Consider the following 72,089-nt stretch of genomic DNA (forward strand, 5'->3'; position numbering starts at 1 on the left):
ATGTCCGCGCATGGGCTGGCCCGAGACAAGTGTTTCTGCCTACTCCGGGAGTCCTGTCAAACAGAAAATCATATTATGCCTCCTATACTGTATGAATATATGTATACTGGCCTAAACCAAGCCGCTTTGGAAGAGAATCTGAGTTACAAGGTCTTGACCTTAGATCTGAGTAAGCCGTCATTTTAGGTCTATCCACCATTTTAGATTCTCTCTCTAAAGTCACCCTGTGTTCCAAGATGGTGGACAGTGTTATTCCGAATTTAACATGGCCGTCTTGACCTCTGTGTACAAGCTAATATGTAACTTGCCTGCAGGCCACATGTTGGGGTTGTAAAGACCGGTAGGGGGTGTCTGTACTTCCGCTCTCTATATGGTAGAGGAGAGGCACAGAGGACCCCAGCCAAGATTCTCTATTATTGGTACGTGCTCGAGCAATCAAGGCCAACCTTCTCAGGAGGTGATGCAGGCTGGTTCTTAAGTACAGTGTAGTCCCCGACCCCCCCCCCAAAGGAATGTCCACACACTGTATTACTGAAAACACAGTCTTTATATAATTAATATTCAAAGGTATGTACACGATCACAATAACGCACTTTGTACTTGGAAGTCAATAATGATAAATATATACATGTCTAGAGTGGTACCACTAATGTTATCAAATCTCATTAAAGTGCATCAACTGTACGGATAAAATGTCACACAGATCAATAACGAGTAAACCAGCAATAGAGATAGGAAGGAACGCAAGATGGTTGAAACAATAGGCAGAACACTGGCCCCTACTTCTAGGCGCAGTTCTGTGTGGAGATCCCCCCCACCTGGGCAACCTGTAAACAAAGATATATAGCACAAGCCCAGTCCATATATTGTTCGATAGTCTTACTTCTTCCTATTAAGGTTTTACCCCCCCAATGTACCTGGTGGAGTAGAGTTCTCCGACGATGCACCGACCGATCCTTCTTGAGTGCCTCCCTTTCAGGCGGGAGCCAGAGATCGTCGAGCGGTGTCAGGGAACTTGGCGTTCGGTGTCGGGGAATCGACGGCCCTTCTTGAGTGCCCTCCCTTTAAGGCGGGAGTCACGGGTCGTCGAACGTCCGGCGGTGAACAGGGTGAACTACGGCAAGGAAGTGACAGCTTCGTTCCTAGCGGTGCTCGTCGACGACAGAGCGTTGACGTCCTGCAAGGAAGAGGTGTGCGGGGCACCTCGGTGACAATAGTTCTGGACCGCAAAGAGATGATGAAGAACTGTGGCCCAGCAAGGGCGTCGAGCCGTCGGCGTCTCTGCGGTCTTTAGGTGGCGGGAAACACACCGGTGGATGCTGCTTGGCGCATCGACGGTCAGGCCTTCTCCAGCAGAAGACAAGCAGGTGACGATGCAGACGAGAGCATTCGATGATCAATTGAAGTTCTTAGGCAAACAGGAGCACGGCGGCTCTGGTCGGCGACGGCGGTCGTCGACTGTGGCGGACAACAGTCCGAGTGCTTCTCCTTGGAGTTCTGCAGCAGTCCCCGTATCGGGTCGGCAGCCTGTCAAAGGTCTGTCTACCAGGGAGCGTTGGCAAAGATCAGCTGTGCACGATGGTCCCTCGTAGCTCGGGAAGAGGGCGCCTTACCAGGTCCTCTCTGGGTCAGTCCTTGGAGGCACAGCAGCTTTCAGATTGTGAAGGAGAGCAACAGCAATTCTTCTCGTCCAGCAGGGCTTCAAGGTCAAGCGTCAGTTAATCCAGTTACTCGTGGTAGTGGACTTCAGGTTCGGAACACGGTTCCTAGCAGTGAGTGGTCCCCAGATATACTGTTGATCTCCCATTAATTCCGCTGGGTCACACTCAAGCATCCAATCACGACTACGGGCATTCATGCAGGCAGGCAGCCAATCAGGCACACAAGGTATTCAGGCCATTCACTTCTCTCCAGACACTCACAACAAGTTATGTGTATTGGGACAAGTACCGAGCCATTCAACACTCCAAGCTGCATTCATACCGGTTTCGGGCAGGGATGTCTCAGTCATTGTGTCAGCCACCAGATACTAGACACCCACAACACAGAATGCATATTCGTCACACACTGTATTCACCCATGTCCCACCCACAGGAGGTACCCACAACATGCATCACCGGTAAGGCTCCAGCTAGTCTGACTGGGCCTTCACAACAACACCATATGGCACTTCCATCCAACAGCCAGTCAGGGGGAAGGGACAGAGTCAGGGCTTCCCAGGACTTTGGGAAAACAAGGTAATGGGTAATAGAAAGCAAGAGGCCACCGGGGCCATCTTGTTTTCCATCAGGGATCAACTGATCCCAATGGTAGGGCCGGGGTATCCCAAAATGGAGGATACTCTGCGCACCTGTCAAATTCACCATGGAGCTGCCACCAGCCCATACCCTGCTCTGCGGGCCACCCACAGGCGCCCAAAAACATACACTAGGGGCACAAGGTAGTACCCCACCCATGGGTGCCATAAGGGTATCCCACGGGTTCGTTCACCAAACCAAAAAGAAAGAGAGCTGCACCGCCAGGAGTCCCACATGAACTCCTGCGCGGAAAACACGACAGAACACACGATAAAGAGCAGTAAAGGACAAGGATACGGAGGCCCTGTCCCTCCGATGCATTTCAAGCATCACAGTCGCCCCCCCACAGACTGAGGTGGAGGGTGCCTAATCTCCCCCGGGATAGACACCCTCATCCAGATGGTCAACATACCTTCTGGAAAGGCCATCTGCATTATCGTGACTCTTCCCTGGTCTGTGCTCTATGGTGAAGTCTAGCCCTTGCAGGCTAATGGACCACCTGAGCAGTTTCGGGTTCTCACCCTTCATCTGCATAAGCCACTTCAGGGGCTTATGATCCGTTTGGACCTTGAAGGTAGACCCCGTAAGGTAGGGCCTAAAACGCCTAAGGCTCTAAACTATACTAAAACATTCCTTTTCAACAGTAGCCCACCTAAGTTCTCTAGCCTTGAGTTGTGTACTGATGACTATGATAGGATGTTCTCTCCCTTTGTCATCTAACTGGGACAAGACAGCTCCAATTCCGGTGTCGCAGGCATCCATCTGGACGATAAAGGGTCGGCTGTAGTCAGGCGCACACAACACGGGTGCCCGGCACAGACTTTCTTTCAAGCCATTAAAGGCCCTCTGACAGTCTTCAGTCCAATTGACCTTCCTAGGATGCTTGGGTGAAGTCAGAGCTGTCAGTGGTGCAGCTATGGTTCCATAGTCCGCCATGAAATTGCGATAGTACCCAGTGAGGCCCAAAAAGGCTCTCACCTGGGTTTGAGTAGTGGGAGTCTCCCAGTCCTGTACATCCTGTACCTTACTGGGGAGAGGTTGGATTTGACCCCCTCCTACCTCATGACCAAGATACGTGACTTTCCCCTGAGCTATCTGGCACTTGGTGGCCTTGATAGTGAGGTTAGCCCTTTTTAAGGCCTGCAACACTCTACCCAGATGTGTCAAGTGCTCTTCCCAAGGGGAACTGTAGACATCAATGTCATCTAAATAAGCCACACAAAAGGCTTCCAGCCCACTGAGAGCATGATTGACCAATCTCTGGAAGGTGGCTGGGGCATTCTTCGACCCAAAAGGCATGACCCTAAACTGGTAGAGTCCCTCTGGTGTTGAGAACGCCGTCTTTTCCTTGGCATGGTCTGTCAGAGCTATTTGCCAATAGCCTGAGGTGAGGTCAAAGGTGCTCACAAATTTGGCAGCACCTATGGTGTCCATGAGCTCCTCAGCCCGGGGCAGTGGGTGCGCGTCAGTTTTGGTGACGGCATTGACTCCTCGGTAGTCCACACAGAACCTCCAATCCTTGGTACCGGCCTGGGAACTTGCCTTGGCGACAAGGACCACTGGACTGGACCAGGGACTGGTTGAGGATTCAATAACACCCAGATCCAACATCTTGGCGACCTCAGCCTGGATATGGTTCTTAACCGTATCTGACATTCGGTAGCTCCTGCTCTTGACAGGCACGCTGTCACCAGTGTCAATTTCGTGCTTACACCACGGTGTAAGGCCTGGCGTCAGCGAAAACAGAGAGGCATACTGCTGGAGCAAAGTCCTGCAGGCCCTCTGCTGCTCGGGTGTCAAATCTGGAGAGAGCTGCACCCCCTCCACTGAGCCACCCTGAGGGTTGCTATGCAGCAAATCAGGAAGGGGCTCACTCTCATCCTCTTCTTGCTCTGAAGCCAGCAAGAGACATGAGACTTCTGCTCGCCTGTGGAACAGCTTGAGCCTATTAACATGGAATACCTGAGGGGCTACCCCTGGGATTCCCATGTCAACCAGATAATTGACCTCGCCTATCTTGGAGACTATCCGGAAGGGTCCAGTCCATTTATCTGCCAATGCCCGAGGCTTGGTAGGCTCCATCACGAGGACCTCCTGTCCCGGAGTCCACTCCACTTGCGATGCTTTAAGGTCATGCCAGTATTTGTTCAATTCCTGGCTGGCCTTGAGATTCGCCGTTGCTTGTCCCATCATCTGTGTCATCCTCCCTCTGAGGCCTAACACATAGTCCCCCACTTGCTTGGCGGGACCGGGAGGGGTGGCTTCCAAGCCTTCTCTGATCAAGGCGAGGGGCCCCCTCACGGGATGTCCAAAGAGCAACTCAAAGGGGCTGAAACCAACACCCTCTTGAGGTACCTCTCAGTAAGCAAACAGCAGGCATGGCAGGAGGAGATCCCATTTCCTCCTTAGGGGCTCATCCAAAGCACCTAGCATGCCCTTGAGAGTTTTATTAAATCTCTCAACCAGACCACTGGTCTGGGGGTGGTAAGAAGTGGAGAACTTGTAGGTTACCCCACATTCTTTCCACATGGTTTTCATGTAACTAGACATGAAGTTGGATCCTCGGTCAGAGACAACCTCCTTGGGGAATCCAACGCGGGTGAAAATGCCCAGGAGGGCCCTGGCAACCACCTTGGCAGTAACAGTCTGAAGGGGTATAGCCTCAGGGTACCTGGTGGCATGATCTACCAAAACCAGGATGAACTGATGTCCACCTGACGTGGGAGGGTCAAGGGGACCGACAATGTCGATGCCCACCCTCTCAAATGGTGTGCCAACCACTGGCAATGGCTGCAGTGGGGCAATGACACTGCCTCCAGTCTTGCCAGACAACTGACATGTTGGGAATGTCCTGCAGTGGGACTCCACTTCTACTCCCATCCGAGGCCAGTAGAAATGGGCAGAAAGCCTCTGCTTAGTCTTCTTTGTACCAAGATGACCAGCCAAGGCCACCTCATGCTCCAACTGCAGTAAGAAGGGCCTGTAAACCTGGGGTACCACCAACCTCTTGAGGGCACCAGGTTCAGGCTTAGTGGGCTCACTAACAAGGAGCTCACCCTCCCAGTAAATCCGGAAAGTCCTAGGCACCTCTGTGTGTGCCTGGGACAGGGCCTGTTTCCTCAGACCCTCGAGAGAGGGACACTCTCTCTGTCCTTTGCAGAAGTCTGCCCGGGAGGGTCCCCCTTCAGCTAACAAGCATTGAAGATCGGGATGATCCTCCGGGTTGAGAACCTCTCCCACAGGAGATTCGTCTGGCTCTTCTCTCACAGGAGTTGAGACGGGGTTTGCCACTGGACCCAGCCCGTCCGGAGCATGGATCCCAATGGGTGCTGTAGGAACAGCAGGAAGAGAAGGGGCTCCCTCCACAGAGGTGGCCTTCTTGCTCTTCCTTTGTCGTGCCTTTGGCTCGGGTACCTGACTCGCAGCCAGACCCGTTGTCACCTGTGACCTAGTGACCGCAGCAGCAGTCATGGGAAGACCATCTGTGATCAATCCCAACTCGACTAGATCGTTACCTAACAGAATGTTAGCAGGGACGTTGTCCTGAACCAGGACAGGAAGCTTTGCTGTCTTGTCTCCAATTACGAGTGTGACTCGGGCTACTGGCGATAATTTGGGAGGCCCACCAGCTAACCTGGTGGTTCTCAGAGGAGCATCTACATAGTCCTCTGGCTTGAGCAGGGTCCTGTCCACCACTGTCATGCTTGCCCCAGTGTCTCTCAAACCAGTGGAAGGCTGGTCATTCAGGAGGACACTTCTCAAAAATCTACGGGTGTTCTGTGGGATAGTCGCCAGTACCCCCGCGTACTGGTCCCAGGCCCCAAGCGACACTAAGGAAATCTCTACGGGAGCACCAAAGGTGATCCCTGTAGAGGAGGGGAGGACAGTGGCCTCCACCTCAGACATGGGGTAAGGGTAGGTCAGGCTGACAGCCTGTACTCCGAGTGCCTTACCTTTACACTTGGAGTCATCCCTTTTGTGATCCAGAGCCCCACAGTCCCAACAAGTGCCGGGAGTGCGGGGTACGGTACTGGAACCACTGGGAGCCTGCTTTGCAGCAGGTGGACCACTACTCTTATTCCCACCCACAGATGACTTATCCCCACTAGATTTTTGGGTCTTAGGAGAGGAGGGTTTAGGTTTATTCGACTGTGACTGCTTTTGGGACTCCTGAGAGGCCCCCTTTTCTTTGTCCTTGTCCTTCCCACCGGAGTCCTTAGGCGACACCCAGTGGGAGACCCACTTGTCAGCCAACCTAGCCAGCTTAAGGGGATCCAAAATGTTCTGGTCAGCAACATACTGACGCAGATCCAGTGAACAGGCTTCAGAAAAATGCTAAAAAAAACAACAGGTGGGTCAATTCAACAAAAGTTTTCACCTTGTAACCATCAATCCACCCCATCATATTCATGTGCGCAGCACTCACCCAGTCAACCCAAGACACATTCTCTCTTTTCTTAAAATCCCTGAACATTTTAAGGTATCGGGTAGGTGTCTTGCCAAACTTGGCAATCAAAGCAGATTTCATACACTCACACTGACCCCCTTCTTCCACACTCAGCTTCAGAATACAGTCATATCCAGTTTGAGGCACTCTGCTTAGTAAACACTTAGCCCAATCTCTTTTGTCAACATCATGAATTGCACAAACAATTTCAAACGCTTCAATCCATTGGAGGATATCAGAACCCTCCGAAAACACACCGACCAAATCCTTCATAAATTTAGTGGCTGGGGACCTGACACTCTCACTGGGTTTCGCTGAAGTCTCCACTCGAGCTTTCTCTAGCTAGATTCTCTGACATTCGGTGTCCTTGTCTTTGAGTTCAAGATCCCTATTCTTGAGATCAAGATCCCTATTCTTGAGCTCCACTTGTTGAGCCAACTCCTCCTTCTTAAACTCAGCATCCATTTCCAACTTGCGATATTCAAAGGCCAATTTCATCCTTAATAACTCAAGTTCCAATGTATTGCTGGGGTTCGGAACAGAGGCAGCAGGAATGGCGGCATTCCCAGAAACAGATTCAGTAGAAACCCCAGGGGCAGCGTCCTCATTGGTTGCATTCCCCCGCTCATCAAGAGTTTCAACATCGGTCTGGTAGTCCACCAGGGCATCTGTACACCAGGGCAGCTATCAGCTCAGCCCTAGACTTACCCACAAAGTCTAACTCCCTGGCTTCACAAGCACTCTGGAGAGCCTCTAAGCTCATCCGATTCAATTTACCATTCGCAATAGACTCCATTGCTTGTAATACAGTTATTTTGTACACATCCAAACCTTAATCGAATAAAGTGTGGATATTTTGTAAGTGGCACGGTTATACACTGAGTCTTAAAACCATAAGCATCCCACTGCTGCCACCAGTGTAAAGACTGGTAGGGGGTGTCTGTACTTCCGCTCTCTATATGGTAGAGGAGAGGGACAGAGGACGCCAGCCAAGATTCCCTATTATTAGTACGTGGTCGAGCCATCAAGGCCTAGGTTCTCAGGAGGTGATGCGGGCTGGTTCTTAAGTACAGTGTCATCCCCGAAGCCCCACAAAGGAATGTCACTGTATTACTGAAAACACAGTCTTTATATAATTAATATTCAAAGGTATATACACGATCACAATAACGCACTTTGTACTTGGAAGTCAATAATGATGAATATATAAACGTCTAGAGTGGTACCACTAATGTTATCAAATCTCATTAAAGTGCATCAACTGTACGGTTAAAATGTCACACAGATGAATAACGAGTAAACCAGCAATAGAGATAGGAAGGAACGCAAGATGGTTGAAACAATAGGCAGAACACTGGCCCCTACCTCTAGGTGAGGTTCTGTGTGGAGATCCCCCCACCTGGGCAACCTTTAAATAAAGATATAGCACAAGCCCAGTCCATATATTGTTCGATAGTCTTACTTCTTCCTGTTAAGGTTTTACCCCCACCAATGTACCTGGTGGAGTAGAGTTCTCCGACGATGCACCGACCGATCCTTCTTGAGTGCCTCCCTTTCAGGCGGGAGCCACGGATCATTGAGAGGTGTCGGGGAACTTGGCGTTCAGTGTCGGGGAATTGACGGCCCTTCTTGAGTGGTCTCCCTTTACGGCGGGAGTCACGGGTCATCGAATGTCCGGCGGTGAACAGGGTGAACTACGGCAAGGAAGTGACAGCTTCGTTCCTAGCGGTGCTCGTCGATGACAGAGCGTTGGCGTCCTGCAAGGAAGAGGAGTGCGGGGCACCTCGGTGACAATAGTTCTGGACCGCAAAGAGATGATGAAGAACTGTGGCCCAGCAAGGGCGTCGAGTCGTCGGCGTGTCTGCGGTCTTTGGGTGGCGGGAAACCCACCGGTGGATGCTCCTCGGCGCATCGACGGTCGGGCCTTCTCCAGCGGGAGACAAGCGGGTGACGATGCAGACGAGAACGTCCGATGATCAATTGAAGTTCTTAGGCAAACGGGTCCACGGCGGCTCCGGTCAGCGACGGTGGTCGTCGACAGTGGCGGACAACAGTCCGAGTGCTTCTCCTTGGAGTTCCGCAGCAGTCCCTGTATCGGGTCGGCAGCCTGTCGAATGTCTGTTTACCAGGGAGCGTTGGCAAAGATCAGCAGTGCACGATGGTCCCTCGTAGCTCGGGAAGAGGGCGCCTTACCAGGTCCTCTCTGGGTCAGTCCTTGGAGGCACAGCAGCTTTCAGATTGTGAAGGAGAGCAACAGCAATTCTTCTCGTCCAGCAGAGCTTCAAGGTCAAGCGTCAGTTAATCCAGTTACTCGTCGTAGTGGACTTCAGCTTCTGAACACGATTCCTAGCAGTGAGAGGTCCCCAGATATACTGTTGATCTCCCATTCATTCCGCTTGGTCACACTCAAGCATCCAATCACGACTATGGGCATTCATGCAGGCAGGCAGCCAATCAGGCACACGAGGTATTCAGGCCAGTCACTTCTCTCCAGACACTCACAACAAGTTATGTGTATTGGGACAAGTACCGAGCCATTCAACACTCCAAGCTGCATTCATACCGGTTTCGGGCAGGCTTGTCTCATTCATTGTGTCAGCCACCAGATACTAGACACCCACAACACAGAATGCATATTCGTCACACACTCTATTCACCCACAGGAGGTACCCACAACATACATCACCAGGAAGGCTCCAGCTAGTCTGACTGGGCCTTCACAACAACACCATATGGCACTTCCATCCAACAGCCAGTCAGGGGGAAGGGACAGAGTCAGGGCTTCCCAGGACTTTGGAAAACAAGAGGCCACCGGGGCCATCTTGTTTTCCATCAGGGATCAACTGATCCCAATGGCAGGGCCGGGGTATCCCAAAATGGAGGATACTCCGCGCACCTGTCAAAATCAGCATGGAGCTGCCACAAGCCCATACCCTGATCTGTGGGCCACCCACAGGTGCCCAAAAATGTACACTAGGGGCACAGTGTTGTACCCCCACCCATGGGTGCCATAAGGGTATCCCACGGGTCCGTTCACCAAACCACAAGAAAGAGAGCTGCACCGCCAGGAGTCCCACATGAACTCTGGCGCGGAAAACATGACAGAACACACGATAAAGAGCAGTAAAGGACAAGGATACAGAGGCCCTGTCCCTCCGATGCATTTCCAGCATCACAGGGGTCATGAACTGAGACCTTGTCCTTTGTTGACCTGTGTATAGAGGATTACCTATGCCAACGAAGCTAATCCGTGAGCACATGTTAAACATAATATATTCAAATACTGAAATGTGAACACTTGTTTAACTGCATTGTATAAAGATGTATGAGAAGGCTCAATGAGAAATCCGGAGACACACTGTTGCCATTGTAACTTGTTGGTGAATGTATTAATGGTAAACCATAAAATGTATAGATGTATGAACTCATCATGAACTCTAGATCCGTGATGTATTAACTTGCAGGTGGGCTGGACATCATGTTTCAAACTGTATGAAAGGTGTGACTATTCTAATGTACAGCCCCACTCACTGAGCACACTGAACAGGGCTGGAGTTTGCTGTGTTGTACTGAGGGCCTGATAGCTATCTGTTGCTTTGTCCTTTGAAGCTGTTCAGTATAGAATAAAGATCTTTGTATCTTTCTTTGTAACCCGCGTTTGGTGTATTTCCTTTTGGGGTACTCGGCCTCGATATCTTCTTATTGATTTTACAGTGGAAAGTGAGAACTGAACTGTCCTTTATGGAGTCCGGGCTGTTGTTGAGAGGTGAGAGGATGGTCGTGCCATCAGCGCTGGTTACTAAAGTCATAACACTGGTGCATCAAGGGCATCTGGGGTGAGCCAAGACCATGTCCTGATTGAGAATGAAGGTGTGATTCCCAAACTTGAAACTGCTGGTGGATGAGTTTGTGAGGAATTGGGAAGTGGTTTACATGGAGTTTGCTTTGATATGGAGAGATATGCATTTCCTAGTGGCCATTGATGAATGGAGAAGATATCTGGAGGAGGAGTTCGTGGATCAACATTATTTGAAAACATCATACCGGAGGTGGAGAATATTTCTGCCTCTCACGGGTTCCCGGAGGAAGTGTGCACCGATAATGGTCTGCCATTTCAAGGGGAGAGTTTTTAAAGTTTCCTGAAGGAGTGCTGAGTCAATTGCAAGAAGATATCTCTGTTTTGGCCCAGAGTGAATGAGGAGGCTGAGCGCTTCATGCGGACGCTGAACAAAGTGTTCCGGATTGATCATGGACAGGGGCAATCCCTGCGTCAATCGCTCTATCAATTCCTGAGGGAGTACAGGGCCACCCCGCACTGCTCCACAGGAGTTTCCCCAGCAGAAGTTATGTTCAGAAGGTGCCTGCATGGGTTCTTGCCAGGCAGTGAAGACCGAGAGCTGGGGTGATTATAAAAGGGTCTATGGTGACTGCATCCAATGGGAGGAAGACAGTGACCAGGAACTCTAGCTTTATCAAGAGGCTCAGTGGCAGCAATCCTGTCAACCTAAGCCCTCTGCGGAGTGAGACTGCCCAAGAATATGATCAAGCCTGTAGCCCGTGAGAACCAACAGATCCAGGCCCACGGCTAGAAGTAGAATCCCGAAGGTGCACTAGTAGGAGATATTCCCAACGCGAGTCCAGGTGCCACCCATCACGGCTGAAGGACTATGTGGTGGCCGATTAACATGCAGTCAATGTTGCACCTAAAGAAGCCAGAGACTGGTGTGGTGTGATGTTTTTTGAAGTTAACTGCATTGCTGTTATGTGTTTAGAGTGATAACAAGTTTAGTGTGCATGTTATATTTATTGTTATGAACAATGAGGGATGTAGTGACGTGGTCGTGTTACGCCGTGATGGAATGACGCAACTCTGTTGCAGTGAATACATGGGGCAGTCCCACCCATGCGCTGCAGAGTGCAGGCTTAGCCCGGAAGGAATACCCATGTGTGTGTGTCCATCTAGTGGATCCTGATCTGCCATCAATTTCTCCAGCGTGTGCTATTTGTCACACTTAGCAGAAGTGTCTACCGCATTGCACTTTTGAATTGTCCTTTAGTATGTTTGATAAAAAAGTACACATGGGATGAATGAGTGGCAATGTGTGGAGGATAGCCGTGGCAGATTAAATAAATCATAACTTGCACGAAGTGGTATTGCACTGCAGTGACATATTATCGTGATGAACACTGTAGGCCTCATCACGGGTTGGATGGAGCAGTAAAAATGCAGCAGTAATGCTATTACCGCCGCATTACCGCTCCACCCAATCCCGAGTTTGGGTGGAATGTTGGGAGATTCACCTCCAGCTTTGAGCTGCAGGTAAATCTGATGACTTTCGAACCATTTTCAGCGAATTTGCTATGGTGCAATTTGTGCCACGGTAAACCTGCCGAAAATGCCCCATAGAGTGCTATGTACTCTGAATAAAATGGGGATTTAAGCCTTGCCGCAACTCAGAATCCACCGCTTATAGTGCCGGACTGAGTTGTGGTAACGCTATTTGCATTGGGCGGCATGACTGCGGATTTACCGCTGGAATACTGCCCAACTTGTGGTGACACCATGTTCTGAGATCCTGTGTTTACTGTGAATTACTCTCTTGACATATTGAGACCTTATGCATGTGCATTAGTGTATTTAAAGAGAAAAAACATGTCTGAAATTACAATTAACTAAAGCGGAAATAAATGTCTTTACTGTCCCCTAATGCAAGTATATTTTTATTATTTTCAAAATGTTGCTTTACATTGAATCTGGCTGAAGCACCCTGTCAGACCCACACTTCTACAAAAAAACTGTAATACGAATCATAAAGTCAAAACAGGCACAGGCAGGCTATACTCTTCTGGATGGGTGTGAGGTGTCATAGAAGTAACACAAACAACTATACTATAGTGGTACCAAAATTAATATAATGTCCAAGCAAGGTTCTATAAAAGTAGAATCTTTAATTAAAGTAACACAAATACACCCAACTAATACAACACTATTGCCAACTCTTACAAGGAAAAACACAGAGAAAGCAGAATTTAAAATAAATGGGAACACTGAGTTGTAGACGGGGAGTTCAGGAAAATATTTTAGCAGAACATGTCAACGTATATGGATATGTCTTTCAAAAGGTAAAGCATGGGGTTTACAAGTCACTTGGCTCATTTGAGCCTGACCAGGAGAACAGTGCCTTTTCAAATACTTTACGGTCTTATTTTTGGGACGTGATGGTGCCCATTTGAGTGTCAAGGTAGCTTGGAGATCCGGGAAGAGCTGGGAGACAAAGGCCAGAGTCTCGGGGCGGAGGTGATTCACTTCTTCTGCTCTTCTCAACCAGGAAGGTTTGTAAAGGGGATATGCTCTGTCAACTCCAGTGGCATGATCGTGGGCTAGTGCCTGAGTTGCAATAGCCTTGTCGACACCGACGTTTCATCACAAATGTTTCCTTTGGATCGGTAGGCAAGCCTTCATTCTTCAACTTTAGGACTATGGAATAAACTGTATCCCAAAGAGAATTCCAGGTGAATCCTTCTTTGAAGTCCAAAGATAAATCAACACCAGGGAGGGTCTCCTACCCCCCTATTATAGGAAACATGCTACAGTGGATTAGTCCAGAGCAATCCTGTTGTCAATTCAGGCTGCTGTAGCAGGTGTCCTTTGCCTGCTGATGTCATACCTAGAGTGCCTCATCAGCAGGAAGTGGGGAGGGCCCGTGTGCTTTGGCAACCCCATTAAGATGGAAAATGGTGAAACCATTCCGAGGACTGTACTTCTCTCCCAGTCTACTCTAACTCCACCGCCTTCCTCTGTCTGCGTACATCAAAACCTCTCTGTGTGGTGAAATGACTACTTCGTAGGCTGCAGTAGTACAGGGATGAGTAGTGTGTAAACAGACTACTATGTGCTCACACTAGTACAAAGTAACAGTCATCACATTCATTAAAGTGAAACAGGCGTGGGTGATCGCAATCCTCCTGAGCTCCACGAGTGGATGTCCTCAGGAGGAGCTGCTTACCACTGATGCTCTGCACAAGGCTGCTTTGAGCAGTGGATCTGTTGTAGGAGGCCCTGGGGCACTCTCTGCTCCACTGCAAAGTCGATTGGTAATATAAGCCCCTGATCAGAAGACTTGATTGCCGAAACGGGTGTGGAGTGTGCCTGCTGACGCGACTTCTGGGTGGCCCCACTCAGCCTTGCATCGTTGTGAAAAGGCAGGAGTTGGTTGCCGAGAGGGCTTGCTGGCACTCCTGCCAGGTCCTGCTTTGCCCCAGGAATGCAGGGACAGCTGGTTTGGGGGACACCGCTTCTCCGGTAGCCACATCTGCTAGTGTGCCCCAGCCCATTTCAAGGGAGAGGGCCTCTGAAGGGCAGATCTCATCCATCTTTCTGTTTACGGAGACCTGCCACTGTGGGGAAGCTCTGGCGGCAGCAGGAAGTGTGGTGGCTTGAGCGGTTGCGGGCGCCGACCGGCCTTAGAACCCCGCCCTACTGTGTAGTGCACTGGCTTGTAAGGGCATGCTCTGCCCTTACCTTGAGCTGCTGCACTGGTGTTATATATATCATTTTTTTGTTGTGGATCGTTAATGTGGTGTGCCTGCATTGCTGGTGTGCCTGTCTTTTGGCTCCTGATGGGACTGTTCTTGGGTTCAAGATACAACGCTGGAAGGTGCAACTTAAGTCCATGGTGTGCTATGCCTGTGTCTGTGATCTGCACCCAACCCGTGCTGGGGAGCTGCTTTAGTGCTACACCTTAGGTTATTGCATGGGTGGAGTGGTGGTACTGGACCGGAAGCTGGCTCAAGGATAGTGCCATAATACAGGGATATCTGGATACTGTTGTCTAGACCCCAGCATCCAACCGTGGTGTACCCTTCGTCATTGTCTCCCCTGATGTGCTCTGTGGTCTGGCCTGGTGGGGGCTGCAATCATATACATGGCTAAGGCCAGCAATAAACAGGACAAGCTTCAATTTGGGAATAATGAAGGGGACTGCGTGCACAACATTTCTGCTCCCAGAGCAATGATAGAAAAGAACAGGACGGTGTGCCTGTGGGTCTGAGCCCTGGCAGCAGTGGGGGTGATCCACCCCAGCCTTGGAAATGGTGCTTGCAAAAATGTAAAATGGCGTTGCGGCTATCAACACGAATATGGCTTACAAAGTAGATAGGATGCAGGAACGTATTGAGAAGGAAAGTGGCTGTATATCAGAGGCGGAACAGAGAATGGGGTCACTCGAAAATTAGTGTGGAGAAATGCACCAGACATTGGGCATGCTGCAGCTGGAGGTGAAGGACATTAAAGACAAGAATGAGGACTTAGAAGCGCGATCCCACCAGAACAACATTCAAGTGGTCAGGATCCCTGAGATCACCTGAGATAATCCCACTGCAAAACATATGTAGGTCTTCTTGGAGGAGTTCATCAAAGAAGTTTTGGAGAACCCCCCACTTACATCACAATTTTTGGTGGAACTAGTCCATAGAGTTTCATCACAGGTGCCAAGACTATGGCAAAATCCACACCCTGTTATTGCTTGCTTGTTGAACTACAGAGAATGGGATGTGGTTCTACGTTGGGCTAGGGAACTCGGCATTCTTCAGTATAATGAGGCCAAGATCTCATTTCATATGGAGTGTACTCCCCCTATCCAGTGGACCTGCCTCTTCTTTTTGTCAGCAAAGCGCTACCTTAGGGAACACGGTCTATGGTTTGCAATGCTCTATTCTTTCAAATTGAAGGTGGTCCACAAGAACAAAACCCACTTCTTTACTGATCCAGCAGAGGTGCATGACTTCTTGGAGTCGCTGCCCAAGGACTGATGCCTTGTGTGTATGGAGTGTTCTCAGCTCTCCTGTGGATCCTGACATAGTCTGCTTAAGCACTTCTCACATGCTGTTACGCAAAGTATTGCGGTTCCTGTGGGGAGTGATGGTGCTCTGGGTCTGCCGCACTGGGTGCTGCTGGTACTTTTCATCTAATCCTTGTAACGGTATAGTCCCCTTGCTATGATTTTTAAAGTGATTGACCTCCTCCTTGGTGGGGGCGCTGTCCTCGTGGCGGGCCACTTGGATAGCTGAGTCCAACATCCCAGGGCGTTTGCCTGTGTTGTACTAGGGTGAAGTTGATGGGGGTTTAGGTGGGCCTTTTGATGCAGGTTGGGACTGTGCAGTGTGGGTGGGGGTGGGCATGGCATGTTTTGGGAGGTTGCGGGTTAAAGTTGAAAATGCTGTACATCTTTGCAGAGAATGGTATGATTATGTGTGGCTGAATGCGCAAGGGAGCCACAGACGAGGGCAGTCGGCACTGATTGCTAGGTTCTGCAGGCTGGAATCGATCTAATGGCGTTCTACACTCTCCTTAGTTGGAATGTTTGTGGGCTTAACAACCCACATAAGGCGCAACAGGTGGTGAGTTATTGCGAGAGACATGGGGCCAAATTCATTCTGTTACAGGAAACCAATCTGGTTTGGGTGACAAATGAGGGTGTGGCCAGGTCCTGGTGGAATAGCAGATATTATACATCATTCTCCACATAGTCCAAAGGGGTGATGACCCTAGTCCATGCATCGCTTTGATTTCGTCTTCTGGAGCAAGCGATCGACCTGGATGGGCGGTTCCTAATTGTGTCCGGGACCTGGCTCATACTCCTGTCACTTTAGTTAATCTATATGGGCTGAATGCTGATGACCCTGCATTCTTTTCAGTGCTCCTACTAAAGTGCTATAAATACATAGATACCAATATAATTTGGCTGGGGACTTCAACACAATCCTGGATGGGGCCAAGGACAGTTCTACGGGGGGAACTAAACCTCTTTCCCAGGCAGCTCGTAAAATGGAGCTTTGTATGAATGCTATGGAATTGCTAAATGTGTGGAGTACGCCCCGAGAGCAGGGAATATCCGCATTATTCTTTGGTTCACAACATGATGTCCCCAATTGGCAATGTCCTTGCGGGTCAGGCCTTGGTATGCATGACAGTGAGGTGTGAGCAGATTCTCCCTGAATACTTTCTGACGATTCCCCAGTTAAGTGGACGCTTGATCTGGGTAAATAGGTGGGTAGCTAGAACTTTCTGGAGATTTAAGGCTTTAGCACTTATCGATATGTCTTTCTGAGCGTAATGCTTGATGTGATAGTGTCGTATTTTGAGCATAACCTGATCTCGGTGGATACTATGAGCACCTTGCGGGAGACCTTTAAAGTATTTTCTTAGGGGTATTTGTATGACATTGGAATGTAAAGTATTGAGGAGCATACAGAGGAACCTAGCCATCATTGAGCTCGAGTTAAAAGGTCTGGAGAATAAGCTGGATAACGGGGATGATATTGGTACGCTGGGGCTCATAAAAGGGACCTAGACAGCTTCTGAACTGAAGCAAAGTGAGAATTCAAGTACTTTGCCCACCCAGTGAGAGCCAGGAAATATGGGGAAGAAGGCAGGCCGGGATGCATCTTGGAACCATGTAAAGACAGGAAGGGGGTATGGCTATTATTGCATCTGTGCGTTCTGAATGTTGTCAGGTATTGGTGGATCTACTGATTCTTAAAACATTTTGGTCTTTTTATGAGAACCTATTTAGCTCAAGGGGTGCCGTGGTTGATGCAGTGATTACAGAATATTTGCTTGGAGTGTCCCTGCTGAAATTGGGAAGGGAGGAGGCAGAGGTGCTCTACACCCCGTTTACTGTTGAGGATATTATGTCAGATATAAGGGCGCGACCTTCATTCAGATCCCCGGGTACTAACAATATCACTGCTGAATTTCATAGAGAGTTTGGTCCCCGCATTGAGGGACACATACTGAGTAGGTAACAGGAAGCAATGCGAGCAGGGTTTCTCTCTCAGTCCCTTTGTGAGGCAGTAGTTACATTGATTTGGAAACCTGCAAAGGAACCCCAGGAGTGTGCATTGTACAGGCCCATTTCACTGCTTAATCTATAGACCAAGGTTTTTGCGAAGATCCTGGCTAATAAACTGCTTCCCTACATGTCGTCCATTATTCATCATGACCAGTCAGGCTTTATTCTGAGGCGATCCACTAAGCTGAACCTGCAGCAATTTTCCATTCTCTCACAAATCTATCCCAAAGCCCAAGCAGTGACTGCCATCTTAGGCGTCGAGAAAAAAAGGCCTTTCACTTGTTGGGATGGACATACTTGTTTTCGGTACTGAGGGCGGTCAGTGTTCCTGAATATTTTTTTTAATGCAGTGGAGCTCCTCTATGAGGGTGCCTGAGCTCACAAAGACTTTTTGGCAAGTGCTCAGCTGCATTTCTCTTGGGGCGTGCTACAAGGCAGATTTTCCCATTGTCACCCTACTTTTTGCAATTGCAGTGCAGCCATTGGCGGCATGCATCCGGAAGTTCCAGTGTGAGCGCGGATTCGCTTTGCGTAATGGTCGCAAGCTGTTGTTCCTCTATGTGGATGATATTCTTTACCTCAGAAACCATTTAGTCCATTGATGGAGTAGGTGGAACATTTTAGCACAGTCAATGCATTCGTATAGCCAGGTCCGTCTGGTATTTGGGCATAGAAATGAGTAGGTATTGGAATACTTTGTTGGGAGAGAACCATCTGGTACCAAAGGCTCGGACTACCCATGTTGAATGCATTGAGGGTGGAATCATACTCAATTAGTACCACCTCCATGCGCCACCATACCCTCTCATACCATCTAGGTACACAGAGAAAGGCTGTTCCTTTCTCAGGAAGTAATAGGCTGTCTTCCTCTACCTCATCTTCTTCAACTGCTACTGCCACCACACAGAATACTCCTGCGAGGCAGAAGATCCCACCAGATACCTTGCAAGCCATAAAAGAGGCTGTTTGTCCATCTCTTTCCAAGACAACATTACTCTGTATATACTGCAATACACCAGTCTGCAGGGGGAGCAGTTTCGAAGTGCTTTCAAGGCTGTAAGTAAGGAGCATGAGTAAACACTGCCCCCACCTTAGATTCAACGCATGCCCAACATTTTCCCCTGTCCACCTTTCCCTCCATATCTGTAGATGGTGCCCCTTCCCTCATTTCCCTTCCCCACCTAACTTCCTGACCTCTGCTTCAAAAAAAAGAAAAAATACAAAATCAAAAACCACACCAAAAAAGGTTCCTTTAAGAACCACCTTTCAGAGTTAAAAAATAGAACTAATAAAAATAATCTTAGACTCCATTTACTTATTATTTTTATTAGTAAAGTAGTTAGACACAATAAGATTCTCCAACATTTCCATTAGCATAGTGTGCTATGCTAATGGGAATAATGGAAAATTGTATACTAATCCATAGACCTTAATGACTATCCGTGGCCCCTACAGTTCCCTTTCCAGTCCATGCATCATTAAAAGACCTGGATGGCACATGCACAGGACAGCCCTTCTACTCTTTTTTTTTCTTTTATGTTCCACAACACTCTCATTGCATGCTTTTAAAGAGTCACACATCCATCCACCAACCATAAAAGTCTACATATATGTCTATGAACATATTAAACTTCCACACACCTACTGCCACTTAACAATGTTATAGAAATCTTTTGCATTTGCATTTCCCTTACTTATACAAACAAATCGTACACAGTGCTTCTATAAATGCACATATGCATTGTGCAATGAGAGAAGTGCATGAATGGAAGGCAGAGTAGGGATGGGCAAGTGCTCATGTGAGCCCAGGAGGGAAGTGCTACAGGATACCACGATGGGAGGCCACTGCCTAACTACTGGGGTGGAGGAGTCCCAAAGGTGGGATGCACAGCCGCCAGGTGGTAGACCCACATGGGCAGTGCTGAAGGGGGCCTGGGGTACTGGTGTCAAATAGAAATAGGGCCAGGAACATGTTCGGTTTATGAGGGACCAGGCCACCAGTCTCAGTGGGAGTGGTTAGAGTTAGCAGTGAAGGCATTGAGGCAACAGGAAGAGAAAAGCAAAGTTTTAAGAAGTTTCTGGAACTTAGAGAAGTCCTGTTCAAGACTGAGAGGGCAGGGAGGCTGTTCCAAAGAGGGGCACCAGCTGAAGAGAGAGACAGGCCTCACGCTCTCTTTTTGGAGAAGCGTTTGACAAGTAGAGGATTGGACTGAGAGGAGCAGAGGGCTCTAGTAGGGAATATTTAGCGAGAAAAAGTTGGAGATAGCATAGTCCCAAGCCACAGAAGGCCTTGTCGATCATACAGAGGATCTTGATTTTCATACTTGCGGCCACCAGGAGTCAATGTAGAGATTTTAGGGCTACAGGAATACAATCCCCGGACTTGAAGCCGAGGATAAGTCTTGCAGCCCTATTCTGGATTATCTGAAAGGGGCGTAGAGAACAAAGGGGGAGGTTGAAGATGAGGCTGTTGCAATAGTCCAGCCTAGAGAGGACCAGCGCTCTAAAGATGATGAGCTTCTGCGGGAAGGTCAGGAAAGCTAGAATGCCTGTAAGGAGGTGAAGCTGAAAGTGGGCCTTAAGGTCCAACATTTAAGGAGTGAAGGAAAGAGGGGAGTCAAAGATGGCCCCTAGGTTTTTGCCCTCCACTGATGGCGAGGGTAGAGGGCCCAAGGAGGGTGGCCAGAGCGTAGGAGAGAAAAAGAACACAGGTGTTTCATTAAGAAGGATCTCTTTCTTACTAGCATTGAGACAGAGATTGTTAGCCACACACAATGCCTGGATAGCGGTCAGACAATTGGGGTGAAAGATGGGGAGGAGAAAGATGTAGAGGGAAGTTTCAAGGAATCATCATAAAACTGGAAATTGGGAGAGAAGAAGGAGATCAGGTGAGCCAGTGGACGAGATAGATATTGAAGAGCCACACCAATAGTATAGAACCCTGGGGGACTCTGCATTTAGAGAGTGAGGTGTTGGAAGAGAAACAGCCCAGTTGCATCTGGGAAGGGCAGTTAGGGAGTAAAAAAGGTCAGCTAGTCCATTGCCAAGTCTGTGATGCCGAAGGTATCATGTATCCGCTTAATGAGTATGGAATGGTTGACTGTGTCAAAGTCAGAGGAGAGATCGAGGAGCACTATCCTCAATTGCACTACACTCATAAAGACCATATACACTTCCATGATATCTTTCCACCATATTACAAATACGGTATACTCCCCCTATAGTACCTATGATAACTATACAAATATTAGTATAGTGTATGTGGCCAGTGGCCAGATGCCCCCAAGAATCTGGCCACTGGCCACAACCACCAAAATAGAATTAAACCATGTAACATGTATGTATAATACACCTTCAAATAACAAGACTCACCCAGACCCCCCACCCATCCCAATAAAGTGTGTGGACCGAAATTTCACGACAGACACAGCAGCACGTGCACAGCTTCTTTTCACCTATAAAAAGAGCTCTATATTAACTTTTTTTCCACTCCCCCACCCTTTCCCAGACTTCTTTTCCACACCTGCTGTCTGCAGACATGCAGAGCGCGTATCAGGTGGCAGGCAGTTTGGCAAGCAAGGCTGGACAGATAACTGCAGGCTAGCCTACACAGTGACTCAGGGTCAGGAATCATTGCCTCAGTGCTGGTTGGCGGGTCTGGAGCAGTGGTCGAGCCGTCTCGGATGGCATAAGCGGCTGCAGTGTGACAACAGTCAGCGGTGCAGTTGGTTGCAGCTCGTGAGGCTCAACTGGCTCGAAAATGTCCTTAAAGAGGACGCTGGTTGGTGCTTGTCGATGCACTCCTCCTAGCTTCTTTGCTGGGATTGTGTCATCCTTTCAGGCGGATGGTCCAAAGCTGAGGCGAGTGTTGCAGGCAACGGCCTTGTCCTTGGTTTGGTTCAGAGACTCTCTGGCACTTCCCACCTAGGAAGCTTTCTTGCAGAGCCTAGCAGGGCATGCTGTGTGCTGGCTGGGTATCGGTTCTGGAGCTGAGAGAGGGTCCTCTGGATTCAGTATCTCCCTCTGTTCCCTGGGAGATGTTTAGGGGAGGGATCATGCTTCACTCTTGGATTTCCTGGTCTTCTTTCACTGGTGGAAAGTGTAAGGCAGACTGTACCTTCTGCCAGGGTCCCAATGAGTTCTTCTTGCTAATCCTTGCTAATTCTTCAGTCCACTCCACTTGCGATGCTTTAAGGTCATGCCAGTATTTGTTCAATTCCTGGCTGGCCTTGAGATTCGCCGTTGCTTGTCCCATCATCTGTGTCATCCTCCCTCTGAGGCCTAACACATAGTCCCCCACTTGCTTGGCGGGACCGGGAGGGGTGGCTTCCAAGCCTTCTCTGATCAAGGCGAGGGGCCCCCTCACGGGATGTCCAAAGAGCAACTCAAAGGGGCTGAAACCAACACCCTCTTGAGGTACCTCTCAGTAAGCAAACAGCAGGCATGGCAGGAGGAGATCCCATTTCCTCCTTAGGGGCTCATCCAAAGCACCTAGCATGCCCTTGAGAGTTTTACTAAATCTCTCAACCAGACCACTGGTCTGGGGGTGGTAAGAAGTGGAGAACTTGTAGGTTACCCCACATTCTTTCCACATGGTTTTCATGTAACTAGACATGAAGTTGGATCCTCGGTCAGAGACAACCTCCTTGGGGAATCCAACGCGGGTGAAAATGCCCAGGAGGGCCCTGGCAACCACCTTGGCAGTAACAGTCTGAAGGGGTATAGCCTCAGGGTACCTGGTGGCATGATCTACCAAAACCAGGATGAACTGATGTCCACCTGACGTGGGAGGGTCAAGGGGACCGACAATGTCGATGCCCACCCTCTCAAATGGTGTGCCAACCACTGGCAATGGCTGCAGTGGGGCAATGACACTGCCTCCAGTCTTGCCAGACAACTGACATGTTGGGAAGGTCCTGCAGTGGGACTCCACTTCTACTCCCATCCGAGGCCAGTAGAAATGGGCAGAAAGCCTCTGCTTAGTCTTCTTTGTACCAAGATGACCAGCCAAGGCCACCTCATGCTCCAACTGCAGTAAGAAGGGCCTGTAAACCTGGGGTACCACCAACCTCTTGAGGGCACCAGGTTCAGGCTTAGTGGGCTCACTAACAAGGAGCTCACCCTCCCAGTAAATCCGGAAAGTCCTAGGCACCTCTCTGTGTGCCTGGGACAGGGCCTGTTTCCTCAGACCCTCGAGAGAGGGACACTCTCTCTGTCCTTTGCAGAAGTCTGCCCGGGAGGGTCCCCCTTCAGCTAACAAGCATTGAAGATCGGGATGATCCTCCGGGTTGAGAACCTCTCCCACAGGAGATTCGTCTGGCTCTTCTCTCACAGGAGTTGAGACGGGGTTTGCCACTGGACCCAGCCCGTCCGGAGCATGGATCCCAATGGGTGCTGTAGGAACAGCAGGAAGAGAAGGGGCTCCCTCCACAGAGGTGGCCTTCTTGCTCTTCCTTTGTCGTGCCTTAGCCCGGGTACCTGACTCGCAGCCAGACCCGTTGTCACCTGTGACCTAGTGACCGCAGCAGCAGTCATGGGAAGACCATCTGTGATCAATCCCAACTCGACTAGATCGTTACCTAACAGAATGTTAGCAGGGACATTGTCCTGAACCAGGACAGGAAGCTTTGCTGTCTTGTCTCCAATTACGAGTGTGACTCGGGCTACTGGCGATAATTTGGGAGGCCCACCAGCTAACCTGGTGGTTCTCAGAGGAGCATCTACATAGTCCTCTGGCTTGAGCAGGGTCCTGTCCACCACTGTCATGCTTGCCCCAGTGTCTCTCAAACCAGTGGAAGGCTGGTCATTCAGGAGGACACTTCTCAAAAATCTACGGGTGTTCTGTGGGATAGTCGCCAGTACCCCCGCGTACTGGTCCCCTGTCCCAAGCGACACTAAGGAAATCTCTACGGGAGCACCAAAGGTGATCCCTGTAGAGGAGGGGAGGACAGTGGCCTCCACCTCAGACATGGGGTAAGGGTAGGTCAGGCTGACAGCCTGTACTCCGAGTGCCTTACCTATACACTTGGAGTCATCCCTTTTGTGATCCAGAGCCCCACAGTCCCAACAAGTGCCGGGAGTGCGGGGTACGGTACTGGAACCACTGGGAGCCTGCTTTGCAGCAGGTGGACCACTACTCTTATTCCCACCCACAGATGACTTATCCCCACTAGATTTTTGGGTCTTAGGAGAGGAGGGTTTAGGTTTATTCGACTGTGACTGCTTTTGGGACTCCTGAGAGGCCCCCTTTTCTTTGTCCTTCCCACCGGAGTCCTTAGGCGACACCCAGTGGGAGACCCACTTGTCAGCCAACCTAGCCAGCTTAAAGGGATCCAAAATGTTCTGGTCAGCAACATACTGACGCAGATCCAGTGAACAGGCTTCAGAAAAATGCTAAAAAAAACAACAGGTGGGTCAATTCAACAAAAGTTTTCACCTTGTAACCATCAATCCACCCCATCATATTCATGTGCGCAGCACTCACCCAGTCAACCCAAGACACATTCTCTCTTTTCTTAAAATCCCTGAACATTTTAAGGTATCGGGTAGGTGTCTTGCCAAACTTGGCAATCAAAGCAGATTTCATACACTCACACTGACCCCCTTCTTCCACACTCAGCTTCAGAATACAGTCATATCCAGTTTGAGGCACTCTGCTTAGTAAACACTTAGCCCAATCTCTTTTGTCAACATCATGAATTGCACAAACAATTTCAAACGCTTCAATCCATTGGAGGATATCAGAACCCTCCGAAAACACACCGACCAAATCCTTCATAAATTTAGTGGCTGGGGACCTGACACTCTCACTGGGTTTCGCTGAAGTCTCCACTCGAGCTTTCTCTAGCTAGATTCTCTGACATTCGGTGTCCTTGTCTTTGAGTTCAAGATCCCTATTCTTGAGTTCAAGATCCCTATTCTTGAGCTCCACTTGTTGAGCCAACTCCTCCTTCTTAAACTCAGCATCCATTTCCAACTTGCGATATTCAAAGGCCAATTTCATCCTTAATAACTCAAGTTCCAATGTATTGCTGGGGTTCGGAACAGAGGCAGCAGGAATGGCGGCATTCCCAGAAACAGATTCAGTAGAAACCCCAGGGGCAGCATCCTCATTGGTTGCATTCCCCCGCTCATCAAGAGTTTCAACATCGGTCTGGTAGTCCACCAGGGCATCTGTACACCAGGGCAGCTATCAGCTCAGCCCTAGACTTACCCACAAAGTCTAACTCCCTGGCTTCACAAGCACTCTGGAGAGCCTCTAAGCTCATCCGATTCAATTTACCATTCGCAATAGACTCCATTGCTTGTAATACAGTTATTTTGTACACATCCAAACCTTAATCGAATAAAGTGTGGATATTTTGTAAGTGGCACGGTTATACACTGAGTCTTAAAACCATAAGCATCCCACTGCTGCCACCAGTGTAAAGACTGGTAGGGGGTGTCTGTACCGCTCTCTATATGGTAGAGGAGAGGGACAGAGGACGCCAGCCAAGATTCCCTATTATTAGTACGTGGTCGAGCCATCAAGGCCTAGGTTCTCAGGAGGTGATGCGGGCTGGTTCTTAAGTACAGTGTCATCCCCGAAGCCCCACAAAGGAATGTCACTGTATTACTGAAAACACAGTCTTTATATAATTAATATTCAAAGGTATATACACGATCACAATAACGCACTTTGTACTTGGAAGTCAATAATGATGAATATATAAACGTCTAGAGTGGTACCACTAATGTTATCAAATCTCATTAAAGTGCATCAACTGTACGGTTAAAATGTCACACAGATGAATAACGAGTAAACCAGCAATAGAGATAGGAAGGAACGCAAGATGGTTGAAACAATAGGCAGAACACTGGCCCCTACCTCTAGGTGAGGTTATAAAGATATAGCACAAGCCCAGTCCATATATTGTTCGATAGTCTTACTTCTTCCTGTTAAGATTTTACCCCCACCAATGTACCTGGTGGAGTAGAGTTCTCCGACGATGCACCGACCGATCCTTCTTGAGTGCCTCCCTTTCAGGCGGGAGCCACGGATCATTGAGAGGTGTCGGGGAACTTGGCGTTCAGTGTCGGGGAATTGACGGCCCTTCTTGAGTGGTCTCCCTTTACGGCGGGAGTCACGGGTCATCGAATGTCCGGCGGTGAACAGGGTGAACTACGGCAAGGAAGTGACAGCTTCGTTCCTAGCGGTGCTCGTCGATGACAGAGCGTTGGCGTCCTGCAAGGAAGAGGAGTGCGGGGCACCTCGGTGACAATAGTTCTGGACCGCAAAGAGATGATGAAGAACTGTGGCCCAGCAAGGGCGTCGAGTCGTCGGCGTGTCTGCGGTCTTTGGGTGGCGGGAAACCCACCGGTGGATGCTCCTCGGCGCATCGACGGTCGGGCCTTCTCCAGCGGGAGACAAGCGGGTGACGATGCAGACGAGAACGTCCGATGATCAATTGAAGTTCTTAGGCAAACGGGTCCACGGCGGCTCCGGTCAGCGACGGTGGTCGTCGACAGTGGCGGACAACAGTCCGAGTGCTTCTCCTTGGAGTTCCGCAGCAGTCCCTGTATCGGGTCGGCAGCCTGTCGAATGTCTGTTTACCAGGGAGCGTTGGCAAAGATCAGCAGTGCACGATGGTCCCTCGTAGCTCGGGAAGAGGGTGCCTTACCAGGTCCTCTCTGGGTCAGTCCTTGGAGGCACAGCAGCTTTCAGATTGTGAAGGAGAGCAACAGCAATTCTTCTCGTCCAGCAGAGCTTCAAGGTCAAGCGTCAGTTAATCCAGTTACTCGTCGTAGTGGACTTCAGCTTCTGAACACGATTCCTAGCAGTGAGAGGTCCCCAGATATACTGTTGATCTCCCATTCATTCCGCTTGGTCACACTCAAGCATCCAATCACGACTATGGGCATTCATGCAGGCAGGCAGCCAATCAGGCACACGAGGTATTCAGGCCAGTCACTTCTCTCCAGACACTCACAACAAGTTATGTGTATTGGGACAAGTACCGAGCCATTCAACACTCCAAGCTGCATTCATACCGGTTTCGGGCAGGCTTGTCTCATTCATTGTGTCAGCCACCAGATACTAGACACCCACAACACAGAATGCATATTCGTCACACACTCTATTCACCCACAGGAGGTACCCACAACATACATCACCAGGAAGGCTCCAGCTAGTCTGACTGGGCCTTCACAACAACACCATATGGCACTTCCATCCAACAGCCAGTCAGGGGGAAGGGACAGAGTCAGGGCTTCCCAGGACTTTGGAAAACAAGAGGCCACCGGGGCCATCTTGTTTTCCATCAGGGATCAACTGATCCCAATGGCAGGGCCGGGGTATCCCAAAATGGAGGATACTCCGCGCACCTGTCAAAATCAGCATGGAGCTGCCACAAGCCCATACCCTGATCTGTGGGCCACCCACAGGTGCCCAAAAATGTACACTAGGGGCACAGTGTTGTACCCCCACCCATGGGTGCCATAAGGGTATCCCACGGGTCCGTTCACCAAACCACAAGAAAGAGAGCTGCACCGCCAGGAGTCCCACATGAACTCTGGCGCGGAAAACATGACAGAACACACGATAAAGAGCAGTAAAGGACAAGGATACAGAGGCCCTGTCCCTCCGATGCATTTCCAGCATCACAGGGGTCATGAACTGAGACCTTGTCCTTTGTTGACCTGTGTATAGAGGATTACCTATGCCAACGAAGCTAATCCGTGAGCACATGTTAAACATAATATATTCAAATACTGAAATGTGAACACTTGTTTAACTGCATTGTATAAAGATGTATGAGAAGGCTCAATGAGAAATCCGGAGACACACTGTTGCCATTGTAACTTGTTGGTGAATGTATTAATGGTAAACCATAAAATGTATAGATGTATGAACTCATCATGAACTCTAGATCCGTGATGTATTAACTTGCAGGTGGGCTGGACATCATGTTTCAAACTGTATGAAAGGTGTGACTATTCTAATGTACAGCCCCACTCACTGAGCACACTGAACAGGGCTGGAGTTTGCTGTGTTGTACTGAGGGCCTGATAGCTATCTGTTGCTTTGTCCTTTGAAGCTGTTCAGTATAGAATAAAGATCTTTGTATCTTTCTTTGTAACCCGCGTTTGGTGTATTTCCTTTTGGGGTACTCGGCCTCGATATCTTCTTATTGATTTTACAGTGGAAAGTGAGAACTGAACTGTCCTTTATGGAGTCCGGGCTGTTGTTGAGAGGTGAGAGGATGGTCGTGCCATCAGCGCTGGTTACTAAAGTCATAACACTGGTGCATCAAGGGCATCTGGGGTGAGCCAAGACCATGTCCTGATTGAGAATGAAGGTGTGATTCCCAAACTTGAAACTGCTGGTGGATGAGTTTGTGAGGAATTGGGAAGTGGTTTACATGGAGTTTGCTTTGATATGGAGAGATATGCATTTCCTAGTGGCCATTGATGAATGGAGAAGATATCTGGAGGAGGAGTTCGTGGATCAACATTATTTGAAAACATCATACTGGAGGTGGAGAATATTTCTGCCTCTCACGGGTTCCCGGAGGAAGTGTGCACCGATAATGGTCTGCCATTTCAAGGGGAGAGTTTTTAAAGTTTCCTGAAGGAGTGCTGAGTCAATTGCAAGAAGATATCTCTGTTTTGGCCCAGAGTGAATGAGGAGGCTGAGCGCTTCATGCGGACGCTGAACAAAGTGTTCCGGATTGATCATGGACAGGGGCAATCCCTGCGTCAATCGCTCTATCAATTCCTGAGGGAGTACAGGGCCACCCCGCACTGCTCCACAGGAGTTTCCCCAGCAGAAGTTATGTTCAGAAGGTGCCTGCATGGGTTCTTGCCAGGCAGTGAAGACCGAGAGCTGGGGTGATTATAAAAGGGTCTATGGTGACTGCATCCAATGGGAGGAAGACAGTGACCAGGAACTCTAGCTTTATCAAGAGGCTCAGTGGCAGCAATCCTGTCAACCTAAGCCCTCTGCGGAGTGAGACTGCCCAAGACTATGATCAAGCCTGTAGCCCGTGAGAACCAACAGATCCAGGCCCACGGCTAGAAGTAGAATCCCAAAGGTGCACTAGTAGGAGATATTCCCAACGCGAGTCCAGGTGCCACCCATCACGGCTGAAGGACTATGTGGTGGCCGATTAACATGCAGTCAATGTTGCACCTAAAGAAGCCAGAGACTGGTGTGGTGTGATGTTTTTTTGAAGTTAACTGCATTGCTGTTATGTGTTTAGAGTGATAACAAGTTTAGTGTGCATTTATATTTATTGTTATGAACAATGAGGGATGTAGTGACGTGGTCGTGTTACGCCGTGATGGAATGACGCAACTCTGTTGCAGTGAATACATGGGGCAGTCCCACCCATGCGCTGCAGAGTGCAGGCTTAGCCCGGAAGGAATACCCATGTGTGTGTGTCCATCTAGTGGATCCTGATCTGCCATCAATTTCTCCAGCGTGTGCTATTTGTCACACTTAGCAGAAGTGTCTACCGCATTGCACTTTTGAATTGTCCTTTAGTATGTTTGATAAAAAAGTACACATGGGATGAATGAGTGGCAATGTGTGGAGGATAGCCGTGGCAGATTAAATAAATCATAACTTGCACGAAGTGGTATTGCACTGCAGTGACATATTATCGTGATGAACACTGTAGGCCTCATCACGGGTTGGATGGAGCAGTAAAAATGCAGCAGTAATGCTATTACCGCCGCATTACCGCTCCACCCAATCCCGAGTTTGGGTGGAATGTTGGGAGATTCACCTCCAGCTTTGAGCTGCAGGTAAATCTGATGACTTTCGAACCATTTTCAGCGAATTTGCTATGGTGCAATTTGTGCCACGGTAAACCTGCCGAAAATGCCCCATAGAGTGCTATGTACTCTGAATAAAATGGGGATTTAAGCCTTGCCGCAACTCAGAATCCACCGCTTATAGTGCCGGACTGAGTTGTGGTAACGCTATTTGCATTGGGCGGCATGACTGCGGATTTACCGCTGGAATACTGCCCAACTTGTGGTGACACCATGTTCTGAGATCCTGTGTTTACTGTGAATTACTCTCTTGACATATTGAGACCTTATGCATGTGCATTAGTGTATTTAAAGAGAAAAAACATGTCTGAAATTACAATTAACTAAAGCGGAAATAAATGTCTTTACTGTCCCCTAATGCAAGTATATTTTTATTATTTTCAAAATGTTGCTTTACATTGAATCTGGCTGAAGCACCCTGTCAGACCCACACTTCTACAAAAAAACTGTAATACGAATCATAAAGTCAAAACAGGCACAGGCAGGCTATACTCTTCTGGATGGGTGTGAGGTGTCATAGAAGTAACACAAACAACTATACTATAGTGGTACCAAAATTAATATAATGTCCAAGCAAGGTTCTATAAAAGTAGAATCTTTAATTAAAGTAACACAAATACACCCAACTAATACAACACTATTGCCAACTCTTACAAGGAAAAACACAGAGAAAGCAGAATTTAAAATAAATGGGAACACTGAGTTGTAGACGGGGAGTTCAGGAAAATATTTTAGCAGAACATGTCAACGTATATGGATATGTCTTTCAAAAGGTAAAGCATGGGGTTTACAAGTCACTTGGCTCATTTGAGCCTGACCAGGAGAACAGCGCCTTTTCAAATACTTTACGGTCTTATTTTTGGGACGTGATGGTGCCCATTTGAGTGTCAAGGTAGTTTGGAGATCCGGGAAGAGCTGGGAGACAAAGGCCAGAGTCTCAGGGCGGAGGTGATTCACTTCTTCTGCTCTTCTCAACCAGGAAGGTTTGTAAAGGGGATATGCTCTGTCAACTCCAGTGGCATGATCGTGGGCTAGTGCCTGAGTTGCAATAGCCTTGTCGACACCGACGTTTCATCACAAATGTTTCCTTTGGATCGGTAGGCAAGCCTTCATTCTTCAACTTTAGGACTATGGAATAAACTGTATCCCAAAGAGAATTCCAGGTGAATCCTTCTTTGAAGTCCAAAGATAAATCAACACCAGGGAGGGTCTCCTACCCCCCTATTATAGGAAACATGCTACAGTGGATTAGTCCAGAGCAATCCTGTTGTCAATTCAGGCTGCTGTAGCAGGTGTCCTTTGCCTGCTGATGTCATACCTAGAGTGCCTCATCAGCAGGAAGTGGGGAGGGCCCGTGTGCTTTGGCAACCCCATTAAGATGGAAAATGGTGAAACCATTCCGAGGACTGTACTTCTCTCCCAGTCTACTCTAACTCCACCACCTTCCTCTGTCTGCGTACATCAAAACCTCTCTGTGTGGTGAAATGACTACTTCGTAGGCTGCAGTAGTACAGGGATGAGTAGTGTGTAAACAGACTACTATGTGCTCACACTAGTACAAAGTAACAGTCATCACATTCATTAAAGTGAAACAGGCGTGGGTGATCGCAACCGCAGTCCTCCTGAGCTCCACGAGTGGATGTCCTCAGGAGGAGCTGCTTACCACTGATGCTCTGCACAAGGCTGCTTTGAGCAGTGGATCTGTTGTAGGAGGCCCTGGGGCACTCTCTGCTCCACTGCAAAGTCGATTGGTAATATAAGCCCCTGATCAGAAGACTTGATTGCCGAAACGGGTGTGGAGTGTGCCTGCTGACGCGACTTCTGGGTGGCCCCACTCAGCCTTGCATCGTTGTGAAAAGGCAGGAGTTGGTTGCCGAGAGGGCTTGCTGGCACTCCTGCCAGGTCCTGCTTTGCCCCAGGAATGCAGGGACAGCTGGTTTGGGGGACACCGCTTCTCCGGTAGCCACATCTGCTAGTGTGCCCCAGCCCATTTCAAGGGAGAGGGCCTCTGAAGGGCAGATCTCATCCATCTTTCTGTTTACGGAGACCTGCCACTGTGGGGAAGCTCTGGCGGCAGCAGGAAGTGTGGCGGCTTGAGCGGTTGCGGGCGCCGACCGGCCTTAGAACCCCGCCCTACTGTGTAGTGCACTGGCTTGTAAGGGCATGCTCTGCCCTTACCTTGAGCTGCTGCACTGGTGTTATATATATCATTTTTTTGTTGTGGATCGTTAATGTGGTGTGCCTGCATTGCTGGTGTGCCTGTCTTTTGGCTCCTGATGGGACTGTTCTTGGGTTCAAGATACAACGCTGGAAGGTGCAACTTAAGTCCATGGTGTGCTATGCCTGTGTCTGTGATCTGCACCCAACCCGTACTGGGGAGCTGCTTTAGTGCTACACCTTAGGTTATTGCATGGGTGGAGTGGTGGTACTGGACCGGAAGCTGGCTCAAGGATAGTGCCATAATACAGGGATATCTGGATACTGTTGTCTAGACCCCAGCATCCAACCGTGGTGTACCCTTCGTCATTGTCTCCCCTGATGTGCTCTGTGGTCTGGCCTGGTGGGGGCTGCAATCATATACATGGCTAAGGCCAGCAATAAACAGGACAAGCTTCAATTTGGGAATAATGAAGGGGACTGCGTGCACAACATTTCTGCTCCCAGAGCAATGATAGAAAAGAACAGGACGGTGTGCCTGTGGGTCTGAGCCCTGGCAGCAGTGGGGGTGATCCACCCCAGCCTTGGAAATGGTGCTTGCAAAAATGTAAAATGGCGTTGCGGCTATCAACACGAATATGGCTTACAAAGTAGATAGGATGCAGGAACGTATTGAGAAGGAAAGTGGCTGTATATCAGAGGCGGAACAGAGAATGGGGTCACTCGAAAATTAGTGTGGAGAAATGCACCAGACATTGGGCATGCTGCAGCTGGAGGTGAAGGACATTAAAGACAAGAATGAGGACTTAGAAGCGCGATCCCACCAGAACAACATTCAAGTGGTCAGGATCCCTGAGATCACCTGAGATAATCCCACTGCAAAACATATGTAGGTCTTCTTGGAGGAGTTCATCAAAGAAGTTTTGGAGAACCCCCCACTTACATCACAATTTTTGGTGGAACTAGTCCATAGAGTTTCATCACAGGTGCCAAGACTATGGCAAAATCCACACCCTGTTATTGCTTGCTTGTTGAACTACAGAGAATGGGATGTGGTTCTACGTTGGGCTAGGGAACTCGGCATTCTTCAGTATAATGAGGCCAAGATCTCATTTCATATGGAGTGTACTCCCCCTATCCAGTGGACCTGCCTCTTCTTTTTGTCAGCAAAGCGCTACCTTAGGGAACACGGTCTATGGTTTGCAATGCTCTATTCTTTCAAATTGAAGGTGGTCCACAAGAACAAAACCCACTTCTTTACTGATCCAGCAGAGGTGCATGACTTCTTGGAGTCGCTGCCCAAGGACTGATGCCTTGTGTGTATGGAGTGTTCTCAGCTCTCCTGTGGATCCTGACATAGTCTGCTTAAGCACTTCTCACATGCTGTTACGCAAAGTATTGCGGTTCCTGTGGGGAGTGATGGTGCTCTGGGTCTGCCGCACTGGGTGCTGCTGGTACTTTTCATCTAATCCTTGTAACGGTATAGTCCCCTTGCTATGATTTTTAAAGTGATTGTCCTCCTCCTTGGTGGGGGCGCTGTCCTCGTGGCGGGCCACTTGGATAGCTGAGTCCAACATCCCAGGGCGTTTGCCTGTGTTGTATTAGGGTGAAGTTGATGGGGGTTTAGGTGGGCCTTTTGATGCAGGTTGGGACTGTGCAGTGTGGGTGGGTGGGGGTGGGCATGGCATGTTTTGGGAGGTTGCGGGTTAAAGTTGAAAATGCTGTACATCTTTGCAGAGAATGGTATGATTATGTGTGGCTGAATGCGCAAGGGAGCCACAGACGAGGGCAGTCGGCACTGATTGCTAGGTTCTGCAGGCTGGAATCGATCTAATGGCGTTCTACACTCTCCTTAGTTGGAATGTTTGTGGGCTCAACAACCCACATAAGGCGCAACAGGTGGTGAGTTATTGCGAGAGACATGGGGCCAAATTCATTCTGTTACAGGAAACCAATCTGGTTTGGGTGACAAATGAGGGTGTGGCCAGGTCCTGGTGGAATAGCAGATATTATACATCATTCTCCACATAGTCCAAAGGGGTGATGACCCTAGTCCATGCATCGCTTTGATTTCGTCTTCTGGAGCAAGCGATCGACCTGGATGGGCGGTTCCTAATTGTGTCCGGGACCTGGCTCATACTCCTGTCACTTTAGTTAATCTATATGGGCTGAATGCTGATGACCCTGCATTCTTTTCAGTGCTCCTACTAAAGTGCTATAAATACATAGATACCAATATAATTTGGCTGGGGACTTCAACACAATCCTGGATGGGGCCAAGGACAGTTCTACGGGGGGAACTAAATCTCTTTCCCAGGCAGCTCGTAAAATGGAGCTTTGTATGAATGCTATGGAATTGCTAAATGTGTGGAGTACGCCCCGAGAGCAGGGAATATCCGCATTATTCTTTGGTTCACAACATGATGTCCCCAATTGGCAATGTCCTTGCGGGTCAGGCCTTGGTATGCATGACAGTGGGGTGTGAGCAGATTCTCCCTGAATACTTTCTGACGATTCCCCAGTTAAGTGGACGCTTGATCTGGGTAAATAGGTGGGTAGCTAGAACTTTCTGGAGATTTAAGGCTTTAGCACTTATCGATATGTCTTTCTGAGCGTAATGCTTGATGTGATAGTGTCGTATTTTGAGCATAACCTGATCTCGGTGGATACTATGAGCACCTTGCGGGAGACCTTTAAAGTACTTTCTTAGGGGTATTTGTATGACATTGGAATGTAAAGTATTGAGGAGCATACAGAGGAACCTAGCCATCATTGAGCTCGAGTTAAAAGGTCTGGAGAATAAGCTGGATAACGGGGATGATATTGGTACGCTGGGGCTCATAAAAGGGACCTAGACAGCTTCTGAACTGAAGCAAAGTGAGAATTCAAGTACTTTGCCCACCCAGTGAGAGCCAGGAAATATGGGGAAGAAGGCAGGCCGGGATGCATCTTGGAACCATGTAAAGACAGGAAGGGGGTATGGCTATTATTGCATCTGTGCGTTCTGAATGTTGTCAGGTATTGGTGGATCTACTGATTCTTAAAACATTTTGGTCTTTTTATGAGAACCTATTTAGCTCAAGGGGTGCCGTGGTTGATGCAGTGATTACAGAATATTTGCTTGGAGTGTCCCTGCTGAAATTGGGAAGGGAGGAGGCAGAGGTGCTCTACACCCCGTTTACTGTTGAGGATATTATGTCAGATATAAGGGCGCGACCTTCATTCAGATCCCCGGGTACTAACAATATCACTGCTGAATTTCATAGAGAGTTTGGTCCCCGCATTGAGGGACACATACTGAGTAGGTAACAGGAAGCAATGCGAGCCGGGTTTCTCTCTCAGTCCCTTTGTGAGGCAGTAGTTACATTGATTTGGAAACCTGCAAAGGAACCCCAGGAGTGTGCATTGTACAGGCCCATTTCACTGCTTAATCTATAGACAAAGGTTTTTGCGAAGATCCTGGCTAATAAACTGCTTCCCTACATGTCGTCCATTATTCATCATGACCAGTCAGGCTTTATTCTGAGGCGATCCACTAAGCTGAACCTGCAGCAATTTTCCATTCTCTCACAAATCTATCCCAAAGCCCAAGCAGTGACTGCCATCTTAGGCATCGAGAAAAAAAGGCCTTTCACTTGTTGGGATGGACATACTTGTTTTTGGTACTGAGGGCGGTCAGTGTTCCTGAATATTTTTTTTAATGCAGTGGAGCTCCTCTATGAGGGTGCCTGAGCTCACAAAGGACTTTTTGGCAAGTGCTCAGCTGCATTTCTCTTGGGGCGTGCTACAAGGCAGATTTTCCCATTGTCACCCTACTTTTTGCAATTGCAGTGCAGCCATTGGCGGCATGCATCCGGAAGTTCCAGTGTGAGCGCGGATTCGCTTTGCGTAATGGTCGCAAGCTGTTGTTCCTCTATGTGGATGATATTCTTTACCTCAGAAACCATTTAGTCCATTGATGGAGTAGGTGGAACATTTTAGCACAGTCAATGCATTCGTATAGCCAGGTCCGTCTGGTATTTGGGCATAGAAATGAGTAGGTATTGGGATACTTTGTTGGGAGAGAACCATCTGGTACCAAAGGCTCGGACTACCCATGTTGAATGCATTGAGGGTGGAATCATACTCAATTAGTACCACCTCCATGCGCCACCATACCCTCTCATACCATCTAGGTACACAGAGAAAGGCTGTTCCTTTCTCAGGAAGTAATAGGCTGTCTTCCTCTACCTCATCTTCTTCAACTGCTACTGCCACCACACAGAATACTCCTGCGAGGCAGAAGATCCCACCAGATACCTTGCAAGCCATAAAAGAGGCTGTTTGTCCATCTCTTTCCAAGACAACATTACTCTGTATATACTGCAATACACCAGTCTGCAGGGGGAGCAGTTTCGAAGTGCTTTCAAGGCTGTAAGTAAGGAGCATGAGTAAACACTTCCCCCACCTTAGATTCAACGCATGCCCAACATTTTCCCCTGTCCACCTTTCCCTCCATATCTGTAGATGGTGCCCCTTCCCTCATTTCCCTTCCCCACCTAACTTCCTGACCTCTGCTTCAAAAAAAAGAAAAAATACAAAATCAAAAACCACACCAAAAAAGGTTCCTTTAAGAACCACCTTTCAGAGTTAAAAAATAGAACTAATAAAAATAATCTTAGACTCCATTTACTTATTATTTTTATTAGTAAAGTAGTTAGACACAATAAGATTCTCCAACATTTCCATTAGCATAGTGTGCTATGCTAATGGGAATAATGGAAAATTGTATACTAATCCATAGACCTTAATGACTATCCGTGGCCCCTACAGTTCCCTTTCCAGTCCATGCATCATTAAAAGACCTGGATGGCACATGCACAGGACAGCCCTTCTACTCTTTTTTTTTCTTTTATGTTCCACAACACTCTCATTGCATGCTTTTAAAGAGTCACACATCCATCCACCAACCATAAAACTCTACATATATGTCTATGAACATATTAAACTTCCACACACCTACTGCCACTTAACAATGTTATAGAAATCTTTTGCATTTGCATTTCCCTTACTTATACAAACAAATCGTACACAGTGCTTCTATAAATGCACATATGCATTGTGCAATGAGAGAAGTGCATGAATGGAAGGCAGAGTAGGGATGGGCAAGTGCTCATGTGAGCCCAGGAGGGAAGTGCTACAGGATACCACGATGGGAGGCCACTGCCTAACTACTGGGGTGGAGGAGTCCCAAAGGTGGGATGCACAGCCGCCAGGTGGTAGACCCACATGGGCAGTGCTGAAGGGGGCCTGGGGTACTGGTGTCAAATAGAAATAGGGCCAGGAACATGTTCGGTTTATGAGGGACCAGGCCACCAGTCTCAGTGGGAGTGGTTAGAGTTAGCAGTGAAGGCATTGAGGCAACAGGAAGAGAAAAGCAAAGTTTTAAGAAGTTTCTGGAACTTAGAGAAGTCCTGTTCAAGACTGAGAGGGCAGGGAGGCTGTTCCAAAGAGGGGCACCAGCTGAAGAGAGAGACAGGCCTCACGCTCTCTTTTTGGAGAAGCGTTTGACAAGTAGAGGATTGGACTGAGAGGAGCAGAGGGCTCTAGTAGGGAATATTTAGCGAGAAAAAGTTGGAGATAGCATAGTCCCAAGCCACAGAAGGCCTTGTCGATCATACAGAGGATCTTGATTTTCATACTTGCGGCCACCAGGAGTCAATGTAGAGATTTTAGGGCTACAGGAATACAATCTCCGGACTTGAAGCCGAGGATAAGTCTTGCAGCCCTATTCTGGATTATCTGAAAGGGGCGTAGAGAACAAAGGGGGAGGTTGAAGATGAGGCTGTTGCAATAGTCCAGCCTAGAGAGGACCAGGGCTCTAAAGATGATGAGCTTCTGCGGGAAGGTCAGGAAAGCTAGAATGCCTGTAAGGAGGTGAAGCTGAAAGTGGGCCTTAAGGTCCAACATTTAAGGAGTGAAGGAAAGAGGGGAGTCAAAGATGGCCCCTAGGTTTTTGCCCTCCACTGATGGCGAGGGTAGAGGGCCCAAGGAGGGTGGCCAGAGCGTAGGAGAGAAAAAGAACACAGGTGTTTCATTAAGAAGGATCTCTTTCTTACTAGCATTGAGACAGAGATTGTTAGCCACACAGAATGCCTGGATAGCGGTCAGACAATTGGGGTGAAAGATGGGGAGGAGAAAGATGTAGAGGGAAGTTTCAAGGAATCATCATAAAACTGGAAATTGGGAGAGAAGAAGGAGATCAGGTGAGCCAGAGGGACGAGATAGATATTGAAGAGCCACACCAATAGTATAGAACCCTGGGGGACTCAGATAATATTAGTATTATATGCAAAAATAGCTCATTTTAAAAGATGATCATCTAATAAACTGCACAAAAAGCCAAAGGCAAAAAATATTTCAAACATGCTTTAAATAGATGCAAAGAGGTGGATAAGCGTATATCCAAGAGTAAGGCATTCCATAAATTAGAATTTATAATTTGAAAAGACTAGAAACAAAACATTGTGCACAGTGGATGTATGACATGATGCAGACCTTAAGAAGTAGAATGTGGTTGCTGAGAAGGTTGGTAATAGCTGCAGCCAGAGAAAATCACCCGGCCTTACTCCAGCACAATTCTCCTTCTCATCCGAACTCTTAAAGTAAGCCATGATGGTCCTTGGGGGAATTGGGGCACCTTGCTAGAGTGTAATCCTCACATCAAGCGCTCTGACAACTTTATTTTTCCCCAAAAATAAAAAATAAAATGAAAATATTTGAAACACTGTCAGCACATTAAACCATGCAGTGACAGTGATCACTGCTGCCTAGCCACCCTTCTGTGCCCAAAGAACCATTGTGCTTCCTAGAATTGTAGAGCAGGCCATCTCCTCTATCATGGCCACCTCTGCATCAACAGGCACCGAAGTGCATTTCCCACACAACCTTCCTCTACTGCAATTGGGCCCAGCATACATCTGAGGCCCAATCCGGGGAGCTGACATACCACATATGCCCCTCAGCAAGTGCACAGTCTAACTCCATTTCAGTGCTGCAGCCAGAGGAACACCCAGCCTTACTTCACCACGTGGCTCAGGAGGAGCCCTCGCTAGAGAAGGAGCCAAGTACCCCCACCTCAATCACCTCGCCCATATTGCCTATATGTTGGGAGCCAGAGTCTGAGTCATGTACAGAGCCATTGAAACTACAGTCACCAAGGAGAATCATGAAAGAAATAGGACAAATAACTGAATGAAAAGAGTGATGACATCACACAAAGCAAGACTGCAAGACTGATGTGCATAAGAAGAGATGCAGAAAAGAGAGAATACAGGCAATTCTATAAGACATCAAGAAAGTATTGAAGATAAGTGACATTTTGGGATCAAGATGAAGAAGCTTATGCTACCGAGATAGATGAAAATGTCAAGCTGTATTACACGTGTGCATACGCTAAGAAACGCAAGCAAACAAAGTATTCCTGAGGCTAGCTTTAAATTGAATAGATTGCGGCATGCACCAAAATATACATTTCAGTATAGCGCGAAACGCGTTGTTTGCAGGCTGCCCTGCCTAGACGTCCTGCTGTTTTGTCCTGTATTTATGTGCTGCTCTGTACGTTTTTGTGCCTTGCATTTTGCACTTGGCCTTTTAACAATTTCTTTTGGATTAATATTAAAAGACACCAGTAACTTTCAATGCTGTGTCTCTGGTGTTTTCTTTCGACCCCCCACAGAACCTGGCACTTGCTTTGCTGTGCCTGCGGCGAATGCGTTTTCATCTCTTCCTCCTTCTTTCCAATATATATATATATATATATATATATATATATATGAGTCAGTAAAGAATGGATGTTTTCACTACGTACAATAGCAGAGCTGAGCAAAAGAAGTAAGATTGCTTTTCCAGTATGCTTTTCCAGTATGTCGCAGTTAGAAAAAAAAGTGAATTACAGGCAAATCTCAAAGGCGAGGCTGGATGAGCCAAGAAGCCAAGGCCGTATCAGGCTGAAGTGAGCTGACATTGGATACAAATTGTGTGAAAGAATGAAGCTCCTGTTCAGGAGGCATGGACAAAAACAAGAAGACATCAGAGGTCTATTAGAAATAGTATTTTAATACGCTAGACACTCAATTTCATGGTCTTCTGTTATGTGGGGAGAATAAGTTGGGCGAACATGATGGTCAGACCTATGCACGAGGGCACTACCCTGAATTTATCAGGAGCAAAGAACACTCCCAAGGACAAGTTCAAAGTCCTAAATGACAGCAGACCTCTGACGTGATGATGGATCGATATGGTAATTGGTGGGAAGCTATGGTTAAGAAGAGCTCACCAGCACCTGCGCGCTTAGCCTGTGTGCTGCTATACGTAGGTGGTAAGGTACTGACAGAGGTTAGAAGCCAACCAATAATAGGGGACCACACGGTCAAGGGTCCTGTAGTTATTTAGCCAATAGAGCGTTGTATATTTAGTGACATTCGTAGTGACCTTTTTGAAGCGAGGGTTAAGTTGCCTCACCTGATGTTAAGTAGCCTATCACTTTATTCCACTGCCTAAATGAGTATGGATCGTATACTTGTTTTCTTAGACCCTATCACACTTGCCACTAGGTTTTTGTATTTTGCCACGTAGGATGATGTTAGTAATACACAGGTTAACGTCACCTATGATGATCTTCTGTTATATAAACAAGCCTTTTTCTAAGATTCATTGAGAGATTTTGCACTGAGATGTCTGTTGTACTCCCGTTTTAAATGATTGATATTAAAACCGTTATCCTTTTGCCAACGACCTGAGTTGTTTTGATTATTGATGTTTGAATAATTTCTACATCCCGATCCATCTCAAGGGTATTGCTACCTCATCTTAAAGGGCTGGGAACTCCGGTTCACGTGGTAGCAGAGGATGGTTAGATATCCATTGAGATAAGTAAGCTTTTGAGTCCTGGAAATATCACACAACCTCTGCCATTCGGCTGAAAGGACGTGAAGCTCCCTGTAGATAGCGGTTTAGTGTAATGCAAAGTCTTGCAAGCCAGGTTAGACAGGTCCCCTTGTTTTCATGCAGAAACCCCTCCCAGCATCTACAGGAAGTTTAAAAAATTCAAATGGTGAGTAAAACTGAGTGAGGTGGCAAAAGTGTGAAAGGGCAGTGGGTGAGGAAAGTGATCTAGGGAGAATGAGTAACGGAGGGAGGTGGTGATAAAGCAACTTGAGAATGAGTGTGAAATATTGAGTAAATTGACTTTAGGGGAGGCCTTTCAATTAAGAAGCATTGTGAGGGGAGTCCATGATAAAGAGTACGCTAGATACCTGCATTTTAAAGAACATAACAGAAAGAACAGCACCTAAATTCCCATAGTGTAAGATGCAGGAGACAAACCCGGTTAAAAATAGGTTTTAAAGGAGCTGTTCAAACTCTGTAGGAGTATTTTTAGAGGCAGGAGAAATCTTGAAGAGAAAGGCTAAGAAATAAGTGGCCGGCCGAGTATGTTTGTTTGTCTGTTTGTTTTATGTGATTGTGTAATAATGATGAAATAATAGACGAAATTGATAAAAGAAAAGAGGAGTAACACGAGAGTTAAAGAACTAAGCGTGTATGTAATGAACTTGAATTGATGGTATTTTTAACAGATTAAAGTAAAAAACATGATATAGAGGGTTTGGAGCTGCGACGATGGTGCACACTCATTTTGTTTTTTTGGAAAAAGTATTATTGAAATTCGCAAAGAGTAAATGGTGACTATTGATGGTCAAAGAGTGGCATGTCAAAATGGAGGATATTACTCCGCTTATACACCTTTGCAAACAGCTGCCGAAACACTCACCTAAGCTTAGACAGTGCAGTGAAGAATGGGTTAAAGGAACTGCAGACAAAATGTTCATGCCATGGCCACAATGGGGATCATTATCAAAGGCAATTTTGCAGCATATGATGACATATTTGCATGCTGCATATACGGGGAAAAGTTAGACAAGCGATTAGTGAGCTTAGAACTCTGGAAAATGTACCAGGAGGAGAGGGCCGACCCGCCTCTGGTGGATTGCATACTTAATGTATGCACAGAGAGGGGTGGGGAGACTTCTGCTCCACCTGGCATGCCTGAAGCAGACAGCGATAGTAAGAAGGATGACGGGCTGTACCCATCAAGGGAGCTCAAGGCAGCAACAGGGTATAGTAACCCGGCATATGAGTCACCTGCGCAATGCAGCGACGAGGCCCCAGAGAAAAATACTGAGAGAGATGTAATCTCTAAGGTCCCGAGGGACAAGGGAAGACAAGATACAGAGAAAACCAATCGACCAAGTGCAACCTTAGATATAGGACAAGAAATAAAGAGATGGAAAGGAGAAGAGCATAAGGCTGATGAGTTAGCGCTTATACAGAACAAATGGATGGGTGGTCAGATTTTGCTCAAACTCGAAGGTAAAAGCATCGAGGACGTAAGGCAAAGGGAAGATCGAGACAAGCAGGTTAAAAAGGATAAAGACAGGGAAGAAAGATTCGAAGACGATGGGGCAAAAAGAAAAGATAGACAAAGATAGGAACATTTGTATCAAGAGGAGCAACTGAGGAAACAGGAAAGAGCAGAGTAACAGAGAAAGTGTGATAACAGACAGAGGGCGATCAAAGAGCAAGAAAGACTAGAAAGAAAAAGGAAGAAGAGGAACAGAAATTGAGGTATAAAAGAATGCAAAGACGTAGAGATGAAGAAATATGAAGGGCAAATGAGAGAAGGGACATGAAAAGAAAAGAGGAAGACATGGTACGAGAGGAAGTGAGGAAACAAAGAGTTTGATGATGAAATAGAATGAAAGAGAAAACAGAGAGCACGCAATCTTGATCACATGAGAAGGAAGTAACTGATCATGATCCTGTAGTATCATGGGAAGATTTAGAAGAGTTCTTCCCGGAGCATGAGCAAATAGCAGGTACTTCATGCGCAACTCTAGAGGATGAGTATGACTCTAGAAGCAGTGGGGGCACAATCGATAAAGTCCATCATGATATGAAGACTAAAAATGTACTGCACAGAAAGGTAAACATGATCAACCTGAGAGTACACAGTTGAATGACAAAGAGGGATTCTCATGTAGTTTTGAGCCAAAGGAGCTGTCTCTAAATAGATTGACTCTGGATAGAGACAAAGAGGAGAGAGGTCACACGAGTTGGGCACAGGAGATGTCAGACGAAGACAGAGAAGCCTTCCGTGGGGAGGACGGAGGTAACACATATGGACCTGAGGGATGTTTTACAATAGATAAGGAAGTCTGATGGTCGGATTTAGACCTACCTATATCTCGGGCATCAGAATCATTGACTACTCCATTGAAGGGGCAATGTTGAGTAGTGTAGATGGATCAGGTCCACAGCAATCAGCAAATATGCCACAGACGAATAACCAGAGGCAGTTTGACCAAGGTAATAATGGGTTTATACCACGGGGAGGGGATGTTTTCGAAGAAGAGGTTTTCAGAATAATGAGGGGTACTTTCAGAACAATCAAGGTGGGTTTCAGAATAGGCAATGATAATCAAGGCATGCAGGGAGGATATATGGGGAGACTTCCGCCTATATGTTGGACATGTGGTATGACGGGTCATTTGGCTCGCATGTGTAGAAGTCAAGGATTTGTGAAGAATAGTCAATTTTTGAGAGGCGGACTTCAAACCCACCTGCATATTCACAGCAAAATGGAGATGGGTTTGCTCAGAATCAGACAGTACAGCAGACACAAGCACTGAGAGTGCAGCAAGACTTTTAAACACAACAGGCAATAATGAATCCACCATAGGGGCAGGCACAGCAGTCACCTATGCAGATACAGCTAATCACGAGCACAGGAAAGTTAATGACTCCTAGAATAGGGTGTGTCAGTGTGTCAAACCGGATATTAAATTATGCCTCTTATTAAAAACGATTTGTATGTATATTGGCCTACGCCAAGTTGCTTGAAAATTGTATGCGAATAACTCTCGGCGGCAAGGTCTTGACCTTAGAAATTGATGTAAGCCGTCATCTTTAATCAAGCCTCCATTTTTGGTTAGAAACCGCCATTTTGGGGTTTTATACAAAGTCACCCTGTAATCTAAAATGGCCGTCTCATGTGTCCTTGTTCTTGCCTTAACCTCTCCAACCTCTGTAGGGAAGTTAATGTCCAACCTGCCCTCAGGCTACATGTTAGCGTCATGTAGACCTTGTCCTTTGTTGACATCGGAGCAGGGGATTACTTGAATTAGCAATGTTAAACTACAAGTATACAAGAACAGTAATGCTATCCGAATATAATATGCAAAACATTGTTTGGTCTGTATTAAAGCAATATATATAAAGACTGTAAATGTTAAATTGAAGAATGATAGAGTGTGTTAGTAAATGAATTGAAAAGTAAACCGCATGCACGAGATATGTAAATTAGGAAAGTGAACCTGGCGCGACCCTTGCCCAGTGCATGATTATCCTGTAAGGGGGCTGGACATCATTTTACAAATTGTATAAAAGCACCGATGTCCAGCTAGGAAATTCCCTCACTTCTCATATTGGACCTGCTGGTGGTCTCTGTGATGTATTGGCGGCCAAATAGCTATTTGTGTACTTTGTTGAATACTGTTCAGTTTTGTAATAAAGATTCTGGGAATCTTTATAAGCCCATGTCGGTGTATTTTCCTTTGCTCGGTGTAACAGCCGTAATATTGTATTTTTTCTGATTCCACAGATGGCGCCCGAATAGGGACTCTCAAGATTGACTTTGTCTCGTTGAAGGTTGGCTCGGCTAGCGGACCGGGATCGGACGGTGTCAACAGAACCGGCCACTCTAAGACTAGAAGTGTATTCCTCGGCGAAATTGCACGATCCGATCCCTGGACGGTGAGCTATAGCCCGAGACGACGTCTTGCCAAGGGTCCATATATTTGAGGTGGGTAAATTTGCCGAAAATCACCAGACACGTGGGTCCTTTGCATTGTCCTTAGTAACCCGATCGGGTCTCCCAGTCCTTTGGTCAGGTGAATCGTGTCCCGATTCTCAATTTAATCCTGACAAATTTGAATTTGGAGCATTGTACTCGCGAGCACAATTATTTAACCAGGTAACACCAGAACTTTGATATGCCTGGGAAATTGTCTGCCTGCTTTAGGGCATTTTTCCGCAGTGACAGACAATCTTTGGAAGATAGCCGTCCCGCACCACAGGAGGGGTCGCCGGCATGTACTATGTACTGTAAGAAAGGCTTTGGTAGTATAGCATTTAATGACATTTGGCACAGACAAACCAGACATAATTCTAATCTTTGGTGGCCAACCAATGGTAGTTTTGAAATCCCTCGTATAGAATATTTAGAGTCTGTATTAATAAAGAAAAAGGCTAGACCTGCAGCATTTGACGCGTTGCACAGTGGAAAATAGAAGCTTTGCAGCAACAAAAGAGTAGAGAGAAACATATGCGTCGACATATGACGAGTGTGGAAAAAGCACGGTTATATGATCAAAATAAGCAATTGGAGTCAGTTAGGAACACAGACAGGGCATTTCAATTAGGCATTCAGAAAATCTACCCTTGAAAAGATTTTCATACGTCAGACGAATTGATTAATAAACTTTTGCATGAACGAAGGCCCGATGCCTCCGTGCCACCTCCATATGTTCCTCCTCCTGGCGCTTTGCCCCTTCCTGTTGTAGTTTCCCCTCCCATAGTTCCTCCGGTCCTCCCTGTTGTTATTCCTGTTGTTCTTCCAGCCGTCGCCCCTTTGCCTGCCCCCTTGCCTTCACCTATTGCTATTCAGAATGTGCCTACTCTTCCTCTTTCAAGTGATCTTGCATCGCTTGTAGTAGACCAGGGAGCAAGACCAAGGGTTGTGACTCGTAATACTGTTTCACCAGACAAGAGGAATGAATTGACTGCTTGGGCTAAAGATTGTATGGAGAAGGGTGAACAAGCTGATGTTTTTTCCACACTTGAAAATTTAAAAGATATTCCTGAGAAAAATGTTTTTATCGAAGTATTAGGGACTCATTTAAGTATAATGTGGAATAGACTAGATAATGTAGATTTCTCACAAGGGTTACGGGATTTGAACGCCTTAGCATTGTCCAGAGATACTGCGGAAAAAGGTATATGAGCATGTCGAGAGGATTTTTGAGTATAGGAAGGAGTTGGAAGAGTTACAGAACGAGGAATTAGATGGTGATAGTGATAGTTTAGGTATTATGTACTTACAGTTTTCTCCCCGTCGAGAATTAAAAGGTGAGGAAGCACGAATTTGTACAAAGGATGCGATAAGGTGGATTTCGGATATGTCGATAACTCCAGATGAAGTATATGGCACATACAGTCAATATATGTTAGAAATGCAAAATAAAGTGATACAGGTGATGGTAGAGCACCTGCAGAATGAGTGTGTAAGAAGAAAGATTTGTTGTCCCGCAGAATTGTTGAGTGTTTGTAAGAGAGCTTTTTCGATTGATACTTCTTCGACTGCCTTAGCACTTGACTTGGCTCTGTTGCTTAGTAAGCGTTCGGAGCTGCCTACTTCTTAGTTACCAATGAGAGAGGTCCCTCCGACATTTGTCCCAAAAGTTGAGATTGTGGCTGATGCTGCACGAGGTATAGTAGCCGGAGAAATTCCTGCACATTACGTTTCACAATTTGTTCACGTCCCATTTTCAAGACAGGAAGTGAACACCATAAAGCAATCTATTCCTGATATACGAAAAAATCCGACCGGATTCTATGAAGAAATATAGTCGGTCTTACAGTCGTCGGTATTCACTCTAAGTGATATTGACCTATTATTTCCCGAGCTCCTGCCAGTTGATTTGTGGAAGCAGATTAGGACTATAGATGACATACCTGGGTTGGGAGATACATGGGATAACATGACTAGGCTGGACAGAGAAAGACCAGCTGGCGAACGACCACCTCAAGTGATATTAACCTTGCCTGATAGAATTATTGTAAAATTGAAAACTATGGTTCCAGAAAAAAGAATCACATGGGACAAGCTTACGGCCTGTGTCCAAGGAAAGTCTGAGGGTGCTACCGTTTTTTTTCAATCGGTTTGAGCAGGTATTCTCAGATTTCAGTGGACAATATTTGGGCACAGAGTCAGGGAAAAGGTTGTTTGTCAACAAATTTGTACGCGGATTGCTGCCTGACATCCAGTTACAGATTATGTCCTCTGAAAGCGCTTGGCAGGCGAAGTCCCAATCAGAAGTACTGCATATGGCTCAGTATTATGAAAATCGTGTAAACACTGAAAAAGAGAAACTTGAGAAAAAAAAGGGTGACTTGAAAACTAAAGTTTTATTGCAGCAGATCGTTAGAAACCCTAGAGGGGGTAATCAATTTAGAGGTCAGTACATTCCACAGGGAAGTGCGCCCTTGGCTCCGGTAACCATTAACCAGTGTGCCTATTGCCGGCAGGAAGGCCACTGGCGCGCACAATGTCCGACCTAACAGCAAAGGTCATTTGGGAACATGGGTAGACACTCCAGAGGTCGCCCAGGTGCAGGGGGCCCTGGCAGAGGTCAGTTTGCACCAGAATCACAGCAATCTCCTTCACAAGATAAGCAAGTTTTGAATGTGGATAATAGAAACATTTTTGATCACCCTTCTGCCACGTACCTCTCCGAAGAACTTCCTTTTGATAATATTTTGTTCCGCTAGGATTGCCCGAAGCAGGATTTGGAACCCACACCTATTCCCGTTCATCAGAAAGGCCCCTACGTTGAGATGGCGGTGGGAAATAGGAAGCATCTATTTTTAGTAGATACGGGAGCACAGAAATGTTCCATTGACCATTCACGGGTTCCAAATATTCCCCTGTCAGGGCAATCCAACTTTTCTGTAGGGTTTTCAGGCACACCCGTAGTTTGTCCGGTCTCTTTGCCGGTACCGATAACACTGGGTCCCTTCACGGAACAGTGTCCATTTTTACTTACCACGAACTGTGGGGAGAACTTGCTGTGGCTAAATTTGTAAGGCATTACACGCAGTAATTCATTGTTCTCCGGATGGGATTCGGCTAACAATTTAACCCCAGCAATCACTCGCCTCTCAGTTTTTGACTCGACCTTTGGCACCAGAATTTAGTAATGTTCCAGAATGCTTATGGGCAATTGATGATAATGATGTGGGCAGTCTCCAAATTGAACCTGTTAAAATTATTTTGAAACATGGAGTAAAATTGCCTCGCATCCCGCAATATAAGATCTCAGTTGAAGGCGAACAGGCTTTGAAATGTATAGTTTCTGATTTTGTACATCGTGGAGTAATTGAGGAGATTACGGGTAGCATATGTAACAGCCCCATTTTGCCAATATACAAAAAAGGTGTTAATGCGATTCCCTTTCGTTTTATAATTGATTTACGCGCTATTAACAAAATTGTGGCTCCTCAATTTCCTATTGTACCTGATGTTACAATGATATTTACCATGATTCCGGCTTCTGCCACTCACTTTAGTGTTGTTGATCTTAAAAACGCGTTTTTCAGTATTCCTATAGTAGGATAGTAGGAATTTGTTTGCGTTTACCCTAGGTGGACGCTCTTTTACATTCACTCGTGCACCACAAGGGTACACTGAGAATCCAAGTATTTATAGTAGGGCATTGAAAGAGCAGCTTGATACCCTCGAGTTGCCTACTACTTGCACGTTGGCTGATGATTCTGAGAGTGCCTAAAAAAGAAGGCACCGTGTTGCTGCTTTGTCATCTAGCAAAACATGGCCACAAAGCTTCACTTAAGAAATTCCAATATTGTTGCCAGGAGGTCGCCTATTTAGGCTATCTCCTGTCAAAGGAGTGAAGACGGTTGACACCTGAACGAATAAAGACCATTTCTGGTATGCCTGTCCCAAATACACAAAAGGAAGTTAGAGCCTTGATAGGTATGGCTTCTTATTGTAAATTGTGGATCCCGAATTTTTCGTTAACGATTAAACCAATGTTGGCTTTGACAAAGAAGGGCATTTCTTTGCCATTGCCATGGACCTTGGAACACCAGACAGCATTCGATTTGCTCAAATCCGCGCTGTGTTCGGCGCCGGTTTTAGGAACTCCGAATTATGATAAGGCCTTTGTATTGTTTGTGCATGAACGTGATGGATGTGCTTTGGCTGTGTTAACGCAGGAACATGGAGGGAAGAATAGGCTGTGCGGCTACTATTCCTCCGCCCTTGATCCTGTAGCATGCGCTTTGCCAAGATGTTTGCGCTCTGTTGCTGCTTCTGCTGCTGCGTCTGTAAAACAGAGTGAGGGAATGGTCCTGGGTCATGCGTTAACCCTAATGGTACCTCACTCTCAAACGCAACACCTCACTTCTGCACGATTGACAAGATATGAACTGATCTTGTTTGCTCCCCACATTCAATGTTTGTTCCCCACATTCAAATTCAGAGGTGTTGCGTATTAAATCCGGCTGAACTTTTACCTATCTCACAAAATATTGTTGATGATGACGATACGTCACACGATTGCCTTTACACAGAACAAGAGACTAAAGGCAGAATCGATTTGAAAGACACGCCTTTGAATAGCCCTCAAGGAGAGCTATTTTTATTTGGCTCTTGTTTTAAACTTCCAGACGGTACATTCATGGCTGCTTATGCTGTCACTACTTTAAGCACGGTTGTGGAAACCAAAAGAATTATGCATAACTCTGCGCAGGCCGCAGAAATTATAGCGTTAACACGAGCTTGTGAGCTTTCCGAAGGGCGTACAGTGAATATATATTCTGACAGCCAGTATGCCTTTTGGGTGGCCCACAATTTTGGTAGACTTTGGAAAGAACAAGGTTTCTTGACCTTGCACGGAACAAAAATCCAGCACGGCACTTTAATAGTGCGATTGCTTTCAGCACTTGCACTCCCTGGTCAGTTAGCTATCATAAAATGTTCAGCACATCAAAAAGCTACAGATGATGTAGGAAAAGGGAATGCCTTCGCCGATCAGATAGCTAAATAGACTGCCCCTGATTTCTGATTTCAGTTCAGAAATGTATGCTGTAAAAGAAGTTGTAAATGTTTGCACTTTGGGAGAAAGTATTGATGTTGTAAAAGATATTCAAGCAGATGCTACTATAGAGGAAACTAAGAGATGGATCGAGGGTGCAGGAAGATTGGATGATGATGGGTGTTGGGTAGACAATGTTGAAGGGAAATGGTTACTCCCTGACGCCTACATTACAATGATGGTTATTATGGCTCATGGTCCGATACAGGTGTGTGCGAGGAAACTAACAAAAATGCTACACAGTGTATGGGCCAATGATAATATTTTCAAAATTGCGGAGCGCTTTGTCCAGAACTGCATGGTTTGCTTGCAGCACAATGTAGGGAAAGGTACCTCGACTACTAGAGGAAGTTACGCTCCACCTTCTGTCCCGTTTGAGGTTATTCACTTTGATTTTATTGAAATGGAACGGTGTAACAATCTTAAATATGTATTGGTTGTTATTTGCGCCTTTAGTAAGTGGGTTGAGGCCTACCCGGTTAAAGATGCAACGGCCATAACCAAGGCAAAAACTCTGCTGAAAGAGTTTTTTTCCTAGGTTCGGGCTGCCGAGAGTCATCTGGTCTGATAATGGGCCACACTTTATTGCCACTGTAGTCCTGCAAATTTGCAAAGGACTACAGATTGACAAACGGTTCTATTCAGCTAGACATGCCCAGACTGCTGGATTAGTGGAAAGCACAATGGCATTATAAAGAACAAACTCGCTAAGACGTGTGCTGGCACCAAGCTAAAATGGCCAGACGCCTTACCGATCGTGTTGCTATCGATGAGAACGACCCCTCAAACTAAGACTGGGCTCTTTCCCTTTGAGGTGGTAATGGGGAGACCTGCTAATATTTGGGGTATGCCAAAAAGTCGCTCACTACGGGATATAGAAAATGTGCTTCTTTCAGATTACTGTAACCAGTTGACTAAAAATCTGTTTTCAATTTATCACCAGGTGCGAGCGGCATTACCTGTACACTACGAGGGCCCTGGTCACAGTCTACGACCGGGGGACTGGATCCTCACAAAGGTTTTTGAGAGGTCATCTTGCCTTGCACCTCGCTGGAGGGGTCCCTACCAAGTCCTGCTAGTCACCCAGACTGCCGTGCGGGTAGCGGGTCGAAAACACTTGATCCATGCGACACACTCCAAACGAATCCCACAGCCCGTGCCATTCGATACAGAAGACACAGAATCTCTTCCCACTGCTGTAACTCGCGTGCCTGAAACGGCAACAAACAACAAGGGAGAATCGGAGACGGCTTCAGAATCTGCAGGGCCGGACAAAACAGCCATCTTGTCTCCGCACTCCCCAACAGTGGAACTTCCGGATCAATCCTTTCTTGATCCCATTTCCATCCGTTCACCACTTCCAGGAGGAAGTGACGACACTTTGTTCTCACCAGAAACGGCAAAATATAATTTGCGCCCAAGGAAGTAAATGTACAGCATGGTCTGACTGTGCGACTGGAAAAAATCATTTGAGGGCTTGTCTTTTTGGCCCGATTGTACAGAAAGATTCTGTCGGCTAAGGGTTGTGGGAAAGACATTAAGAAGACGCGTGACTGGAGTCGCCAGCAAATGAACAATTGGTGTTTTTTCGATTGAAGACTACGATGCCTGCACCCGCTACCGCTCGTACTGAACTTTTAGATAAAAATATGACTAGCAGAGACAATGATCAAGTATTTAAGGGGACCCCCAAAGTGTATTGTTGCCTTCTCGTACTAATTACTGGATTTGTAATGACTTTTTGGTTTGGGTTATGGTATCTGGAAGAAGCATATCCTTTAGAGGACTTTTTACCTATTGAAAATGTATCTGTGATTCCCACTCCTTCTGTGCAATTACATACTTTGTCGCCTAGAGATTCTTTGCATAGGCGGAATTATCAGAATAATACCCTTTTATTAATCATGAATGCCACTCATGCAATTTTTAATAAGAGCAATTGCTGGATCTGTACACATTTACCGCAACATGGGGATAAAGGGCTAGGTTGGTATATTTACCCTTTGCCTCTGACAACTGCCTGTTACACTTCTCTTAGAGCACTATTTTTTGGTTGATGGAATGACAGCATTTTAGGGAACTTTGATGGTACAAATTTAAATAGTTTTGAAAATAATGTTTTGATGCCCCTGGGATGCTCGCTTTTTGCAAATGGAAGCAAGCCAAACGTTGCTTCTGTTAGGCCCTCTGATAGATTGTCTCGTCCTTTTCAGTCTTTAATCTCTTTCAAAATGGCTCATATAGGCAATAAGGATGCCACGCCTCCATCTTACTCTGTTAATCAAAGCCCCAATTCAGTATCCTTCTGCATACAGAGGAATGGAACACGGTCAATGGGTAATTTTAGAAAGTGCGCCAACGTTGCGAATTTGACTAGTGAAAACAGACCTCTGTACATAGGTGAACCTGTCTATTTTGCTTTTGGTAATGTGGCATTTCCGTGGTTGGCCAGGGATTGGCAAGGAACCTGTTATTTAAGGATTCTATTACCTGGGGTATTTATTGCCAGTACTACAGAAATTTCAAAGACTCGTCCACAACGAGGTGTAAAAGGGGATACTCCGGTGCAAACTTTAGGAGATATTATGAAATCTTTTGTACCATTCTTTGGGCAAATTATGAATTCAGAAGATATTAGGGGACTAGCGAGAGTATTGGAGAGAACCATCAATCGGACCACTGACATACTCTATAATATGACGCTAGAACAGAGAGCGATAAGATTAGTGGCTCTTAGAACCGTATGGCATTTGATGTCATCCTGGCAGAGCGAGGAGGAGTATGTAAATTAGTGGGGTCCGCTTGTGCATTTACGTTACAGACTCCTCTCCAGCGATCTTTAGGGCGATCCAAAATCTACTGTCCTTAGTTCAGAAGTACATGTTCCTGAGGGAAATTGGGAATTTGGTACATGGTATTGGGACCTCCTACGGTCATGGGGATGGAAGTTCTTCTCGGCCCTACTGATTATCTTGGGAAGTTTTCTGTTTCTTTGTTGTTGTATACAGTGTCTCCCTGGTATATGCTCAGTATTAGGGGGGTGTTGCGCGCAAGCAACAAGTGTATTAGGGATTACAATATACTCCCAAAGGAGCTCTCTAAAGAGTATGTGTTGAAGGAAACTCTGGTATCAGACCTAATGGCAATAGATATGTCCGTCAATGATTCGGGGTGTCTGGACGTTGACACATGGAGTTACTTGCAATCAAATCAGAAATAGTATTAGCACTTGGCATAGGCCAAAAGGAAGGTTTGTCAAACCGGATATTAAATTATGCCTTTTTATTACAAATGATTTGTATATATATTGGCCTACGCCAAGTTGCTTGAAAATTGTACGCGAATAACTCTTGGCAGCAAGGTCTTCACCTTAGAAATTGATGTAAGCTGTCATCTTGAATCAAGCCTCCATTTTAGGTTAGAAACCGCCATTTTGGGGTTTTATACAAAGTCACCCTGTAATCTAAAATGGCCGTCTCGTGTGTCCTTGTTCTTGCCTTAACCTCTCCAACCTCTGTAGGGAAGTGCAAGATTAACCTGTAAGGGGGCTGGACATCATTTTACAAATTGTATAAAAGCACCAATGTCTAGCTAGGAAATTCCCTCACTGCTCATATTGGACCTGCTGGTGGTCTCTGTGATGTATCGGTGGCCAAATAGCTATTTGTGTACTTTGTTGAATACTGTTCAGTTTTGTAATAAAGATTCTGGGAATCTTTATAAGCCTGTGTCGGTGTATTTTCCTTTGCTTGGTGTAACAGCCGTAATATTGTATTTTTTTTGATTCCACAAGTGTTGATCGAAGGAATCCTTTCACAGCTACGGGGATAAGGCTGTACCCACAATAGGACAGCTCACTGGGAGACTTGATGTGTTCAATACTATCAGTAATGCCTAATCCTCAAGAGGAACCGAGTGTTGACGTCAATATAGGGGGCAAATATTTTTCTTTTTTAGTAGTCACGGGTGCGACGCGCTCATGTATATGAGAGGGGAAATTTTCGATGCCTAGAAATGCCATGAATACTCAAAGATTCACAGGAGCTACAAGTAGAGTTCCTTTTACTGACACACTACCAGTGTCGATAGGAGAGTGTGACTTGTCTGTACCGTTATTATATTCGAGACAGACACCTGTCAATATATTGGGTCGAGATTTAATGACCAAATTAAATATGACAATTTCATTTACTGATGAGGGCAAATTGTGCTCAACAGCAGGAATGTATTATTTAAACGTGAGTGAGTTTTTTAATGCAATTTGCAGGACAAATAGCCATACGAGGAGTGCCATTAGAACCAGAAGTGTTTGACTATGGTGTACACATTTTGTTGACAGAGCTGCCAGGCTTACTGGGTAACACTGTGAGAATACCTGATGAATTTATATTCAGGACAAAGATACCTATGTTTGAAGAGGAAGGACAAGTCTTTCCTTTAGATTTACAAACTACTGTAGTACAAGGAGAATTAGCTATGCTTGATGGAGTTGATACTGATGGCAGAAGATTGGCCACCTTTAATTGTCATTGGGGAGGGTTATAGATTGACTGACGTCACAGATGAAGACTTGTTTAGAGATCCTCCATCAGATGACGAAGTAATCTTTGAAACAAGCATTACATATTGGGTGAGAGCAATTCGTGTTAGCACAGAAACGTCCTGAGTATTACGATGAGGACATGCCAAAGATACCAGTTTCTCTATGGACAAAAGGCCCCTATGACCTAGGCCTATTGAAGAGTGCTGGAGAAGTAAAGATTACATTGAAACCAGGAGCAATTTTACCTCAAGCACGACAGTATCCCATGTCTCAAGAGGCAGATTAAGGTATTTTTAAGACAATATCTGCTATGATGGAACAGGGTATATTAGTGACATCAGAGTCATTGTGTAATACTGTGATTTATCCAGTTAAAAAAGGAAAAGGAGGGTTGTGGCGTTTAATTCAAGAATTGAGACTGATTAACCATATTGTAGAGGCCGACTTCCCTCTAGTTCCTAATCCTGCGACAATCTTATGGAATATACCTGTTGTAGCACTTTTTTTCAATGTGATTGAATTGAAAAATGTGTTTTTCTTAATCTCGTTGCATAAAGATTCACAAGATTTGATGGCATTTACATTCAGACTTGGCTGAAAAGCACTTGTTTACCTCAGGGGTACTGTGAGTCTCCATCGATTTTCAATAGGGTCCTATAGATGGACTTAAGCAATATAGAGTTAGAAAGTGTGGTGTTGCAGTACATGGATAACATGAAACTTGTCTCCCTGAAACTTGAGGAGAACCATCTCCGGTTCCGGAAACACCTCAAAACCTTCCTCTTTGCTTCTGCTTTCTCTCTCCCTCTCCCCTGCTAAAGTCTCGACTGAATCTGCACCGAATCTGCAACTGGGCCACTCTCACCGACCTTGGTCCCGGTCCCAGCCACTCTCCTCTTGCACTGCCCCCCTGGAAACCCCTGCACTGAGGGACTGTCTCTGTATCCCTACAGCCCCCCCTTTCCCAGCACTTGTCTGCACTTACCTTGCACTTGCCACCAGCTGGCCCTATTTATTTACTTATTCTACTTACTTGTACTGCACTTCCCCCCTCCCCTTCCCCTTGCACTTTTCCCTTCCCCCTACCCCTGCACTTGCGCGGTCTGAATGACACCTGGCCTAGTAGGATCGTTGTCTGTCTTCCCCTTGTTCCCCCCTCCCTGCCTCGTCGCGCCTTGAAACACTTGTGTATAGGCGCGTTACAAATGTCATATCATATCACATCATTGGTCTGCAGCACCACAGAGGAAACATGCAGACATGATTCTGTACAGCTAATGATTATTCTTGCTGACAAAGGATATACAGCTGACAGAGAGAAGTTACAGTATTATGAACAAAAAGTGTTATATGTTGGGCATTTGATTTAACATAAAGGAAAGAAGGTTACTCCTGAAAGAGCTGAGGCAATATGAACAACAGTAAAGCAAGTTACAATAAAGCATATGCAGAGATTGTTGGGATTTTGTACTATGTGAGAGCATGGGTCTTTGATTACAGTTCATACATAAGGCCTTTTTTGCAAGCTCTAAAGAAAGCACAGGCAAATCAAGAGAAATTTGTTTGGACAGAGGAGATGGAAGACGGGTTTGATGAATTAAAAAAGGCAATTTGAACAGCTCCAGTTTTAGGGATTCCAAGTTATGCTGAGGAATTCTTTTTGTTTTCGCACACGAATGGCACTGTTATGACAGATGTATTCATGCACAGAACCACATTGGGGTACAAGCCCCTTGCATATTACAGTGGGAGTTTAGACCCAGTAATGAGGGATCACTTCCCTTGCGAACAATCTTTGGCAGCCACCGCCTTCGCCATTGAGAAGGCTGCCAGTATAGTAATGGGATGTCCTATGATGTTATTTATCGAATATGCATTATTTGCCATCTTCGAGAAACCCAATGGCACGTTGCTATTTCAAAGGGCTTCTGCCTATGAGGTGATCATATTGAATACAGTGATTAAAATAGTCAGATGAAGAATAGTGAATCCTGTCATGTGTGTAGTGGAACCACTGGCAGAGGGTGAGTATGCACATGATTGTTCGAACTATAAGGAGTTCTATGATGAGCTTCCAAGGGTGAAGGAAAATGCATTGGCAGCTGGAGAAACTCCCTTTATTGACGGTTCTTCAAGAATCGATGAGAATGATGGACAAAGATATACAGGTGCCGCTGTGGTAAAGCACATGTCCAATGGAGGGTTTGAAAGTACTGATAAGTGCACATTTTTCAGCATAGGCTGCAGAATTAGAGGCATGGATTGTTGCGCTCGATAATCATGCAGATCAGGAAGTGACAGTGCACAGTGACTCTGCCTATGTGATGTCAACAGAGCCCGCAGGACTAGCACGTTGGAAAAGGAGGGGCTACCTCTGAGCAGACGGCACTCAGGTGTAGCACGCAGCCCTATTGGACAGACTCATTAGAGCACTACAACTCCCAGTAGCCCTTGCAATCAGAAAGTGCGCAGCTCACACTAAAAGGGCAGATTTTATTTTACGTGGAAATCAAAAATCAGATGAGGAAGCAAAACGTATTGCATATACAGAAGTCATTATGCCATTTGATTCGCATAGTGTGAATGAAAGCATAGTGGTGATGATGAGTGTGTCAAATAGTTATAATAACTTGTCTAGAACTCAGTTTGGGAAAATTCAAGGGGAAGCATCCAAAGATGAAAAAGACTTATGGACGCAGAGAGGGTGTTCTTTAAACCCCTCTGAGACACTGTGGCAACAACACAGCACTGACTGGTAAACCAGTGATGCCTGTAGCCTTATTAAGGGTGGCATTGGAGCAGCTGCACTACCCTGTGCATGTCACTAGAGAGAGCCTCGCCACAACAATAGTAGAGGATTGGTTTGTTCAAAATATAGTAGAACACAATGCATTTTATGTAGTAAATTGTATGGTATGTCAAAACGTTACTGCTGGGCACACATTGTGCACAATTAGAGGAGTTATTCTGAGACCTAATGGTCCCTTCCAGCATTTACATATCGACTATATTGACATGCTTCAAGTCTGTAATGGACACTGATATATGATTATAGTAGTATGTCCCTTTTGAAGGTGGATTGAAGTTGGACCATGTACACATCCAGACACCACTTGTGCAGCAACATTTGTAGTATGAGAAGTGTTTCCTAGATGGGGAATATATGAAGTATTAAGATCAGATAATGACCCTCATTTTGCCATTGAAGTCTTTGAACAAATAAGCTTGTTGCTTAGTATAAAACACAAGTTTTCATTGTTGTATCACCCAGAAGCAAACAGTGTCTGGAATAGACTCAAGGGCTTGCTTAAAGAGAGAATAGCCAAATTGAAATTGACTCTGAAAAAAGGCTGGTTACATTGTCTACCACTGGCATTGTATGCGTTGAGAAACCAGCCATGTTCAGACCACCATCTTACCCCGCATGAGATAGTGACAGGGAGGCAAATGAGGACACCTCTAACACCTCTGTCTAGGGTTAGAAGTGATGCCCAGGCAACAGCAGAATTGTTAGGAAAGGAGCTACGTGATTACCTCATGTGTATGACTTCAAGAATCTCTGTCATTTCAGATCAGCTCAAGCGAAAGGGGTGTAGGGCAATGGCCAGCACAGAAGAAGATGCCACAACAGCAGGAGTTCACCAGCTTTGTCTTCCTAAACTTTTCCCCTGAGATGTGGTCCTTATTCGCAATTTCACAAGGAAGTGGCACAAACCTTGCTTTAGCAGCCGCTTCATTGTAGAAGACATTATACCGCCTGCAGTCAAGGTGCAAGGCAGACACACTTGGATATTCATCGGCGATGTAAAGATCTATACTGGAGAATCCACATCACCCTCAACCCCACTCAAAGAGAGCATTGAAGAAGAACCACAGCACGTACAGACTAGGTCTATGACGAGGAAGAAGGACGCAGAAGCTGCTGAATAAAGACAAAGAGTTCATTGGACTTTGGCTTATTTCAGGACACTCTTTACAGTCATTTAAAAAGGAGTTACGGGAAGTTATTGTGTTCTTGAGTCACAGGAATTTGTTGACATTGGACTGAGGCATGCTTCAGCCTTGATTAAAAAGAAGAAGCTATGCCAAATCGGGAGTTCCTTTACAACAATTGGAAAATGGAACAGTACCCAGATTCATTTCTTACTGAGTTCCTGTTTAGAGGCACGCATGGTGGTGCCCAATGATAATGTTTCCCGGATCGTTCTTACTGTTTTCCTGTTCATCTTGCATGCCTACCCTGCTCTGGCGGTGAGAACTACTAATGTTCATATTTTTCTGCAAGATCGTAAGAATGGTCCAATTGTGAGAAGATTGCTTGCAGCTATCATTGAACAGATCCTTCAGCTTCCTGGCTTCAATGTGGATAACAAAGGCCCCTGTCACTGGATAATGCATATAGACTGGCCGGTTTGGTATTCTGCTATCTGATAGAGGAATGTTTACACCATGTTGGTAGACATACCCATGTCCTCACTTTCCTGAGAAACCCAAGATACAATGCAGCACACAATGAAATATTGAGAGACATTATTATCCAAGTGAATGGATATTCCGAGAGAACGCTGAGAACCGAATGAGGCTTGCGAGAGCGACATATCTAAAAAACCTACTAATTAAGGAACTTTTGTTTCATGCTGAAAGAAGATCTTCATGTCGTCTGGTCAAATAATGAATTTGAGTTCATTATTGTATAAATCAGCCTGCTGAAGCTGATTAAGGAACTTTTTGAGCCAACTCAGCAGATTTCAGAAATAGTGCCTGATGTTACCCCATTAAAGAGAATGTTTTCCTTCCTTAAAAATAAAGATGGGCAGCATCAGTAGCAACTTCGTTATGGCAGATCACGAGAGATGTCATGATGTGCCAAAAGTTAATGCTATAAGTGGTCATGTTTGTGTATGATTTACACCTGTATTTTGTTCATAGTAATACTGCTCTCACAGTACAAACGACTTATTATGCAGACGTAAATAGAGAGAAGATTCCTGTTTATCCTCCTATACAAGAGAAGGGTACAGATGTGGCAACTACAAGGCAGCCGAGACCTTATGTGATTGTTCCTACTCTAGAGGTACACACAAGAACACCTGGTCCTGTGATGAGTAAACCTGGGTCACCTTTTAGAAAGAGATCATATGTGGATATTATGCAAGGTATTTTGATGCCCAAAGTTTATGTTGATAGGATGAAACTTCTGTAACTTTCTCCTACACAGGTAGCACATGTAAATGCACCCAGTCTACTGAAGAATGAGTCTATAAGTGGGCTAGTAAAGAAGAAATATGCTATGTTACATAAGATGGTTAAAGAAACTCATAAGAAAAGAACAAGATCCAAGAGAAGTGCTAGAGAAGATTATCATGAGCTAAATGAGTACCTGGACCGTACAGCACACTTGGGGAATAACATTTGGTATCAGCATATGAAGGAAGTGGGAAAGAGGACCTCAAAGGAGGAATGCTTTGTGTGTGCACTCCTACCTTATAGTATGTGAAAGTCTAAGATCTTCATAGCTATTGAAATAGCACATTGTCTGTCCACATAACACTATGCAGAACAAGAGGCCAGTTCATAGGTCGAGATGTCTATCTCAAATGGGCAACTGTATGGACGGATCCAGATGAAGATGACTATATGCAAGACACAAAGACAAGAGATAAAGCTCATACCAATAATCATGTAATCAGATATGAAAAGCCTTGAGTAAAAGGAGCTGGAATCAGCGGGGAAGTAAACAAAAGACTTGAGAGTCCAGGAAAAACTGAAGAAGACATCTGACATTGGAAGAACAGATTTGGGGATCAGTGCTATCACCTAATGGATGGGAAGAAGGAGTGGTTATCTGCAGAGCCTGGATGATATATGATCATCCTGAATCAACTGTTTGGAATGCACAGGTGCTGTGCAAACCATTATGGCCGAGACTTGCTAAACTATTGACCTGGGTTGAAGACAGAGGAGGACCCTTGCAGATAGTGCCTCTGGAAAGTTCAAAGCTGTGCTTCACAATCCATGGCACAAGAAAAGTCAGAGAGAATCAAAAAATGTGCGGCATGCACCAACATATACATTACATGGCCACGGTAGTGGCCGTGTAGTTATGGTTAAGTTGCTGTTTCCATAGGAAGAGCACTTTTTGGGCGGCTTATAACTTTGCTTCCCCTGGACGAATCCTCACCAAACTTCGCAAAATAAGTATATGGGCCACTCTGAAAAGGTGAGGTTTGGTGCGGGGGAGGGGCAAAGTTATAGGGGGGGTCCCAAAACTGTTTTTCCCATAGAGTGAATGGGGGAAAACCTTTGTGCACAGCTAAAGGCCAAACGGCCGGATGGATTTTCACCAAATATGAGTCAGGGGCAGGGGCTTGGTCCCGAAAGTGTGCTTTTGTAAATTTGGTGACCTTCCGTGTAGTACATTTCTTAAAATGACCAAAAAGTAGGTCTGAAAAAATGAGTGATATCTATGTCCGCTTCGCGGTCACACTTCCCTATTCGGTCCCCGGACAAGATACCGATTGGCTAAGGGGCTGGCCTCATGACTGCGGACACGCAACGTCTCTGCCCATTGGCTGCTGCGAGACGTCTTCTGTGTCACATTCTGTGGATGCGCCCTACATCTTGGATCTGCTGAAAGCGGAGCAACAACCAGCGTACACATGCTCTATTTATAAAACTCTTTTGCTGTGTCACAGAGCGTTGGGAAAGGTTCAGACAGTAAGACATGGGTGATCAATGCATTTGTTCTGGGGGTTGGTCTTCATGATGTACTTTCTATGGACACCTTGTGCGCACAGAAAATGTGGGGTGTAATAACGATAGCACTTCAGTCCATGCAGTGGACAGGAAACTTCTAACTGTTGAAAGCACACGCGTAGTGGTAGCCAACATTGAAATTGACAACATGCAGTGATTGCATAACTTTTTCCGGTGTCTATTATTAAATTCATTAGTACGCCGCCATGGGTGTCACATGTTACAGTGGTTGTGGCCAGGGCCTAGAGTCTTGGATGAATGGCCGTCGGCCGAAGGCCTTCCTTCCAAGACTGTAGGCCCTGGCCACAGCCACCGCAGTATGTCACACCCATGGATACACCCGTAGTATTGTGTTTCAATTGGCAAGTTGTGGGGAGTGCGTGCAGTCTTGGGTGCATGGCCAAAGGCCATGCACCCAAGACCAAAGTTATAAGTACTAGACGTGGAAGCCACTGCACACCCGTCCCATGTAAGATCTATGGACATACAGCTAGGAGTGAATCCTCTGGCCATAAGCACTGAAGGATACCACACCTATAGAAAACCCCCCACTACCACACATCACTGAGGTGGTTGTGGAGAGACGATGCACTCAATAACACAGTTATAATCTCTTTATGATGTATTTCCCATGGCCACCTTGAACGCACATAAAAATGAGGGGTCCAATAAGGGCAGTATTTCAGTCTGTCCAGTGCACAGGGAACTTGTAACCTTTGTAAGGACCCGCGTAGTGGCAGCGAACATTAAAATTGACAAAATGCTGTGCTTGCATTACTTTTTCCTATGGCTATTATTATATTCATTAGTACGCCACCATGGGTGTCACATGCTACGGTGGTTGTGGCCAGGGCCTAGAGTCTTGGATGCATGGCCATCTTCCAAAACTCTAGATCCTGGCCACAAATACTTCAGCATGTCACACCTATGGATACGCTCTTACTAATGCGTATCGATTGCCTGGTTGTGGGGAGTGTGTGCACTTGTGGGTGCAAGGCTGAATGCCATGCCCCCAACAACAAAGCTATAGCCTTTTCACTTACAAGCCCACATGGGTTTCATGTAGTGTGGTGGTTGTGGACAAGATGTGTACTTTTGGGTACATAGTTGCAGGCTGTATGCCGGACACCCAAGCATGCACCCAACAGGAAACTGGTAAGAACTGGAGTTTTAAGCCACTTCACAACCATATATTGAAATGTTTGGCAATACACCTAAAATGGTAGGCCCTGCCCACAAACAGTGCAGCATTTCAGATCTACAGAGACACCCATAGTATTGAACATCAGTGAGGTGGCTGTGGGGAAGGTCTGCAGTCATGAGTGCATGGCCACAGGCCATGCACCCAACAGCACAGTTATATGTAGTGTACTTAAAAGGTACAATGGGTACAATATGGTGTGGTAGTGCATCACTCTGGCGGCTGTGGGGAGGGGCTGCAATCATGGGTGCATGGCCGAAGGCCATGCCCCCAAAAGTACATTTGTTTGTAGTGTAGTTATATGCCACAATGGATGTCATATGGTGTGGTAGTAGTGGCCAGGATGCAGAGTACTTGAACTAAGTAATAAGCACTGCAGTTGTAAGTAACTATGCATTTGAAATACTGTATACCCATACATTCATAATGCTATGGCCTCAAACTCACCTCTGTAGCCAGTGGCTACAAACTACTGCACCATATCAGAGCTATTGGTACACTTGCACTATGCAACATCATTAAGATGGTTGTGGGGAGGGCGTAGCATTTTGGGAGCATGGCCACAAGCCATGCTCCCAAAATCAAGTGTGTACATAGTAAAATGACAAGGCACCATGGTTGCAAAATGCTGTGGTGTTTCTGGCCAGGACCCAGACTCTTGACTCCATGCCCAAAGGCCATTACCCAAGACTGAAGTCATAAGCAGTGGAGTTACAAGTCAATATGGGTGTGGTGTAATGCACTAGTTGTGTTGACGCCCTAGTGTCTTAGCTTCATGGCTGCAGACGATGGTCCGAAAAGTACATTTATAAGTAGCTAATTTACAAGGACCATGGTTTTGATATGCAGCGATGGTTGTGGAAAGGAACTATACTCCTTGTACCTTGGTCATAAGGCGTAGGTGGTAGGTTACACACCGAAGATGCAAGGGCCAGCCTACAGGCACTGCAGCATATTAGTACCATAGATTAGACATGTAGATTTGCATGTGTAGAAAATGACTGCCAATATACTTACTCCTTACTTTGTTCAGAATCCACATACAATTGTTAAGTGGCTTTCGTACTTGGCGGAAGTATCCCTTTTTCCATTTCTGTGATAAAAGAAAAAGGTATGTTAGTGTTTGCATTTTTTGAAAATTTACTACATTGCATAATCGACAGTTTACCTTTTTTTTGTACCCTCATATTTAGTTTACAAACCAGTGTACTGTGCATTGTGCTCAGTTTCTGTGTTTGCTTTTCTAATCCTTGGGTCTGGGAACAAAAAAAAATCCTTGTCGGATTAAAAAAAAACCTTAATTTACTATGGTACTAACTACTTCCTTGTTTCCTTTGAGTGTTTCCTTCATCTTTCTGATCAATGTTATGTTTGTTGCCTTTCTGCCGATTTCTAACAACAGTTAGAAACCTGTAGGTGTATTCTACCTGTGCATTTGTTTCCAATGATCTGTGATAATCATTTATTTGTGTCATTCTTACATCCTCTTAGGTAGGTAGATACCTGTGGGCGTATTCTAACTGTTTGAAGTCTTTCACATAATTTGTTGACAATCTTGAAGTACACATTATTTCGTACATTTTGGCTTTAAGAACATTAAATACGCATGTGTTACATACTTGCCAACCCTACAGATTTAGGCAGTGGGCTACTGCTTTTTAAGCAGTGCTACCGCCTACAGATTTCAGTGACAGGTTCTACTGCTTTTTACAGTGGCAGGTAATTTATGTGGTTCTAAGGCAAGCTCCACGACAAAGCATGCAACACATTAATTAGTCTGTCTATACAGTGGGCTGGTAGGTGATTACTTTGATTGGGCTCAGACCAATCCACTGACCTGACAGCTACTTGACTCTGTCCTGCACACTTGCTGGTACAACCCTTAGGTGAACCAGCAGTGAAGGCCAGTGGCAGAGTGTAACACCATCACACAGCATCTGGCAATCAGACTGAGTGGGGTATCAGTCGCTGTGTCCTTCAGTGTTCAACTTGCAATAAATATGTACTGCCTGGGCTGCCGCTACAGAGCAGTGGCAAACGTTGCCTACCAGCTCTGTGTAATTACCTTCTGTGAAGTTAGGTAATTGAATTTGGTGTTAAGTTGCCATTCAGAATGTACATTTTTAACATTTCAACATCTTTCCATGTTGTGCTGTTTGATGGGTTGTGTATTTTAGAATGCTTCAATGGTGCCAACAATGTATGCTTTGTATTTTCCTGTGATGTCATCGTTATGGGAATTATTATTTTTGAAACCTGAAAAATCCTACATCTTTTTGGTGACACAATGTTGGCAAGTATGTTGTTAGATTAGCTGGCAATCTCTGCTTTAGAGTATTGGTGCTATCATTACATTCGAACCATCCACAATTCTTTTTAATGTATGCAGTGTAGTGACCTGCATTGGTTGTAGCTCCTGCATGGTAGATTATACCTACTGTTGGAAAGGTTTTCTTTCCAAGTGACACTTGACCGTGTGTGAATCCAGTCAGTTTGCAGTTGTTTTTGGTGCCATCTGCATTATAACGTAGAAGCATAAGTATTATGTAGGCACTTTGTGATTGTATCAGTAAGGTGGAGCAATTGTCTGAATTGCAAATAGTACATAATCTGCCATGGTTTGCATTTTGTACAAGTTGCTGAAATGGAATGCTCTCAAAATTTGGTATGGAAACATACACAAATCGCTCATTTGGGATTTCTTCCTGTATCACATTGCTACAGAGAGTGCATGTATGTTTCCACATGTACGAAGTTTAGAAGATTTCATTTACAGGTATGCTTTTGTTTTCCAATACTAATAGTATGTACATTAGAAATTCTTGTGGATCTTCTTGTGAGTTCATAGTGAATCTCACCATTCCAGCACAGTTGTCCAATTGTTGCCTTACTCCATAAACACTGTATGTGTTGTCAGGATTGCTTGTTGCATTTCTATGCAGCACTAACATTTGCAAACACAATTGGTCTGTACTGTGCAGGTAAATATTGTAAACAATTGGTGGCAATTGAAATAGAATATTCATTGCTACATTTGCATAGCAACTTACCCCACTTTCATTTTTGAATGGACCAGCAAGTTCTGTATCTGAGTGCATTTTTCAGTTTTTCTGTTGCTTCTTTGCCGACGTCCCTGGTTTACATTGCCTAATAGGTTCTTCTATGTTTGTGGTAATTGATGAAACTTTAGCTTCTTTTCTTTTCTTTGCGGAATTTGCTGTTGAATTCTGTTGCATTTCTGTTTCATTTACTTTTCTTTTACCACGTTTTACTTTATCTGGAACAGGGTATTGTTTCAGATGAGGAGTGTACAGTGAACGCAATCTATTGTATTCTAGAATGCAAGGAATATCAGCTTTTTTCAAAGTTCATTAGCAATAGACCGTCAAGTGTACGTAGCGTGATAATGCTACATAGCTCATGCCTTCCTTAAAGACTGTGTTTCCTATATCTATCAATGCTTTTTCTAGGGTAAGACCTTGGGATTTATGAATGATAAAATAAATAATAATAATTTGGCACTTATATAGCGCTACGAACCCTCAGGTATCTGAGCGCTTCTTATTATTACCCACGTTGTGTGGTGCTCATTTATCGACCTTTGAAGGATGAAAGGCTGAGTTTGGCCCCGCCGGGATTCGAACCTGCGTTAGCAGGCTCTGCACGGATGTCAAAGCGAGCGTTCTACTCGCTGTGCCACTTGACCAGCTAATGGTAACTGCATATGCAAGAGTTAGAGAAAATTGCTCTCTACGTACATACATGTCTTTGAAGAGAAGGAACTGAGCACTTCTGAAACTTTATCACAGCAAATATTTACAAACAGAATGTTGCTATCACGTGGGTATGATTGAAAGCCAACAACTGTGCCCAGTGCTCCATTAACTAGCCCTTGCTCTATGTCAAGGTTACGTTTAAGCATTACTCTACAATTTAAGGATAATTTAAATATTTTTTCCAATCCAGCTGTGCTGCAGATTGAATTTTCTAAACTATTTAGTCTTGTTGTGGCTTGCTCGCACATGGGTACTGTCATACCATGTACGTCTAGTTTGTCTGTGGCGCTAATTTCTATTATTGGTTGCATTTCTTTATTTAACATTGTTTCATCGAATTTGAAACAGCTTGCAAGAGTTGGCATTAAGGCCATACAATTGACATTTTTGTGCACTATTTGTTCCATAACATCAGTTGCACATGCATTATCGCCATAAAGTGCATGTATATGCCGGTTTTTCAATACAACTGTGCTTCTTGCGATAATACACCAACTCTAATACTTTTTAAGATGTTAGCATAAGTGAGATCTGCAGATTGCTGCATGTTCTCAGTTAATTCTCTGTATTGGAAATGTTGCCAAAGGTTAACATTACTTATGCTACCAACAGTTTTCCGGCAGAGTTTGTGGCCTAAGGTTTTAAAAATCGGTTCACCTTTCACTGGTGTCAATTGTAGAAGATCTCCGAAAACGATAATGTATTTCCCTGCAAAGAGTTCTTTGTTGTTATTTTTAAGTACTTCTTGCAATCTGAAATGAATCAAAGCCAACATTAGGTTGGAGACCATTCTCACTTCATCTATTAGAAGCATTTTCATTTGTTTCAATACTCTGCGTAATTCCATTGCAGCTTCTGCAGAAAGTTTGTAGTAATCTAATTTATTTTAATGCTCTACTGGAAGCAGTAGTAATCGTTATAAAGTGACACCGCCTATGTTGTAGGCAGCTAAACCTGTGGGGGCCGTTACAAAAGCTGACTGTTTGTTGTTTGTCAATTGTTGAAGGAACTTGCTGATGATTTTGATTTAGAATGTTTTCCCTGATCCAGCTTCACCACTGACGTACAGCAGTATAGGTTTGTAATTTTGGCAGGTACATTGTTTATTTTCGTGTTGTACACCATGTACAATTTGTTTTGTTACGTCTTCAAAAATGGTGCGCTGATCATTGTTAAGTTTTGCTTGTTGTGCAGTTAAGTCTTCTGAATCTTCTTGATACTGATACATGGTGTTTTCCACTTCTGCCATAGCTACTTCGGCCTCATTTGCTATTAGTGGTTGTCCTAGTGGTTCTTGACTTCCTGTTACAGAAGGTTGACTACTGTTGGAAGAATCTTTATCTAGTTGGGCTTGAAGTTCTTCTTCCTGTCGCTACTCATTGTGTAACATTGTTTTGTACTGCATAAAGTTCACATCAGTGATAGTGCTTTCATTTGCTTTGAAAGCATCTTCATAGCAGTCACAGTTATCTAGTATGTCTTCCTCTTTTCTCCATGGTTTGAAAAGTTGTAACAGAGACATGTAATATAGTTCTTTCTGTTGAGGAGTTTTTAATGACAATTTTACATGATTAATTCAGCTTTGTTTGGTAAGTTTCACTAAGCTCCGTTCACAATTGGTCACTCTATATCTACGTTTGCTTTTATCGGATTTTACATTATTTTTGTATGCAAAGTTTTGAGCTATGTGGTATAGAAACATGCTTTCCAGAGTGCTACTCCTGTTCGGATAGCATGTGTCCAGTAAATTGTTTTTTAGAATGTCTTGGCTGTTGGGGTCATTTCTGGCAATTGTTTCTATGTCCTCATATGATTTTAGCACTCTTTTTCTAGATTTTGCAGGACCAAGACTGAGCCATAGTATGTTGTCTGATTTTCCATACAAAGCAGTGCCGGTTAAACGATCTGCTGCTTCATCGGCGCCACATTCTCTATGAGAGAGCATTTTTATGCCTAGGCTGTACAATTTCTGTGATAATGTTTTGTCTGATGCTAGGTCATCTCAGAGGTCTTGAAGCTCTGTTTTTTCTGCTTTTGTTAAGTAGGCTGTAAAATATCCTGCAACAGCACTTGAATTGGCTGCAATGTACTGCACATCTATGTTTGCATTCCATAAGAGGGCAATGATTGCATTGTAATCATTGATATATTTTGATTCTTCCCTTCTTTTTATGTAATATGTGTTCCTAGGTGATTTACCTTTAACACTATGTCGAAATGAAGACATGAAGTTGTATACTTCACCTGTTTCTGTAAATGGTCTAGGGAAACCAAAGTGGCATTTGGTGTAGTATTTACCTTTGTTTTTGTATTTGCAGTGACAATATTTGCCACATTTGTGTCTTTGAAACTTAAAATCTCCCCATGCATCTCACTATGTGTCGTGTCTGTTGTGAAGGGATTTCACAAGTGACATATTTTTGGATAAACTGCAAACCAGTGCTATCACTGTCGTGCCCAAATTTCGGTGCACCTTTGATCCATAACAGCATGTGAATATGTGGTGCTCCTCTCGCTTGATATTCTTTTTTCCAAAAGAAGTGCTGAACTTCTCCAAGGAGAGGAACAGTTTTATTGCAAATAAAGTGTAGCATGGCAATGAAACGATGATGGAAATATCTTGAGACATTAACTGGATCTAGAGAGCAAAGTTCTCCAGGTGTTAATATATCTATGTTGTTTTTGTTGCTGTTTGCTATGCGTAGGAACTCATGTAAATTTTCCCATGCATATTTTGCACAACTTAGCGTAATAAACCAAGTCGATGGTCCAAAGTTTCTGATCATGCAACGCACGTCTCTGTGCCGTCTGAACCAGTAATCCATTGTACCATGCATGTTTGCAAAAAAATTTGTTCTTTTTCCTGTCCTTTTTTTATTAACTGCGTAGCTGACATATTTTGAAAGTGGGTTCCAGATTTAAGAATGTGTGCAACTCCGTAACATAGTGTGCTAATTCACTTTCATAGAGTAGGTGGAATATGTATTCCACATTTTGTCTAAATCTGGGATCTTGTGAATACATTCGTAATGTGCGGTATTCTGATGCCCCAATCTGAGTGGGTCTATCATCGTATCTTCCGCCTTTGCCAGTAGGAAATAGCAGTGGAAAAGCACATGCTTCTATACTTTTTTCCCAAATACTCATTGGTGACCCTTTGGTTTGTCGCATTTGGTAAGTTTCTAGTGCATCATCTATGCTTTCATTGGAATGCAATGGATGAATTGTGTAATGGTCCAAAAGAGTGGATACTGTAGCAGGATCCAGAAGTTCGAATTGTCCAGTTTCTGATGTCTCTTGAATTATTTCAGTTGTTCCCTTAAGCTTTCATCAATATTTATTTCCTTGTAGTACTCATTATTGTCTTTTAGATATGGCAATGCTTGTCTAACTTTGTGTAAGTCCACTAATTGTTACCAAATTTTTTTTGTCCTTGGTACTCCATTTACCAAGACTATTAAAGAATGCTCTATTGAACGTTCCACTCCTAGAGTGTGTACATTTTCCATTAGATCTAATGGCAAATAAACTACTTTGCCACAAATGCCTTTCACCAATTCAGAGGAAGGTAATTTTGCTGTTTTTGGATGAAGGCGTATAATTGCTTGAAATGGGTGAACTGTTTGAATTATTATGCTCTCATACAAATTGAGCTGTTGCAGGATTTTTGGTAATGGAAACAATTCCAAATTATTTGTTATAGCACGTGAAGGAGTGTGGTTGTTGTCTAATTTTGTAGTACAGTAACTGCAACATATTACGTGTTCAGTTAGTTCATATTTGTTTTCAGCTAAAAGGTACAGAGCTAATTCAAACCAGTAAGGGGCCGATTCATGGAACAAACGTGTGCCGAAAATCCATGCGCAAGCAGGCGCAAGGGAGCGCAAGCGTGAGAAACGCAGCGCACGCGTGCGATTCAAGGAAGACGCTGCGCATGTTTCCCGCTGTCCGTGCGCCCAATCCAGCCATGGCGCACGCAGGCATACACGGCGTGCGCTATGTGCACAGCAAAAGCGCACCGCACACAACCAAAGTTGGCGGAACAGTGGGCGTAACACGCGAAATGGGGAACAACGCGTGAAAAAGAAGGCGTAACTTGGGAAGTACTGCAGGGAACTACACGGAACGCCCACACGCACGCAAACAACCCGTATTCATGGATCCGAATACGGGAAACCCGTGCACGGCAAAAGACGCACACAGCCGTCAACGCGTCCGCCACACGTAGGCAGGCGGAAGCGTCCCCGCGCACAGTACAAAAGTGCGCGCAAACAACAAACACGTATATACAGCTACGATGAATGCCCCATTTGTCGCAGCACTGATTGTGGGACACCGCAGGAGGAGGAGAATAGCCAGGGCATGCATTTTCGAACCACGGACAAGCCTTTTTGGGATGCCTGACGACCAGGTCTATGGCAGGTATAGGTTTCCACCCCACATCATCCTAGACCTGGTCAGGGAGTGGGAAGATGACCTTACATCCCCCACCCTTTGCTCCCAAGCATTGAGCCCCTTGGAGAAGGTGCTCAATGTCCTGCATTTTTTGGCCACTGGGTCATTTCAGCGGACTACTGCCATAGTGGGGGGGGGTCTCACAGGCCACGCAGTCACGCTGCTGCACCAGGTATTGGCAATCATGACAGCGCGCCCCTCAGTCCGCAGGCACATATACATGCCCAGAACACCCGCAGAAAGGCAGGCCGTTGTCCTGGATTTTTTCAGTGTGGCACACTTCTCCAAAGTGCTCGGTGCCATAGATTGCACCCATGTGGCCCTACGTCCACCTAGGGCCACTGAGCACATCTACCGAAACCGCAAGCACTGGCATTCCATCAATGTACAGGTGGTATGCGATGCAAAGGGAATCATCACCTCTGTCTATGCAAACTACCCTGGCTCCACCTATGACAGTTTCATATACAGAATGTCCGCCCTGAGCCGGGCCCTGGAAGCTGGGCAGCATGGCGACACATGGCTCCTAGGTCAGTACAAATGCCCTTGCACATGCATGCAAGTCACACACAGACAAATACCCAAACCCTAATAATCTCAACTATTATCACCTCCCCACGGGACAGTGCCTACCCTCTGAGCAACCACATGATGACGCCAATCCGGAACCCCACCACACCACCCCAGGTAAGATACAACGTCGCCCATATTACAACCTGGGCCATAGTGGAGCGCACATTCGGAGTGCTCAAGTCACGTTTCCGCTCCCTTGACCGCTCTGGCGGGCAACTACTCTATGCACCACCAGTAGTGTGCAGGATCATTGTGGCAGCATGTGTCCTGCACAATGTTGCAACACGGCAGGGCGTCCCGGTGGACATGGTGGTGCCCCCACATCCCCAAACACAGGCACAGGCGCTGCCCATGGGAGGGGACAGGGCACGTGGCGAGGAAGCCCGGACCCAGCTTGGGGCCACATTTTTCACCTAAACTCCCACCGCAGCGGAGTGCACACAGGCCTGGCACATACCAGGTGACAATCGATGATGACAAAGAGGCAGTCAACTGTCACAACCCTACCACCCTGAGATAGTTGCCATGGAAGTGCCACATCGTCTGCATCCCTAGCTACTTAAACACAATCTATCCTGTGTGACCAAAAGGCACACATATGACATACGACATGATATGGCCTATACACAAGTATTTCAAGGTGCGATGAGGCAGGGAGGGGGGAACACGGGAAGACAGACAACGGTACTACTAGGTCAGGTGTCATTTAGATTGTGCAAGTGCAGGGGTAGGGGGAAGGGAAAAGTGCAAGGGGAAGGGGAGGGGGGGAGTGCAGTACAGGGGAAGTAGACCAAAAAACAAATACATAGGTCAGCTGGTGTCAACTGCAAAGGTAAGTGCAGACAAGTGCTGGGAAGGGGGGCTGTAGGGATAGAGAGATAGTACCGCAGTGCAGGGGTTGCCAGGGAGGCAGTGCAAGTGGAGAGTGGCTGGGCCAGGGACCGAGGTCGGTGAGAGTGGCCCAGTTGCAGATCCAGTGCAGTTCCAGTGAAGAATTCTGCAAGGGAGAGGCAGAGAGAAAGCAGAAGCAAAGAGGAAGGTCTTGAGGTGCTTCCCGAACCGGAGATGGTTCCCCTCAAGTTCAAGTGAGGCAGGAAGGCTGTTCCAGAGGGAGGGCCCTGCCGCGGAGAGAGATCTACCCCCAGCTAGTTGCTCTGAGAAGCGGATGACCCTGACATGCAAGGTGTGCATCACACATACCTGCAAAATAGGCCATGGCCA

The sequence above is a fragment of the Ambystoma mexicanum genome, chromosome 1q (genome assembly GCF_040938575.1).
Source record: "Ambystoma mexicanum isolate Mex_15411 chromosome 1q, UKY_AmexF1_1, whole genome shotgun sequence".
NCBI lineage: Eukaryota > Metazoa > Chordata > Amphibia > Caudata > Ambystomatidae > Ambystoma > Ambystoma mexicanum.